At 34.3% G+C, this 52774-nt stretch overlaps 1 protein-coding gene across 1 annotated transcript; it reads right to left on the bottom strand.

Annotated features, from left to right (window-relative positions):
• Positions 1–6231: 6231 nt before the first annotated feature.
• On the bottom strand, positions 6232–47062 carry LOC124373943 (the record flags this gene model as incomplete). Its single annotated transcript, XM_046832252.1, is given in 6 exon segments — positions 6232–13878; positions 14268–14442; positions 28866–29069; positions 33114–33310; positions 44011–44124; positions 46883–47062. Coding segments are annotated over 5 exon segments (3624 nt in total). The 3' UTR covers positions 6232–10926.
• Between the last annotated feature and the right edge of the window lie 5712 nt (positions 47063–52774).

Here is a 52774-nt window from a genome sequence, read left to right as displayed (position 1 = left end):
CCACAAATCAAACTAGCCATATTTCAATCCAATGAACAATTTATCATGGAGGCTAATAACAAATGCAAAACAAGCCTGGAGTATCATAAACCGTGAATGTGGTTGCAAAAGTAAACGGGGGTCCACCCAAAACGGTCCAAGGAACAAGCGATCCAATTTTTTCTATTGGAAAACACTAAGTACAAATCAGAGGGCAGAATGGCGGTGGGGGCGTGGTTTACGCAACCTCAAAAGGGGGTTCACCCAAACGGTCCAAGAAACAACCGATCCAGCTCCGCCCATAACAAAAATATACCGATCCAGGCTCCGCCCATAACAAAAATATAAGCCATTTAAGAACAGAGTTATGAATTTTTAACTAACCAAATAGAAATTGAGCCAAGATAAGGCAGCGTTTCAATGTTTCCATCACCTGTAACTGAGTATCAGGCGCGCAGAGATGGATAGAGGTTCAGGTAGCAGAACCTTGGCGATCACCGATTCCATCACAAACTGGCGATCGATTGAGGCGGGCAGTTTGAATGAGCCGCCACTGTTTTTTAACAAATATATATGGTTAAATAAACCTGCACCGATATATTTATTTCTGAACATAACATTTCTAATTTCTACAGTCATTAACTGAATAAGTTGGTGCTTCTAACTGGGTGGATTTTTAACAATTACATATTTATTGTAATTTATTTTAGTGAATTAAAACTTATAATGTAACTTATATTGAACACCGTTAAAAACATAAAAAAAGGAGTAAGCTAGGAACTTTTTTATTATTGGGCCAGGAAAACACTTCCTGCGGAAGAATGTTTTGGATTAAAGTACAATTGTAATCTGTATTTTAAACGTTTTTGATAGGAAGTCGTTTTGCACCGTTTATAAGCGATTACAAATAAGTATTCAAGCTATCATTATAGTTTGAATACTGGTTATACCCACTTATTAAAACAAAACTTATTTCACAATCGTGTATCCAAACTACTTACTGCCAATGGCGCTGTGTAGCGGGTACAACGGTTATCGCAAGAATAACTGGATCAAGCAACGTCGAGCGTGGCTGCTGCTTGGATGGGTGACCGCTGAGAGATCCAGTCCTTACAAGCAGCCCGCCTGCCCGACCATTGGTGGTGGTTCGGAATTCAAATTTGACGTAAAAATTCACCTTTAACTGCAATATTTATTTAATATAAACCATGCTCATGCTTGATCAGAAGAGCAATGCAGATATCATAATTACTATCTTACGTTGGCTTACAAATATAAAGAATGTTATAAAATCAACCTTAGTTGTTTTTTTTGACAGAAGTATGGTTCTCAAAACTCCGTGTGTACATATTTCTCTCGATCGAGACAACAAAGCAAGCTCAATCGTGGCATCGGAGATATAACTAATTTAATCTAAAATTTATTATAGTAAAAAAAAAAATTTACTAAGTAATATAAGGACTTCGGTTCTTAAGATTTGCGTGCGAAGCCGTGGGTAACAGCTAGATAGAGGCAGGAATATGGTACATACCTTCATAATACGCCCAAGAGGCTCACGATGGAACGACTATCAATTATCTCAGCAATGTTTAGAATGTGATAGAAAAAGAATAAGTTGAATATAGTGTAACTGTTTTCAACGGGAAATTGCGTGCGAAGCCGCGGGCAAACTTTTGCAAAAAATTATTGAAATGCGCAGCAAAGCGCGCCGGGTCCGCTAGTTGTTATATATTTTTAAAAAACATTACAGGATTAGAATTTACATGCAACATTTCAGCTCTGTTGACTAGTGGAAAGAGGTTAAATATAAGCAATGTTATTTTTGCGTCATGACGATACAAACACAGAGAATAGTTTTGCATACTAGTAGTAGGCATTAAATAGACATTCATACGAAATTGTAACGATATTATGTCTCAAACCACTTCAGCACTATCAAATGTTTAAGGAGAGATCTAAATAGACATAAATAATAAACTAAGTGAAGTAATAAATACATTTCTCAATAGGTTTTCCTTCCTTGCTCTTTTCATTTTGAACCAAACCACGTGTCGCGTACCTTATAATATAATATTTGATTAAGAAATGAATATATGAAGCATATTGCAGTATACAAATTGTCTACGAGAATAAATAATAAAGTTTATAATTTTGGACTAGAATCTTGAAGCTGCAGATGCTGTGCACGAGCCGCAGGTGCTGCAACGCGGTTGACAGGACATGAAAGGCGCCGGCGGTGGAACATTTCTTTAAAATACAATAAATTTTTAACCGTTAACCTACGCCTGTACGCGGTGAGCGTGACAGGACTCTGTAATCACAGCTCCGGGACAGGCCTGACACAGGCACAATATTCATAGCCGCTATGTGATTGTACTTGATATTCATAAATAAAATCTAGAAACACTGTTCGCCGCTAAATACACATACACGGCTGCCGAATTACGCAATATAGCCTACGCTTGTGCTGAATGATGACAAATTCTTACGGCAGTCACATGACGTAATTATTGATTTTCTTACTTCCAATTATGGATATCGTTTGCTATATCATTAATTTAGAATTTTAAAAACAATATACTCCTAAATATCCCAAGAGATGTCTCTTACAATTTCTGAATAAGATATTTTTTATTGTCAATATTTTCTTGTTAATTGGTTAAAGTAGAGAGCGCTTAAAAATTAAAAACACAAAACTGATCTTCTTTAGAAAAGCAGTCTATACTAAAGCTGCATAGAATTGGGCTGGTAATAGATAAAAGCAGTTTTTTGAACTGCAAAAATATGAATGTAATATGTGATCAAGAAAATACAACAAACTTATGTGTATAGAGATAACTAAAATGCGGCTGCAATTTCATTGTCTTATCTAATACATCCGTCGTGAGTACGGTGGGCTCTCATCGCCCTCTTCCTAAGCAGCTGTGAGGGTAGCATCATCCAATTCTCTTGCCAACCTCTGTGCGCCTGATACTCTTTGCTTGTATTACTTTGGAGGTTGCGTAAACCACTGGGTAAACCACGCCCCCCCACCGCCATTCTGCCCTCTGATTTGTACTTAGTGTTTTCCAATAGAAAAATTGGATCGCTTGTCCCTTGGACCGTTTGTGCGCCCCCGAAGTAAACCCCCTAGAGAACCCCCTCTGTCACCAGATAGACTAAATAAATATTTTGTAAATATAACAACGGAAATGTGAACAAAAGTGATGTAAATAATATTTTTTAATGAAATCAAACCTAATTTAAAAGTTATGTAGATGTCTTTCCTTTCCATTGGACTCATGTATCACCACATGAGACTTTGTTTTACAGTTAAATAATTCTAAGTCTGAAGATAATTACGACGTACCCAACTGTGTAATTGAGTTTTTAATTTATGTACATACTTCAGGTCCCTCTGGCTTACTTAATAGAATGTGTAATGAGGGTGTCTATCCTAACTGCCTGAAAATCTCTGTAGTTTTACCTATCCATAAAAGGGTGACGACATGTGCCCTAGTAAAATTATCGTCCCATAGCTTTAGTACCAGTTATTTCTAAGATATTTAAAGGCCTTATTAAGTATCAACTTAGTAACCATTTTACTGTAAACAATTTGTTAATTCCTGTACAGTTTAGCTTTTTACCAGGCCTAGCTACAGTAAAAGTTGTTGAAGATGTTAACTATGTACTAAATGGGTTTGAAGATAGGAGACAGATTTGTGGAGTTTTAGACTTAAGCAAGGCTTTTGACATGGTTTCACAGGTTATCTTGATTGAGAAATTAAGATTCTATACTATCTGGGACGCTGAACTAAACCTTGTCACCCTTGCAGTTGTACAGAAACCCGATGAAATGCAGTGTGTAAAATCAAAGGTGTGTGTGAAATTGCCACTTAAGTAGTCCTTTTTTGGGATGGGGTTCACCAGAAATAGTTTTAGATAAATCTTTTTAATGAAAGAAATACAGGTAAGTCTTCAAAGATGATTCAAAGCATTCAACAATTATAAGAGATCACTGTCAACTGAATCTAATAGAAATATTAACCTTGTTAAAAGAGTCTTGTAATAAAAAACACAATAACAAAGAGTTTCAATTTAAAAATTCTAAACTAACAATATTGCATCAGAACATTCAGCACCTTCCATCACGTCTAGATATACTTCAGTCCAATTTAGATTAAATTAAACCTGATATCATAGCACTTACAGAACATAATATGTCAGATGCTGAATTAATTCATTTAAATATACCAAACTACGTACTTTAAATCCTCTCATTTTGCAAGATGCTTAAACACTGGGGGTGGTGTTGTCATTCTGGTACACAGAAATTTTACTTCAAAAAATGTCACTTTACCAGCAACCTAATCATTATTAATGGAAAAAGAATTTGATTGTTGTGTTTCGGAGATTAGAATAGATAATTTATTATTCATTCACACTTGCTTGTGTTTACAGGAGCCTTAACATTATTATGAAGACTCCTTTTTGGTTAAGTTTAAATTATTATTGGAGATATTAAATAACAAGTATGAAAATGTTATTATAACTGGTGATCAAAATATAAATGTTCTAAATGTAGATAATTCCATATATAGTGTGTTAATATTCTTAGGGCGTATAATACGATTTACAATGTAGATTTTCCAACAAGAACTTCAAATAAGTCACAAACAGCAATAGATAACTTCATAACAAATATAAAAAAGAGTAGCCTATTTACATATGGAATTATAACTCAATTGTCTGATCATGATGTACAGTTGCTCGAAATTTTTGGAATAACAAATCAAAAGAATCTTGTTTTAAGAAAATTATCTAGAAAATTCACAGTTAATAATTATCTGTTTTTAAGACAATTGTCTCAGTTAAACCGGTGTGAAGTTTTCCAGGCACCTGTAATTCATAAATATGATGTTTTTAGCACTTTGTTTTGTTACTACTTGGATGTAAACTATTTACCTCTAAGCAATTAATGGGCATCTGAAGAGCTGAAATGTAAGAGAAAATAAATAGTCAAATTAGAACATGAATTCAGAATTACAAAAATAATAATATAAAATCAACCATTAAAAATATGAAAAAGAGTTGAACCAGTCAACTGCAAAAGAAGGGCTACTATCATAGTAACATTTCTAAAGCGCCTAATATAGTTAAAACTACTTGGAATTTAATTCATTAGGAAGTCAGTAAACAAAAGCTTTCAATATCAAACATATGACTTGCAGTGGACGGTAAAATATTAACAGACCCAACCTTGGTTGCTAATATTTTTAACAATTTTTTTGTTGAAGCAGTTGATAGCTTAATACTTCCGAGCATTTCCTCCACCAACCATGAAAGCAATATTGAATTTCAGCACTCAAACCAAATTTCAACTACTTTTAAATTTAAACCAGTAAATGAGGTGGACATAAAATGCATAATTTCATCATTTGAAAACATTCATCAGGAATGTATGAAATTTCAATTATTGTTCTAAAGCAGTCTTGTCAATTAATATTAAAACCCTTAACACATTTGGTTAATTCTTCTTTGATATCAGGAATTTTTCCAGATAAGCTCATAATAGCTAAAGTAATTCCTATTTTTAAAAAGGGAGATCCAAATGATCCTGCTTGTTATAGGCCAGTGTCTCTCCTCCCAGTTTTATCAAAAATATATGGAAAAGTTGTTTATAACCAATTTTTAAATTATCTGGAATCCAACAATTTCTTAAACAGTCAACAACACGATTTTAATCTGGACAATCTACAATTACCGCAGGTAATTGAGTTTATTGATTCAATAATCAATTCAGTGGATAAGGGAAAACACATGATTAGAGTATTTCTGGACTTGACAAGAGGACTTGGGGTCTAAAATATAATTCGCTTGAACCAGAAGTCCTCACGTGCAAAACCACGAGTAACAGCTAGTTTGAAATTAAACTTTATTCTCATGCAAATAGCCTATTATTTTGTAACAAGCAAACACAATTTTATTAAACTTTTCCTTTTAAAGTCTATTTATTTTCAAAAATATTTCTATTAACTTGACCAATTTTTTAAACACGTTTTCATTAAATATTTTGACAAATTTTGAACAAGAAATAAAACATGGTCATTAGTAAGATCTAAGTTCTAAATTGTAAGTTGTAGTAATTCTCATGTTAATATGCACAATTTTACTTTAGAAATGAATGTTGAAAATGTTAAGAGCTAAAGCACATTTCCTACAATAAATTCCTATAGAAAGGAGACTATGGATATGGATAGAAATTCACAACAGTTTGTAAGGAAAGTATTTATTTACATACCAAATCTTGAAGAATGCACAAAGACAGATTCTTTGGTTGTACAAAAATGGCTATGCATATATAAATTCTACTGTACAATATATCTATACAATACTCTGTCGGGTTATGTACTATATAATCTGTATCTACAAATAGACACCATCCTAAAAACTATTCGACAAAAAGCTAAAAAATATTTTAAAGTTACTTTATAAAAGTATGAAATCAATATTATTTAACCGTTTATTCCAATTTACTAACCAATATAAAGCTAATGAACAAAGTAGAGTATAATAATAGTGTGGATTGCAAATTCTGAAGTTTTAAACATTACATCAGAATTTAAAATTTTTATTGATAATAATCAACAAAGAAAATATGACAAATTATTAACAGACAAAACCCTTAACAACAAATAGCACTTCTTTAAATTTAATTTGTACTTATAGCAAATTTGATATGATGGCAAGTTTTAAACATTTATTCGTATAAAAATTATTAAAATATAATATAATAAAAATATGAATACAGATTTTGTTAAATTTACTTGAAGAGAATGACTTGTTTATTATAAAAGTAATAAACAAACATCACCTTGCACAGATACTACTCTTACGTTGTCAAACAAAAAAGTAAAGATTTAAGACAGAAGTTTAACAATGGATTAATACTTGTCCAACAATACTGCCGCCGACTGGTGAATGTTGGTTTTCTGCAAAATTGTACTTTATATTAGCTATATTGTCACCGCTCTTGGTATTAATAGATACATTTATTTCTTCAAAGTACCCTGAAATGAAATGGTTCTAACATGGCTGGACTATACAGGCATGGGAGATAGTGTTTCACAAAAGTAAAATTAAATATTGCACTACCAAAATCACACCAATTGAGTGGCCACTACTTAAATATAGTCTTTAAATTCCAATCATTCTGTACATAATTGAGAAAATGTATAATGATTATCTGATTAAATAACATTGATGATCTAAATGTTCGAACATTTTTGTTATTCAATGTAAAATTTCTGTTTTAGCTGTTGGTAAATCTTTTAAACTCTTCGAGCACTAAACTTATGCTTTTTACTGATTTATTTTTTTGGAGAGGTATGAACTACTGTATAATGATGTTTCGTAATATTTAATCAGGCTGAATGTAAAGAATTATTGGTGAGAGATAGGAACTTTAGTAGAGAAAAGTACCTTTACCATAGTATAAATGGTATTGTTTTCTTACCATGAAAGATGATTTTTACAGTTCTAGAGTAGTGAATTGAGGTTGAATTGTAAAAACTTATAGAAACAAAAATATAAGAATACATCAAAATTTAGCACCAATAAAAAATATGTTTCAATACAGAGAACACCCTAAATCCTTACTTATTTCACCTGGTGTTTGGTTTAAATATTTCTTTCACTTCCATCACATCATACTTTTTAACTAAATATTTTTTTTTATATTTACAATACAGAAAAGTTGGTTCCTTCCTTCAATATATGATTAATTCCAAATTACACCTAAAACCTTCTCTTTTCAGATTTAATGTTTCTTATCTAATACATGACATTACTATTTTGTTCTAACATAAATTCTACATAAATTAATAACTCTGTTTTAACAATTTTAAAAATTGGTGTCTTCATCTAAGTTGACTAGTCTGATATAAATAATTTACAGGTTAGTTTAATTTAGTGTTTCCAACATATCAATGGACCTTTCAACAATATCACTTAATTATAGAATATTCCAGCCAACACTAACAATAAATCTACTGTATGCCATTTTAATTGCATAATATGCAAATAAAACAGCCAATCATCAACCAGTAATATTACAACTTTTACTTTTACTATATAATCTTAACAAAATAGTTGAAAATTTGACATTGCAATTGCTAACACACATATTTAAAACAGTATGTTTTATTTAAGTCTGGTAATTAACTCAAATTTCGTAAAACTCTTCACTTGCTGATGATTTTATTCATTTACGATTTTTTCAAGCCATTTAAGTAAACTATTTAATGAATATTAATTTAAAAATTTTACTTAAATTACATAACCAAAATTATTTGTAGGTCCTATTCTTACTAAAATATTGACAAACTTGGTTTGAATCACTTATACCCGTACAATGTAAAAATATAGAAACAACATTAGACTTTTCATTATCAACAGTTAATACGTATGCATATTAATTTTGCAACTGAAATTATCAACAGGTTTTTTTAACTTACAAAGCAGCGGCCATGATATGGAATGAAATTAATAACAGTTAATTTTCAATGTTTCTTCTTATCATTGTTTTAAATTACACTATTCCAACAATGCAATTAATCAAAAATTACGTTTTAATTACTAAAAAATTCTACTCTTGCTAGTATTAAGTATTACTCTTGCGGCTAGTACATTTAAGTCCACATGTATCACACATCTAGTACATCTCCATAAATAACTAGTTTCAAATGTTATAGCCAACGTTTAGGAACTTTATACACTCTATTCTTAAGGCTCAAATATACATTAAATTTAACCATTAAAGCCACAACTGTCAAGAGACTAGTCGGTTTACACTTTACTTATTAAATAGTTCAATTGTCAGTCGGAGACCATAACCTAAATTCAATTACAGCTTGACTCAAGAGAAACAAAATCAGCAGCCATTAAATCCAATTCAATTTCTTTGTTTTTCAAGTCACTCTCACATACAGAATAAAAACATTTTAAGTTTGAGAACTTAACAAAAATTAAATTATCAATTTAAATATTTTGTTTCTTCCTGTTATTCAAGGTAAAAAGTCGGTTATTTGCATCACAACCCAACTTGACAGCTTGAAATAATATTCTTTCCTCAAAGAAGTTTGTAAAAAGTAAGAATAAAAAAACCTAAATTAAAGAAAACTCTCTTTAATAAAAAGCACCATTGTAAACATCTTTAATTTGATCTCTCCGCATAATTATGTACTTTACTCAGTGAGGTCCCATCCATATTTAATTTTTAATATCAACATAATGCACTTTAATATAATAACACGTCTTTTCTCAAATTTGAATATTTTTCCACACTTAAAGTTAACTCTGATTTCAGAGATGTATACATTTCATGTTATTATTAATATTTTATTCCATGTTCTATGCACATTTTTTACAGTAATTTCTTTTTGTTCACAGCCAACTTTTACTCCTATAGAATGTTCACATTTTGTTGTCCACAGGCCTACTCAAACCAGAAATTACAATGAATTTTGTATAAATATCATTAAATTAGCGATTGCCTAATTACATAGCATAGGTCACTTCACAAATTTATTAGTTGTATTAGCTTATCTTCACATAGACTAACTTACTTTCAAACCCTTGAATAAAAGTCCATGAAATATTATAAAATGTTTTGGGCATAAAATTGTGTAATTGTACTTTCAACTAGTTTTCATATTTTAAAGAAAATGTGTGCTTTATGTCAAAAAACTTTGATGGATTATGATCAATCTAGTAAGTATTGTGTTAATCACCTAAACAACAAAGTTTTTATACATAATATAACTATCACTTTACAATAAATACTTGAGATTATAGTTCCTTTCCCCTGCTCCCCTAATCCTCTATTTGAAAAAAAACATTTTTTGTGTGTAATCTTACAATGGTACCAACAATAATTAAGATGATTTTAAAAAGAGGTAAACCAGACATCTTGGTTTTTGTTGTGTAATGGCGGGATGATTTATCAATGTTTGATTTTAATTTCATGTTTCATTTTTGGGAACAATTCTAAAAATTTTTGTAATTGAGTTAACCTGATGGACTACTCAGTTAATTTCATGTCCAGAAAACTGCAAATTACTCCATATTAAGAATTAACTCTTCATCTAAAGCAGCGTGGGAATATATGACATTTATACATATTCTGCTCATTTTCAGAAGATCGAAGAGTAATTATGATGGTCAGATTAAATATGTTTTAGCTTTAACATTAAATAAAAGTTTCCACAGGAAACATAAATTTCAATATAAACAATCAATACATTCCCTTTACCTTAAGAAACATTTCATCAGTTTTGTACTGGATCCATCCAAATTCTCCAGCTAAAAAACATAAAATCAATGTTTCCAGCAACTTTATAATCAATTCCGATATTATAACCAGCTACGTTCTAAGCAGGGTGAATGAATTGAACTTCAATAATACATAATGTAACCAATATAGTAAGTATTGTGTTAATGGCTTAAACAGGAACTCAGCTGATACATAAAAATTTAAATTAAAGTTCAAGCATCTCATTTATGAATTTTAGTTTCCTTCAGTTCAACATTCCTGCACTTTAAAATACTATCCCTAGATCAGAAACAAAAACCTTTTATTTCTACGCTATTACGCAATATTCAATCCAAATATTGTTTTTCGTTAAAATTATAACGGGTAGAAACAATGAAAATATTGTTATCTTACTTTACAAAAATTAAATGGTGAGAATTCAGACTTTTATTAATGTGCTTTGAAATGAATAAATATCATGTGCTTATTTTTAACAATTTTACAATTACTTTAAAAACATGTAAATAAATAAATAATCATAAGCTATAAACTACATAATAAAGTTTACCTAATGTAATGGCAGTCACTTTGATTTTGTTTTGGATTGAATATTAAGATAAATTAAAAATACTAACTATTTATTTACAATTTAGGTCTCATCTACACCTTCTCAAAGATTCCCTGCCTGCTGTTTTCGCTTGCCTAGAAGACCCTCTTCTAACAGAGGAGTTTTTAGGTGGACTAGAGTCTGAACTTCGTAACTGTCTAGTGAATGATTCAACACAGTCTTCAGGCATTTTCTTAACCCAAATATAACAAGACGGCACCTCTAAACTTTTAATGGAAGATGAATCAATACTTGTTGTCCTAGAAATTGTACTACAACACGGTTTAACTTCAGGTTTCACTGAATCCACTTTCGTATCACTTTCATTTGAAGTCTGTTCTTGATTCTCACAAGGTGCACTAGGTTCTTCTTTTAACTTAATATCGATTTTACTAACGTCAAGTTCTTCACTTGGAGGTTCGCTTTGAGGTTCTTTTTTGATTGCTACTGAATCTACACCCATCCCCTCCTTCACTTTACAGTTCCTCCTCAACACGACCATACTCAACTCTTCATTCTTCTTGATGAACTTTCGTTTGTGATTTGCGGGCCATCCAGTCATGTTTCTCTTTTTCCGCTTTCTTTTCTTGCACATCCTGCCATCCTCTAGGAAACTGTAGTCGCACGCTGAGGAGCCTCCACAGTCCGAACTGTTGCAAGATTCAGCGATCAGAACCCTCAGTGCATCAACCGCATGAGGATTCATATGTTCATAGTCTGCCCTCTCCATACTGGAACAGCTGCGATATCCTTCAATAATACTCATCACGTCTATGATAGGACCCGGTTTACTACCACAGTTTGGCACTTCGCTGTCTACTACCTCTGGGTCTACTGGTAAACAAGTCATAACCCCCTCAAACTCACTAGGCGGCTCTCGCTTAGCAGTTTTAGTCTTGCTCTTTCCCTTTCTGTTATTGGTACTTTCTTTCACAGGTGGAGATTCAACTTCTTTCTTTACTGCCTGCAACATCTGAACTAACACATCATCATCATTGTTGCTGCAGATTTGCGTAAACAACTCATCGATCTCTTCTTCTGCCCTCTGTATTTCTGCTGCTATCTTATCCGACTCAGATACATTATCTCTTGTATCTATCCTGATTTCTGGTATTGTGTGTATAGGTGTCTGAGTCACAGACACTTGGGTGTCCGAAGGGGCTACGGATGGAGGCTCGATAATGGTGCTGCACCTGGATTCTTCATCAAGAACTAAACCTATCATTTCACTTGGGACTAAAGAAAGCTCACTTGAGAGGAGTTCCGATTTCTTGTCAGGGGAATCTCTTGGCCTCCGCCTCATCAGACTTGACATTATAGCTAATGTAGAAGCATGACATCGTGGAGATTTTCTTGGTTTATCATCTACAATCAGCTGCTGCACTTTTTTCTGTTTTCTACCTCTTTTCTTTGGTTTCTCTCTGATTGCTGCCATTTTAATCCGCCTCATTACTGAATTTGGATATTCATATGGTAACAATACTTTTGGATAATTGGTATACCTAGGATAGTAAAATTCACTGCACTCATCCTGTCTTTTAAATGTCTGATACCAGGATTCATGTTTAGGTGCACTTTCAAAAGAAAATTCAAGATCATTGTAACTATTAGTACTACCGTCACAAGGTATTTTCTCTTCATCAATTATATTTTCTGGTTCGAAATCGCTCTCATCCAATTTAACTTTTAAGGAATTTCCTAATTTACTGTCGTTACTCGATTCTTGTTTTGCAGAAATTTCTTCTATTCCCTTTTTACACTCTGGTATTGGTGTCGGCGGAAACAAGTTTCCATGAAACCTTAAACGGGATCCTGTTGCTTCAAATTTGTAATATTCTGCATTGTCTTGAAGAAAGCTTTCTTCAGGTGATTTTCGTTTTCTTCTTGAAGAAGTGGAACTGCTTGCAATACTACAACTTCCTAATGAACTTTCATCTAGCACCTCCTTCTTATATTTTATTCTGTCATGATCATCTGACTCTTTCAATGAAATTTCATCATCCTCTTCAGAAGATTCTGTAGAAACAGAACTTTCTCGTCTTGAGGGCTCTCCGAACATAAAACTTTCAGCTTCATCACTTAATAATGAAAGTTCCGTCTGTCTGACTTTTTTGAACCTAACTACAACTGGCTCTTTCTCTTCTGACTTTACTTCAGTCTTTGCTGGTTCAGTGCTATTTTGGGTGACACAACCATCATTCCCATTAGCTTTACTCAATTCCAGTTCTCTCTGGCTCTGAGATATGTAATATCCAGTAGATCTCAGTTTAGAATTTAAAACCTCTACCTTATAATAAGTCCTATTATCCTCTATTAATTTCTCTTCAACAGATAGCCGCTTCTTTTGGACTTTTTTCCGACTATCACTAAACCTTAAATTAGCTACTTCTCTGGGTAAAGATTTTTTTCTGAATTTCTTTTTCAAACTTACTTTTTTCAACATCTCCGGTTTCGTCTTTGCATTTTCACATTTCTTCCCAGTAACCCTTTCTCTTGTATCTTCATCCTCATCAGTTGAGTCCTGTAATCTTGATTTCTCAGCATCGTTCAAGTCATCAGAAGGTGGCCTCACTAAACTCCTGTCCAGTTCATCTTTCACACTAGTTTTTGTCTTTCTCTCAACAGAATCCTCAGGCAGTGTCGTTGTTGGAGACTTCAAAGTCCCTTTGCCCTGAGTAGGACTCTTCATCGCTTCTGATATAGGGTAATCCCTGCTAGCCCTAAGTCTGGAGTTGTTGAGGGCATCCTCAGCTGTAGTTCCCAGCAGGCTAGTGGGTAGCCACATCTGTTTCCTAGACCGCAGGTGATGTGTGATGTCACTTCCTGTCGGTGACAACTGCGACAGCTCGTTGTTAGTTCCAGGACAAGAAGCAGATATTGTTCTCGTTCTCCTTGAAATACCTTCACAATCAAGGCCTGAATACTTTGTGAGGATGCTATCACTCCTGACAGCCGACCGGGTGAGATGGTTATGGTTGTTCACAATCCCGTTACAATGGACCTAAAACCAAAACATCATCAAATTTTACCAATTATATAAAAGCAAAAACTTAAAAATATTTTCTTACTTGTTCACAATATACAATCCATTCAAGATTTCTATTCTGTTACATAGATTTGATACTGAACCCTTCCAAATAAATATTGAGTAATTACAACATCAAATAATTTTTAAAATTACTCTTTTTAAGATAAAATAATTAAGTATATATAAATAAAATAAAATAATAAGATAACTAAATTGAGAAGTACATCAAAAAATTTAAAGTTCTATTTAAGTTCTAAACTGCCTAATTTTTTCTGTGATAAAACTTTTGACAAAATCTCTTTAAATGTTCACCTCACAATAGATTTTTACACAAATTATGTACGGAAGCACAGTTTTATCACCTCAAGAGGTTTCTTGGCACAAGCATCGTCAAGTGAGCGAGTGGAGGCTCGCGTGCGTGGCGTCAGCTGTCCGTTGTTCTGTGTGAGAGTGCTGGTGCGTGAACCCATTGTAGTCGCTTGGCTCTCAACGGAGCTGCTGCGCAAACATCTTCGTGGCCCCGCTGCTAAACCCGCACTGCAACACACTGTCATACTGTACATGACACTACCCCATACATTAAATAAACAAAAATTTGCTAATTTATTAGACTGAAAGAATTGCAGTTTATTCCAACTTACAAACTATGAGTATGAAAGTGAGATACTCATCCGAGCCAGTGTGTTGTGTGATTGCGTTTCTCATACTCGTACTCGGGACTTGCATTCTCTGCAGTGACAATGTCTGGACTAGACTCCAAGCAGCTTTCGGGTATGTTTGAACCCTTTTCTTTCCCTCCTTTTCTTCTTTCTATTCTTTATTTTTGTATGTACTAATATCTCCCCCACCTGACGAAGAGGATAGATTCCAATCCTCAAAACGTTGTTTTATACCTTGTGTAACCATAACGATGGCAAATGTCCAAAATCCTGTTATCCTGTCAAACCTTTAATCGTCAACAACAAACTTTAAACTAAGTATTATAATCAATAGGATAATCATGAGTTTGTGATCCTGGGTTTGTTTTAGATTTGATAATACTCCATGTGGCTTTACATTTATTTTTAGACATCTTAAAGTAATTTTGCTAATAGCTTTTCTTCCTTAATCAAGATTTTATACTGTTTTCAAGCTTCCTTATACACAGGTTTAGCAAACATGTCTCTTTCTGCACCTTTACTATTTTTTACATTGTCATAACAAACTAAAACAAAGCTTCTAAACTTCTTAAGTTTATGCGTAAACCATTGAATACTTGTCTTTTTAGAATTTTTAACTATAACTTCTTTAAAAATAACACGCTTCTTCATATAAACTAATCAACAAATTAATAAAATAAGAAAATTTCTCATCAATGGTAAACTATCAAACTAAAACTATCAATAGTGATAGGCGTCACCACTCTTATTGTTTTGTACATGTTTATAGTTTTTACAGCACATTGTATGGTTGTCAAATTAGATTTATATAAGCTAGCGAAGATACCAGCATTGTCAGACAGGCGAGGTTCTGCTACTTCCTGTACTTATATTAGTGATAATGTTGTCTAAACATACCTCTCCTCTCGTTTTTTTTCCAGATTCAAGCAATACATATTATAAGTGTGTAATGAATTAAGAAAGGACTCCTTTTCAAATGATTTTTTAATTATATTTATGTTAAAATCACTTATAATGGTTTCTTTGTATGTTTTTGATAAACATTGTAAAAATTTATCCAGTAAACAGATGAAATTGTTAACATTGGAATCAGGTGTACAATGAATAGTTACAACTAAGAAATTTTCTTTTTTGAGTAAAATTGCTGAAGACAAGAGGACACAAGAGGAAGACAATAGTTTACTAAATTATCTGAAATTCCATACCTACCTTTGCATATACACTGCTTCCTCCTCTTATAAGGGGAAGTTAATGACTATTGGCTAAATTAAATCCTAGTGGAGGATATAAAAGTAATTCTTCTTCATGAAGCCAATGTTCATTAATCGTTTTATATATAAGTTCATTTATCCAAATATTTACCATGTCTAGTTTATTTGTAATTGACTGGATATTTAAAAGAAAGATATTAAATCGCATAAAGTTGTTTACTGTGTTTGCATCAGTGGCGAGGGTGGATGGTGACGGGACTGGGGATGGTGAGTTTCCCAAATTGTTGGCTTCATTTGTTCTCAAAAGTGCATTGCAAACACGTTTTAAAATTTTGACATTATTTTCTTTATATGAGCAACAATGCCTATTATACCTCCGAGCTAATTTAGATAAAGTAAACGTAAGGAAAAATGTTCACAATTAAGAAACAAGAAGTTTTAACAATATCAACCTACCTCAAACTAGACTAGCTAAAACCGACAAAAGCCCAATGATGATGGCTATTAGACTATACAATAAGTTACCATTAGATATAAGGATGCTAAGTGATATGGAATTTGAAACTAAATTATTTTCATTGTAAAAGATCATTCTATTCGGTGGAAGAGTACATCTCAAAAGTGTGGACGAAGCATTACTTTTAGAATGTTCTTTGTTTAAAAAATGTTGTAACATTGTATTGGCATGCCAATGTATTTGTGTAGAATATTTTCTGGCAGAATAAATTTCTTATTCTTATTCACAACAGTAAATAAATACAATTCTAAGTGACATTTCAGTTACTGGCAAGCAGTGTGGCTTCTTTACCACAGTAAATTCCCTCATGTAAGTGCAAGACAACTACAAGAAAATGAGACATATAAAGAAATTCTGTAAACTACTTATGTGACACTGCAGTCTCACAAGAAAACATACTTTAGAAATAATACAGGCTGCAAGTAATTCTGGCTCATGCTCTTCTTTCTTACAGACAAGCCACAAGAAAAAAGCTGGAAAAGTAGCTTATCACACCAGATACTTCTTCAATGAAAGTATTCAACTGAATCCATGGGCAGTATACTACACCAAAATATCCAGGGAATATCCAACAAAATAAACAGACTTATATACTTATTGGAAACAATAACTCCAATACCTGATGTAATAATCCTCAGTGAACATGGACTAAAATCAAACTAAATTGAAAGTGCACAAATTGGATAATACCTAAAAGCAAGAGGATATCAACTTAGGTGGGAGAAAAACTGGATCAATACTCACAAAGGATTGAAATAATTCAGTATTGTGAGATGGGACTCATAAAAATAATTCAAAACAAAATTTGCCTGACAAAATAACATTGGCTGCGGAAAAGATATAATAATTGCTAAGTTGTGCCCTTTTCTGAGCAGGACTCAAAGCTCAAGAGTGACAAATGACTTATAAAAGTCTAAATTTATAAAAATTCATTTTCCACTGGAATGCAGATTGTGTGCATTTAGTAGAACCACTTGAAGAAAGTGAATGAAAATTTTCTTGTACCAGGGTATTGTTTTTCGTTCACAGGGGTAGTATGATAGTAATTAGTCAGCCCTATCTACACCACTCATATATGCATTATACTGTATGATGTGGAGTGGCTTATTCATTACAGTTTGGAGATGAAGTCTTAAATTCAGTGTTTATATGGATCACAACACGCTTGTCAAGCCACTTTCTTATCATGACTCTAATTCAATACATCGTCACGGTCTCATCTTTCTTTAGTTTGGCAGTTTGCATTTCATTTGGGACATTTTTTTCTGTTGAGGCACACTCCTGGTGCAATACGCATTCTGTGCAAGGAGCTTTTAGGCCAGCGAATAACTGTTGTAAAAGTTATCCATGAAAATGGAGTGGCCATTATTCAATTTTTTTTCCAAATGCAATACAACCTTTTCTGTACGACCTTTCCCCCCCTACACTAAAACCAGCATACACATGAAATTTGAGTATCAATCAGAGTTCTGTAAGAGAGTACAACTTCACACCGTTACTTGTGACGTTTTTACCTGCAATGTACTCTAGACGACCTCGCCACAGAATTATTGTTTCATCTAATGAACGCTCCATATGTAGAAAATACCACAATTCATTTTGTTATTGAAATGGGTAACAACAAACTGGATTTTATCCATACTAGATTTTTCCTGGACTTTGGATTATGAAGGTAAAAACATCATAAAATGTTCAAAAATGTATCCCTTAACATTATATGATGGAAAGCATGTAAATAAAATAACTTATTAGTGTTCCAACAATCCTTGACACGATTCAATCTAATAGTTCCAGTGTGCAAGAGAAGGGCAAAAAAATGCAACAACTCAGACATTGTAAGGTCTTTCCATTTGTTAATTTGAAAATGTGGGGTCAGTTCTGATTTACTGAATACTTCAAAGGCATACGTATCTGAAAATTTGATATTTTCTAAAAAAAAATGTTATTAAACAAGAGCCTAGCATAGTCTAATGGCTTACCTTGACCAGGACAAGGTACTAGAAGTCCAGGCACGAGAACAAAAGTAATGGGTTTCAAACCGGAGGTTGTCAGAGCCCATACAGGGGGAAGAACTGTACCCATGTAATGTTCATCATTAGAAATACTTGATACTTGAAGTCTTCATCGATGATTGGAATTCCAGATAGATTGCGTCAGTTTGGTTGATCCCGGAAGGTGGGACTAGAAGAGTGGCGTCGCATCCAGCTTAGTGAGTGAATAGAGAGGCCTTTCTATTAATTTGTTGTAGATTTCACTTCTGAACTTTAAACTGTTCAACGCTTTTTTTCTCTTCAGGTAGGCTGTTAAAGAGTTTCAATGCTGCTACGAGGAAACACTTTTGGGACTTTGACAGTCTACATTTCGGGATATTCAACGCTTATGCTCCTCTGGTGTTGTAGTTGTGAACGTCTTGTCTTTGAGTAAAATCCTGCTGGTTATTACAACGAGTTTAAAACGTACTGCCCATATACTGTCAAAATTCCCAGTCATCTGAAGATCGGACGACAGTGGTCCAGGTGTTTGGCAGATGTTAGGGTGCGCATAGCCTTCTTCTGGAGCAGCAATACCTCACCACACATAGGGGCATGTCCCCAGAGAAGCAATCCGTAGGACAGGTGGCTGTGAAAATGTGCATGGTACACAATTTCAAGGTATTTCTCCGTAATTACATGTTTGAGTTTCCAGAGAAGGAAAACTACCCTGGAGAGCTTTGTGGAGATTTGCGTTATATGCTGATTCCAATCCAACTTAGGATCAAGCCAAAAACCAAGTAGCTTAACAGCCTCCACATTATCTTCCGGGTTTGTCCGCTCAAAGTGCACAAGATCTGCTGGGTTTTATCTTCGTTTAATTTAAGCTTGTTTGCTGCAAACCACATTTTCGCCACAGACAGCAGATCTTGGGCATCTCTGAGAATTTCATCCGCGTACCCTCCTCTTGAGACCAGTGTGGTATTATCGGCAAAAAGTAATGCCTGGTCGTTTAGTCTGAGGTCGTTGACTGTGACGATGAACAGCAATGGTCCTAGTACGGAGCCCTGTGGGACGCTGTGCACAATTTCCCTGCTGCTAGATGTTGCACCACCGATGGAGACTATCTGGCGTCTGTTTTCCAAGTAGTTTTCCAGGGTCTGTAGAGCAATTTTCCTTATTCCATACTTCTCCATCTTATCAAGTAGGATTCTATGAGATACACAGTCGAAGGCCTTACTCAGACGCATAGCGTTAAGGCCAGCGAATCCCCATCCTCAAAGGCTCTGATAATTTCAGCAAACAAAGACAGAAGAGCAGTGGTGGTAGAGCGGTCTCTTCTGAAGCCATGTTGGTGATCTCCCAACAGAAAGTGAGATTCAAAGAAATTTGTCAATTGAGTTTTTAGAATTGTTTCTAGCACCTTAGACATTATCGGGAGGACAGAGATAGGCCTGTAGTTTGCAATGTCTTCTGCATTTCCCTTTTTAAAGATAGGCACAGTACGTGCAACTTTCAATTTGGCAGGAAAAACACCCTGTCTAAGGCAGCTGTTTATAGCTGTACACAGAGGAACCGCCACAGTATCAATCACCGCCTTTAATACCTTGCATGACACTCCGTAGATGTCAGGGCTACTTGATGCTTTGAAGTTTTTAACAGTTTTGACCACCTCACAAGACTCATTGGAGAATTCACTTGAAAAATCATCAGAATCATCATCTACTAAATTTTGCACAGCGTCCACAGTACGGTTTGGAAGGGGCACATCATTGTCACTGTCATTGTCAGAGTGTAGGCCACTTTGTGTTGAGTTCCAGGAAGATCAGGATCCATTATCGATCAAATGTCATAAGAATATTATACAGGATATATTGTTGTTTAATACACAACAGTCTATTTTAATAGTCTATTTTAACTATCCCACCAAAAGTAACTAAAAAACTATTGAATTTACAAGAAATTCTAAATAAAGGAATTCACCTACTTTTGATTGACAGTTACAAATATGAATTTATGATTTCAAAATTGTCCGCCAATTTCCAAATATGGCAGTCAAATTACAAATTCTTAGCAACATTCGATTTAACTTGCGTGTTCTGGAACTACTAAAGTTATTAACAATGATGCTTTTTATCATGTTTAAAAACAATTGTGTAAGCAATTTCAAATATAATAAAAAATTAATCATGTTCGAAGAACTAGCTGTTACTATCATGTCCAATATCAATCAAAAAACCTGACTGTAATCAGTAAAATGCCAAATTTAGTACAAACATTTAATACTACAAATATAATGACCAGCAACTTTTAAATAGATATACTTGGATTACTTTTTGTGTTATTGGGCAGTCTCAAAGGGTTTATGAACAATAGAATTTAGTGACTATTTAAATCAAACTTAGTCTAAAAAACTATTGAGAATCAAACTTTGAGATTATAAATATATTTTAGGCACTGATGCACTATACTAACCCCACCTATTTTTTTAAAAATCAGGTATAGTAAGGTTATGATATGTTAAATTACTATCATAACATAACCTAACCTTACTTAGGTCAGGAGACTAGATAGTGGACATGCAGAGCGGTCGCGTGAGCCACTGTCCGGCACCTGGCGCCCCTGTCACTGCCATGGCTGTCATAGATTTTCTAAATAAAATTGATACTGCTAATATCAGGTTAACACCAATCACTAGTTTCCCTCTCTCTCCAATATCAGCAAGGTCCTCAATTATACCAACAATGGAAAATAAAGAACCAATTACAGTAATTGAGGCGAACATCATGGATGTCTTTGAAAAACATCAAGGAGACGAACATGTCGCTTTCTCACATTGCATATCGGCAGACCTAAATAATGAAAGAAGTATGAGTGCTGGAATTGCAACGATTTTTAAAGAAAAGTTTGGCAAACCCTCTATGAAAGATTGCATTACAAGTCATTTGGCGTACCAGAAAACTGCAGAAGGTGCTGAAATATTTAGTCTAATTACAAAAGATAAATACTACCAAAAACCCAAAATTAGCAATTATAACCTAGCTTTTGAAGATTTAACTCGAGAATTTAAAAAAAGGGGTCTAAAACAACTTATTTGTTCACCAATGGGTTGTACAAGAGATGGTATTGAACCTGAACACTTTGTTGCTGAACTGATTAAGTTTATTAAAGTCAGTAAAGTTTCTGTTTACATCATCACACGTAATGAGTACGCAAAAAGGAAGCTTCGAAATGGACTATCCTATTCCGCCTTTGTGGAGAAGCTAAGATACACCATCTCTTCTCACCGTGAACTGTGGGAGAAAGCTGATATGTCCCCAGCTGCACAATACCGATATCTTCTGATGGTCTCGCTTCAACCATACTAACACATCCAGCAACTCCCAGTGAGATGACAGCACTTTTGAGTTCTGCTGATGAGATGTCACCATATCATCTGTGACCTCAGACGGGGAGACAATGGAGCCTGCTACCTTAGATGATAATACAGATGCTCACTTCACTCCGACAGTATCTAGTTGTAACATTTGTAATAAATGTGCTGGTGATGATATGGTCAGTTGTGTGTCATGTGCTACAGGTTCACTAAATAGTACGCCTATAAATATAGATTTTTTAGGAGTAAGACCCATAGAAATAAATTATGCTTAGGTTTAAGACGTAACCAAAACACAAGAAAACAAAAAAAAAAAAAATACTAATCTGAATACTGTCTTTAACTGTAACGGGTCAAATTCCAGTGTTTTGTTTTTAAATATTCAAGGTCTAAAAAATAAAATTTCAATTTTGGATAGCTTTTTAACTGATAAAAATATTTTTGTGGTAGGTTTGTGTGAACACTGGCTCAAAGAGGAGGAAATTAAACTAGCTGCACCTGATGGTTATACCTGTGTCAGCGCTTTCTGTCGGTCAAACCACATTCGTGGGGGTTCGTTGATTTTTATCCGCAATGATGTCCAAAGCAGGACATGTGATGTAAATCAATTTGTTTCAGAAGTAAACTTTGAGGCAGCTGCAATTTTTATTGATAGTTTAAAACTTATAATAGTGTCACTTTATCACTCACCATCCGGAAACCCACATATCTTCCTTGAAAATGTTGACAAGTTGCTCTCTTTCTTAGCTAGCTGCCCAAATTACACCTCTATCATAGGGGGGGACTTTAATTTTAATTTTGATGTCACCAAAACTAATAACATGTCAAAACAGTTTTGCAATGTCATGCGCCAGCATGATTTTTATTACATAAACAATAAAGCAACCAGAGGTGCTAATTGTCTGGACAATGTTCTAGTAAATTACCAAAGAGAATTTAAAATAGATTGCGACATTTTAAACTTTCCTTTCTCTGACCACAATGGTCTCATAATACATGCACCTTTTGGTTCAGTAAAGAGGAAAAAACAATTAGCGGAAAATAGTCCAGATTCTGTCAGTTATTACAAATTATTTGTTTCTAATAATGCCTGGGCACACTTGACAGACAAACTAAACACGTATCAGTGGGATGGCATATTGAGTATGAATAAACCAACTGCTCTCAGTGCTTTTCAAATTTTTTTTAAATTGCTAATAGACAATATCAACTATTTTGCCAAACTAAAAAAAGTAAACCAGAATAATTTATCAGTATTAAAACATAATCGGTATACTAATGATCTAGCTGACATAAAAAAAAGATTATTATTTTTGAATGGTATAGTAAAAAATTTTAAATCGGCCTCAGAACCTGAAATAAAAGCTTTTTTAAACCTGAAGAAACATTATAAACAATCAGTAAAAAATGCAAAATTAACTCATAATACAAAATTAATAAATAATAGCAGCAACAAATGTAAAACTGCCTGGAAAATAATAAAAGATAATGGAAAAATGAGTTTTGTAAATAATTCTAACATTGGAATTTCACCTGATTCATTCAATAATTCCTACATCAATTCTGTAAATGAAATAAAAAATAAAATGGGCTGCCCTAGATATGGTTCAGAGGAGCTTATTAAAAATTTGCCAGTGAATTCTCAAAATTTTGCATGGCAACCAATTACTCCTAATGAAGTAATTACATTAGCCAGCAGTCTTAAAAACTCAAATAGTTGTGACATTTATCTAATGTCCAATAACCTTTTAAAAAATATAATAAAATCCATTGCAAGTCCTTTGTCTTACTGTTTTAACTTATGTCTTGTGGAGGGAATTTTTCCTGACGAATTGAAGTTAAGTCGGATATGTCCGGATTTTAAGAAGGGGCCCAAGGACAAGCCGCAGAGTTATCGCCCAATTTCGATTATTCCCGTTTTATCCAAAATATTTGAAATGTTGGTTTATGACCAGATAAATGCGTATTTTGAAGAAAACAATTTTTTAAGTAATTCTCAATTTGGATTTAGAAAGGGAAAATCTACTATTGACGCTGTAGATATGTTGGTGCAAGATGTGCTATCAGCCTTTGAGAACAAGGCTTTTGCTCAGGCCACCCTTTGTGACCTGAGCAAGGCTTTTGAATGTGTAAATCATTCAGAACTGTTAATGAAATTGAACTACTATGGTGTTTCAGGGTCACAATTAAGTTTTTTTTAAATCATACCTTAGCAATCGAAAACAAAAGGTTTGTATAGATGGAGAATGGTCCAAGGAGTTAGATGGTCTCATACGGTGTACCTCAGGGCTCTGTACTGGGGCCGCTCCTTTTTTTTAATTAGTATTAACGATCTTCCAAATTCGGTTAAAGGTAAAACCTATATGTATGCTGACGACACTACATTTTTTAATTCTAATAAAAACCTTGAAGAACTTAGATCTCTTTGTCTAAATACTTTAAAAGAGGCTTCTGAATGGTTCATGTCGAATGGATTCCATTTCAACGAAGAAAAAACACAAAAAATCTCATTTTCTTTGAGAAAATTTAATGAAAACTTTCTAAAAGATAACCCTTCTACTAACGTAAAGTTTCTAGGAATTTTTGTTGACAAGACTCTTACTTGGGGACCACATATTGATTATTTAAGTATTAAATTATCTTGAGTAATATTTTTATTAAAGCGGTTAACTTATTGCATTCATCAAAATTACATTAGATCAGCGTACTTTGCAAATTTTCAATCGGTATTCAGGTACGGAATAATTCTGTTTGGAAACTGCAGTAGGATAGAAGAAATTCTCGTGCTACAGAAAAAAGCTGTCAGAACCATTTCTGATGCAGGGCCCTTAGAACATTGTAAACCCATATTTGTAAGCTTAAATATTCCTACAGTGATCAATGTGTATATCTTTGACTTGATCCTGTATGTTTTTAAAAACTCTGATATGCTTAAACCAAGCAGTCATAAGTATGACACAAGATCTAAAAACCAGTCAAACATTAATTCTTGTAGATTGACTAAAACATTGAATAGCCACATTGTCATCTCACTAAAAATATATAATAAATTACAAAAACTTAATCATTAAATATCCTGAGAAACCCTTCTGTAAAAAGTTGTATAAATGGCTGATAAATAATCCCTTTTATTCCATTGACGAATTTTTTAATTTGAATATCATAGACTTTTGAATTAATATTATTCAAGTTTTGAATTGTTCAAGAAATCAAGAAATCAAGAATCTTTATTGTTGTCCCACTTAAAAGTATTAACAATGTCAGAGCTGGTATGAGTTAGGCCACATCAATTGTCACATTTCTTATAACTAATTAAAATTCCTTAAAACCAGTTTAAAATTCAACATTTACAACTAATTAAAATTCCTTAAAACTAGTTTAAAATTCAACATTCAATGTTATTAAAATCACTTAAATAAACTTCCTCAACTGAATAAAAGGCTTTCACTTTTAGCCACTTAATTAACATATTCTTAAAGTTCTTAGTGCTCATTGTTTTGGCGTTGAGAGGTAACTTATTAAATAGTTTTGTACCAATGTAGATATAGCTATGTTGGGATTTGCTCAGCCTAGTATATTTCACATCAATTAAGTTTACAGATCTGGTATTATAAGAATGTACAGAGTTTCTTAGGCTAAACGAAGTCAGATTTTCTTTGATAAAAACCAGGCTTTGCAAAATGTAAATACTTGGCAGCGTTAGTATGCCTAGCTCTATAAAAAAAGGTTTACAAGAATCTGTTTCACTTATGTTCACAAGGCATCGAATAGCTTTTTTTTGACATTTAAATACTTCCTTTGCACCAGCAGAGTTGCCCCAAAGAATAGTGCCATACAAAAGGTGAGAGTGAAAAAGTGAAAAGTAGGCATTGATAAGTATACTAGGACTTGTACATAACTTGAGTTTCTTTAAACAAAAGATAACTCTAGAAAGACGAGAGCAGAGTGAGTTGGTATGAACACCCCAAGTAAGGCTAGAATCTAGATTAATTCCTAGAAGTTTCACAGATTTATTTTCAGAGCCTTTAGGTCTACTACTTAAACTAAATACAATGTTTTCTGTTTTTTCTTGGTTAACCTTTAATTTGTTTGCATGAAACCATATGTGGGATCTTTCTTTCATGTAATTCAAAATTACATTATTCAGGTTACGATCTTTACCTGATGTTAACAGAGTTGTGTCGTCTGCATAGAGTATGGTTTTGTTAGGCACAAAGGCAGGCAAGTCATTTACAAAAACAGTAAACAAAAAGGGGCCCAGGACAGAGCCCTGAGGCACTCCACAAGTAACATGCTTAAGACTAGACAGGTCTGCGCCCACCCTCACATACTGCAAACGATCAGTCAGGTAAGAAATGAACAGAGACAGTTCCTTGTGCTCAACACCATAGTAACTTAGCTTTTCTATGAGTTCATTATGAGGTACCATATCGAATGCTTTACTTAAGTCTAAAAGTAGTGCACAGGCTTCTTCCTTGTTTTCAAAACTTTCTAATACATGAGATACAACATTTTCCACTGCCTTAACAGTTGTCAAGTTATTCCTGAATCCGTACTGAGCAGGTGTAAACAAGTGGTTATGCTCAAAAAAATTCACAATTTGCTTTTTCATAATACTTTCAATTATTTTAGATATAACAGCCACAAGGGCGATTGGACGATAATTGCTTATATTTGACCTATCTCCTTTCTTGTGGATAGGAACAGTGACAGTAACTTTTAGACATTGAGGGTAAATGCCTATGCTAAGAATAAAATTAATTAAATACGTTAATGGACAGGATATGTTTTCAATAATTTTTTTTAGCACAAAATTCGAGAGGCCAAAGACGTCCTCAGATTTAGAATTGCTTAGCTTATTTACAGTATTACACACGTCAGCAATGCTCACTTCAGACCAAGTGAAAGAGGGTGAATTGGGTGATTTAATACCCGATGATTTCAATACATCTATAGGACAAGCAGTGCTTACACTATCACTATTTCTATTTACAATATCATTAATATTTACAAAAAAGTCATTAAACTCACCAGCTGTAATAGGTGTATCATGGTTTAGACCTTTTTTGTTTAAGCGGCCAGTAACAGAGTTAATAACCGCCCATGCAGCTTTACAGTGATTATTGGATTCCATTATATACTTATCATTTGCCATTCTTTTTGCATTGTCTATTTGCTCTCTGTAATATTTCTTCAAATTTCTGTGGATACACACTAGGCTAGGATTAGACTTACTTCTTTCGTAGCATATATCTAGGAGTAGCCTAACTTTAGCAAGGTAAGGAGTATACCAATTTTTGTTTTACCGTGTTACGGCTTTCATTGCTATTCTGTTTGATAGTTTTTGTTTTTAAAGGACAACATTCATTGAAATTGTCAGTTAAAATTTGCATAAAAGACTGGAAAGCTTCGTCAACTTTACTTGCCAGTAAAAATACATTTAACCAGTTAATCTGACTTAACCTACATTTAAGCCTATTAATACAATTTTCATTCAATAGTCTGTAAGTTATAGTTCTCGGTGTGCAGTCTGCAACTGATGGGAACACTTTACTTTTCTTAGTTAGGCCAAGGAAGCTCATTTTCAGAAGAAGTCCACTGTGGTCGGAGAGATGAGCGGGTGTTGTTTCACAGATAAAAGTTGTAGGCTGCAGGTTGGAAATAAAGTTATCCAAACAGGAAGAGTTACGGGTTGGTTGAGAGTTCAGACAAAAACAGTCATAAGACTTTAGCATGTTTAAAAAATGTTTAACTTGACTGTCATTGTTTCTTGGATCTAGGTTCATGTCAGTAGCGATTAAAATTTTAAAGTTTCTATATTTTACCATGTTGTCAAGAGTGTCAAAGAGTTTGGACATCTTTGTGGTGAAAATTTCTACAGAGGAATCCGGAGTACGGTAGACAGACACAACTAATAAGTTAATTGAAGTGAAAGCGATCACAGCTGCCTCAAACTGCTTCAGTTCGCACAAAGAGTCAATGTTCACAACCTCACAACAACTTTGAAGATAGTCTCTCACAAATATAGCCACACCCCCATAGGACACATTTCTACAGTAGCTTGCAGCCAATATGTAGCCTACTGGTGAGTATGTGTGCAACTCATCATGAGTACACCAATGTTCATTAATGCACAGTACATCACACTTGACATCATTCAGAAAAACTTCCAGAGTATTTACTTTATTTTTTATTGATTGAATATGTTATGTATAGTGATAATTTTAATTAGACTTAGTTGTACTTGACATGCTTGTATGTATACATGTGAATTATGACTTTGTCAATGCTTCACTGCTTAATGGCAAATAAATTATTATTACTGCTTGGCATCACTTGGTGGAATACATGTGGCGGTCGGCAGTAGCGGAGGCCGGAGGCGATAGGTTTGATGCATTGTTAGCGGATATCGTAGCCTTCTGGAATTATGCCAATACACAGTAACGATTTTTTCTCTGTGTTCATTGTTGTAAATATATTCATGTTTTTTCCCTCCTAACTATGCCCAATTTGTAAAGAATAGGTGGGGTCCGTATAGTGCATAAGTACCATATTTTATAAGTTTCTGAATCATATTAGAGATTTGACCATCTCTAACTAGACAAAAGCCTGGGGAAAGTGAGTTCTTATTATGAAGGCTTATTTCACTGAGTTTATTCCTGAAGGCAAAACTGTTAATAAAGAACTCTGTGTACAAATTCTCAAATGACTGCGAGATACCACCAGAAAAATAGCAGAAAATGAGCAACATAGGATTGGTTTTTGTTACATAACAATGCTACAGCAGTGCCTTAACAAACACAATATGAACTACTCTGGAACACCCTACCTATTCTCCTAACCAGCAGCTTTACCTTTTTACTAAGTTAATGAAATTAAAAAAAGGACATAGCGCTGACTCAGATAAGGTGTGGAAAATTCCACAATCCAACTGATGAGGCTTTCAAAATATGATTACAAGCGAGTTTTAAGCAGTGTTGTATGAAAAATGGAAAAAGTGTGGGAATGCAGAAAGATCGTTTTTTGAAGAAAAGTTTTAATAACCTGGAACTGATGATCTTCACAATGTCTTGCCTCTACACTATTTGTTGTTGTATATGATAAATATAATATAATACTAAAAAAAGTAAATTACCAATCACATAGAACTTTGTGCACCAAAATAAAGCTGTAAGCATCAAATTCCAATACATAACATAGTTTTAGTTCTTTGTATTATCCACTCACCACATTTGTGAAGCAAAGAAGGCATCGGCAGTCTTTGACTGGATAATGCTGTCGAGCTGGGCATAGTAGTCGGCGTTGTTGGCACACCTGAGATGTTGCGGTGTCAACACATGGGTCTTGAGGTCCGTAAAGTCGATACAACACAGTTCACAGTAGCCAGCGGCCAGACGCTCGCTTCCATCTTTACTCAGTTTCCGAGTCATTCTGTACCAAACACCGGTCAAGAGTTAAATTAATTTCACATTATACAGTTCTAACCTAGAACACGTTATTTGTGCAAGGGCTATTATATTTAGCCTTGTATACCTCTCAACTACAATGTAGGCACTATTTGTTTTTATAAACATGGACTTTTGTTATACCGTGCTATCAATAGGGCTGTGGCACAGATAAAAATGTTTATATTTATATTCCTTATCCAATACCTCCTATTTCACATGCGGATGCATGTGTGTATGTGTGTGTGTGTATGTTTAACTGACTTCAGGACTAGATTACAGATATACGAGGTGTGTTCAAAAAGTATCGCGAATTTTGTGTATTTTCAAAATTATTTATTTATTCGTGAATATTTTGTCCCCTTCAAACTAATCCCCCTGGGATATTATACACTTGTGCCAACGTTTTTTCCAATCTTCGAAGCACTTCAAAAAATAATTTTTTTTGTGTATCTTGTTCAGCTCCTCCTTTGATGCCGTCTCTATCTCGTCAATCGTAGCGTAGCGTCGTCCTTTCATGGGCCTCTTCAGTTTCGGGAACAAGAAAAGTCACAGGAGGCCAGATCTGGGGAATACGGTGGCTGTGGTATCATTAGTGTGTTGTTATTAGCCAAGAAGTCGCGTACAAGCAGCGATGTGTGAGCAAGGGCGTTATCGTGGTGCACAAGCCAATTTTTGTTTTTCCACAAATTCTGGTGTGTCTGGCAGATTGCTTCACGCAAATTGCGCATAACTTGCAGGTAATATTCCTTATTCACCGTTCTACTACCTTGTGGCAAGAACTCATGATGCACTACGCCCCTGCAATCGAAGAAAACTGTAAGCAAAACTTTCACATTCGACCGAACTTGGCGTGCTTTTTTCGGTCTTGGTTCGTGCGGCAGCTTCCATTGAGAATTGAGCTTTGGTTTCCACGTCATAACCATAAACCCACGATTCGTCACCAGTTATGACCCTCTGGAGCAAATTCGGGTTGTCGCAGACAGATTCCAACATCTCATTAGCAATGTTCACGCGATGCTGTTTTTGATAGAAATTGAGCAATTTTGGTACGAATTGTGAGGCGACCCGTTTCATGCCCAAATTATCGATTAAAATCGAATGGCACGAGCCAATCGATATGCCTAGGTCCTCGGCAATTTCTCTAACAGTGATTCGACGATTGGCCAATACCATTTTCTTCACTTCATCAACCTTGCTTCTGTCCAAAGTAGCTTCTCCGTATGCCACAGTCAACATTCGGAATGCATCCGCGCACTTAATTTCGTTTTTCACACAAAATTTGATAGATAAAGGTTCTTTGTTCCATTTTTTTGAATAGGTAAAAATCGAAGATGAACCAAAACACGTGCAAGCAAAGCAGCTGTCAACAATTAACTGAACATTCAAAATGGCCGAAATTGTCAACATAAGTGAGAGACATGTGTACCAACATAACGCCACAAAAAAATCGAAATTCGAATATACTTAACCTGCGAAAATTCAAAATTCGCGATACTTTTTGAACACACCTCGTATCCAGTGACGATGTACACATTTTAAATAATAATTGGACGAATAATGATTAAAGCTGGAAAATATCTGAGCGAGGAAATGGCCAAACCTATTGACTTTAAAAATGGCATAAAATGAAATCCCATTTTAACACTTTTACCTAGCTTACAGGGTTTGTCCTTACAGTAATGACTGCATCTGAGAAAGATAATTTGTTGATTAGCACAAATTATGAAGTCTTCAAAACAGTCTCCTTGGGTAACTATACAAAGCTACCAACACAATACACCTTTGGAGAAGCTCTTTGGAAGTCAGCCAGCATATCCTCTTTCAGTGAATGTAGTAAAAGCCTGTCTTATATTTTGCGGTGGAAACATCTTAGAAACAGTGACCTTCCAGATTTTTCTGGAAAACAGGAAATGTCTGCTGGCTCATCAGAACTTAATGGTGGCTGCGGCAATGTCGAAACCCTCATCCAGAACAGCTAAATGGTAACAATGAAGGGAACATGGGCTGAAGTGTTGTCATGGTAGACCTTACAGCAATCAGCATTCTCCACTTGTTTCTGTTTGCCAGCTGTGTGCAGATATGCAAGGACTTCTTAATAAAAAGTGCTTTGACGGTTTTTTTCAAATACAAATTCTTTGAGGCAATAATATAAACATGACGTTTCAAAGATTGGTATCAATCCTCTTGTTCAAGAGTCAAATATTAAAACGTGTACAACTCACCTAAATCACAGTTAACTCCAAAATGTTGTACTGTCAAAAAAGGAACAAACAAATATTCTTGAATCCAGTACCAGTCCAAACTAAACTAAAAAACACTTCACAAAACAGATTTGCAACAGAATTAAAGTTTACAACCATGTACTAATGTTTACTTTACTAAAAATAATATTATTTGACTGAAGAAGAGGAGAAACACCAGTTCTTGAGATGTCATCTCTTTTTATTGTAACATTCAATAATGGCAAATGTACATCATTCTATTATCCCTCCAAATCATCCATCATCAATGATGAACTTGAAACATAGAAGACACAAAATGTCAAATGCTAAAATTGATGTTAAACATTAGAAATTAGAATATATTTTGTAAACATTAACAATTTAAGTAAATATGACTCCTACCACATAAGTAACAAAAATTATTTGAAGCATGCAACATGCATACATAACGTTCTAGAGCACTTAATTTAAATATGTTAAACTTAGATCATGGCTGTTAACCCATTGCCAATTATTGACGATATCTCGTCATGCAGTAGCTATACCTAACTAGCCATCAAGGTGATGAGCTCAAGTGGCAAAAGCGATCTCCTTTGAATTTAACCTCCGAAGTTCTAATAATGTTTCATAGACAGCGTGAGTCTTAATACTAGTCTGCTGAGTATTTTTAACAACAGTCTTTCTTTAGTTTTCCCAAACACGTTTGTAAATATTATATAGATTACAGTTGTTATGTAGAAGTTTAAGAATCAACTGAATTTATTCTTTGCTATTGATTTTTTAAGTTCAAAGTAGCACGGCATCACTGTTCTGCTGCCGAAGCGTAACTTAATTCACACCTGCTGGGATACGTGCAGCAAAACAAATCGATCTGTAAAGGGATTAACTACAACCGACTATCACATGATGCAAATCAGTACATCTTCTAATCAACTTTGTTGTTCAATAACAATTGAGATCAGAGTTCCATTTGCTCAGTTATTGTGCCAATATTATAATATATTATTAAGTTTTTAATTTTACATCTGATCTGTGCCCAGCTTAATATTTTATCGTTACAATACATATACACTACAATACAAAAATTAACACTGCCAGTTTGTAGGCTAAGTGACTGATGGTAATGATAGTTAAGTTATGCAAAACTACAATAACTATGAGGTAACTCCCTAAGAAAAGTTCGCTTCCCTAACCAATCCATGCTGTTTTTGGCTATAATTTTATTTATTCATCAAATGTTACTCAAATTTGTATAGCCATCATTAAAGATTTAAACTTTTGGATTAAAAGCTCTGTTCCTTTATTCATGTGATGGATTATTATTCATAAATATTATTCACTAAAAGAACATTGATATACTCTGAATATTATTATTATTTATCAAACATATCAAATCCAATTAGTTAGAAACACAAAAAACCTAGGTAGTTACAATAATTATTACTAGTTATTAAATGTAGTTAGACATCAATCAGTCATTTTCATATAACAATCATATTACTTTTACTCCTATATTACAACAATCAAGAACTTGTTTTTGATCCACCAGCGTAAGAATCAAAAACCAATTTGGTACCAACAGAAAATAATGTATTGGTCTTATTTAGTAATTAATGTTTTCAAATGCCATTAATTTTTGGCATTTTGCAGTCCACAAGAAATCAACCATGCATAACCAAAAACAAAGGAAGAGTTAGGAAAGGAAGAGATTAGAAGGGACACAACATCAATGTATTAGTGAACACCACATACCACCACATGGGGGAGACGTTTGTTAACCATTTACTACTCGTACTAAGCCTGACCTAGGGGCGCCATGAGGAGTGAACGGGCTCTCTCCGCGGTTGCTGTTCAAGTTGATGGAAGGCCACTCTCTCAGCTGTTTGAACTCGGGCCTTTTACCAGTCTCAACCTTCACGTAATGTCCTCTCAGGACCTTCAGTCCGGGCACACTTTTCCCGCTGCCTTGTTTGTGACAGATCTTCTCCAATTTCAGCAGGATCTAGAAAAGATAATAAACATAACTTATTAATCTAACATTATTTATATTTTACATTAGGGTATACAATGATTATATCAATAATGAGATAGATGTTAATTAAGCTAGCTAAACTTTTAAAGCATATTTTGATTTTTAGCTGTTGGATTTTATAAATAGTAAAATTTATTAACTCAATAAAATAAACATTTTTCTCCAAAATGGGAGAGTAAACTAGACATTCTCCAACCAATAGCATTAGGTATTAACCTACCTCCCACCCATTAAATAAACAGCTCTAAAAACAGAACCTAATATTAACAAAAAAAAGTCTTGTTCCCTTAAAATTACACTTTTAAAATCCTGAAAATATCTTTCCTTATTTTAATTTGTTAAAATTTCAACCTGAATTGTCTGCTAAATTTCTTCCCAAACATTTATGATGTGATTTATTAGCAAAATTGTTAGGACTGCTAATTAAAGTTTTCTATTTTATGCTGGTAAGTTAGGGTAATATGTGAAATATTTTGTACATCACTCCATTGTATTTTACATAGTCTTTTTATAATAAACTAATGGCAACTTGTGAAGCTAATACATTTTAATACTGATTAGGAATTAAAGAACATGTAATTGTATTTCTATACAGTTATAGAATTAAAAACTATTATTTTCATACAAATAAACAAAATAACATTCTTTTATATTCAAATCTTGTAAACCCAGCAAACTGTTAGACATAGAGCATTTATAAGAAGCACTATGTGTGTACCATGTTAAGTTTTGTTAAAACGGAATTTTTATAACTAAACAAACCAATATACAAGGGTCACTCTTTTCAACCTCTGATCTCATGGCATGACAGCCAGACACGTGGCAGGTCCGTGGTGTAGGCAATAATCGATTGCGCATATTCCCCCTACAATATTTGCTGAATTCAAGCAGCTAGTCTGCGCTGAGCTGCAGCCTTATAAACATGGAAATCTCTTTTGATTCTTCTGCCAAATGTGAATTAAGGAGTTTTATTCGTTTCCTGCAAGCAGAAGCGAATAGTGTAGCATAAATCCATCGGAGAATGTGACGTGTTTACAAAGAAAACATTATGAATGATGGTGTTGTTCGTGAGTGGTTTAGAAAGCCAAAGATGTTGACTGACACCCACAGAAATCGCCGAATGGCTTAAACTGTGACATTTCTTGAATTGATTCTTGAATTTAATGATCGGCTATCTTTAAACTTTTAATGCGATTAAGGCACAACACAATCACTCATATATTGCACATTCTCCAATGGATTTTTGCTGCACTATTCCCTTCTGCTTTCACAAAATGAATAAAACTCAATTTACACTTAGCGGGAGAACCAATAGAGGCAGCCAGACACATGTTATAGCGAGGAAGATGTGCAACTGACTACTGCACACACCGTGGACTTGCCATGTGTTTGGCCGTCATGGTGTGAGATCGGAGGTTGAAAAAGAGGCCCTCATACTTTTTCTTCCATAGCAGAGTGGTCAATTAATTCAGGCCAGTAGGGTCAGAAGCCTAACTCACATAAAAAAGAAACTTTGAATAAAAATGTCTAAAACAAGAACCTTTATTTAGAAAGAGCATTTAGTAATAGATAGGCAGGTCCTGTGGACAATGGTTTATAGAAGTAAAACATCTTGTCAGAGTCAATCAGTATAAATTAGGTAGATTTTGTATACAAAGTCGGCCTATTACAACTGTTCCCATGGTTGCACTTATGGAGGATTACTACATAACTGTAAAGGCCATGACTACCAAAACCACCTTCAGTTCCAAAGTTTATGCTAAATAACACTACTTAAATGGAAATAACAGTCCTACAAAAAGCCAAAATTGAAAAATTGTACAACAATTTGTTTGCTATTTTGTTCTAGGTAAAAACATTTATCTAATAAATATCTTTGTTAAAATCACTGGCTAGCATAGTATGCAATATTGTTACAACAGTAACCCTCCAATATAAAAAAAAACAGTAGCAGTCGTGGGACTGCCGATAGAAGTGAAAACGGAACTATTAAGTTGAGAGTAATTAAAACTATATGCAAAAATTATATATGAAATTTTTTATGTTTTATTTATTAGTTACATATGATGGGTTAAACAAATCATGAACAAAATATAAATACAAAGTGGTTGAAAAAATAATTAATATACAATTATCTTAACAATATCTTAATAAAAAAGTACTGTAAGTATTAAAGAATATTATTTTAATGAAAAAAAGTTCAATGCAATCATTATACTTGTTGTAATTGCTCAATATTAATAGTTAGTTAAACATAGAATACAAGTGAGTAAACACCGAGTGAACAACAGTGAGTTGAACACCGTTGTAAATAATACAGTTATTGCTACGGATAAAGTATATAATTGCAATAACAATTAAACCCACAATATTTTTAAAACTAATAAATTAGTTAAATTAACTTGGTTCTTTCGTAAAGGTATTTTTATTGCACAATAAACTAATTTATTGAGTTAATACGGTATCAGTGAGCCAATGCGCCAACTACAGTTCCGGCAGAAACGTTCACTCATCACTTCATACGCTACTACAGGCTAAACTAAACTTCCAATAAAAAAAATGATAAATTACAAAAAAAATATTCATCTATTTTCACACAACTTTCTCGCTGACAAATTTTGTCTGACCAAAAAATAAAAAAAATCCTCGCTTACTACTTTTTTCTTGTCATTGTAAACGCTATGTAAAATGTAAACAATAATCAAAATTATTTCGAAATTTTTTTAATATTTAAAAATGTAACCAATAGATTGCCAATATTAACCCTTTGAGTAGTACGGGAAACTGCTTCAAAATAGTAATGACGTTCCAGAACGTCAAATGAAAAACAAGCCAAAAGGAGTAGTGACGTTCCAGAACGTCATTTATTGTTTGTTACGAAATTTAATTTTTTTCTTTTGTTTTTGTTTTATTTGCATCCATTTTAGAACCATATAGTTATTTAAAACTAATTTAAAACCAAACCATAGTTGGTAGTGTAATTTTTTGAGGCAGAATAATCGGCAAAATAAGACATAATTATCAACCATCTTATTTCTCGAGCGGACAGACCGCACACGGCCCATCTATTAGAAACAACAGGAACTGGAAATTGCCGCTAGAGTGTGTTGTTGAGCATTGCTAGGTAAACATGTGAAGTGGTTTACCGTTTCGTTTACTTCGTTTGCTGCTTGTATGCTTATATGCTCGAAAGTAGTTATACCTAGTGTATTAGTACTGATAAGATGGATTTGGATCCGGACATTATGCTTCGAAGTGAAGAGATCAGACATCTTATCTATGACGTGAGTGAGGGTGATCAAATTACTGAAAACAATGACAGTGTTCTTCATTCGGACGACGACATCTTTGACGAACAAAGTGACTGTGGAGAAGACACATTTTTCAATGCAGACGATGTCTTTGCGGATGAAAGTGATGTCGAAGACGACGTCCTTTGTCAATGCAGGTACGTCTACTAGCGATATTAGACACCAAGGACACTCTTCACAGTCTATGATGACGACTAATTGACAGTATAGATTTTTCTAATAATTCATCCCTGCCAGATAATGCGCCTGAACTATGTCACGATTGCTCTTGGAACCATGGGAATATTTTTAATCCCAAGAATGTTTCATTTGACAATTCTAAATCGGGTCTTACATTGGATGATGTGTCAAATTTTGAAGGAAAGGAGATTGAATTCTTTACAATCTTTTTGATGAAGATTTAGTTTCTCACATTGTACAAGAGACAAATAAGTATGCTCGTGATGAAAATGAAAAATGAAAACATCAAACAATTTTCTAAAGTAAAACGCTGGAGTGACACTAATATAGACGAGATGTATTGTTTTTTTGGGATTATGATGCTCATGCCTCATTGCAGAAAAAATACAATGAAACAGTACTGGAGCACGGATCCTTTATTGCAAACACCAATTTTCTCCACTCTGTTCAGTCAAGATAGGTTCCTAATAATTCTTAGAATGCTTCATTTGGACGATAATTCCCTTTCAGAAGGTGGTGATAAGCTCTACAAAATAAGAACTGTTATTGAAACCATCAGAAGAAAGTTTTTCTTCAAATTTCAATCCAGAAAAAAGTCTCGTGATTGATGAAAGTCTGATTCTTTGGAAAGGCAGACTCGAATTCAAGCAGTACATACCTAGCAAGCGCAAACGCTTTGGTATAAAAAATTTTTGTTCTCTGTGACAGCAATTCAGGTATTGTTCTCGATTTTCTTGTATACACAGGAAAAGGCACAAACTACATGTCGAGTGAAGAAGAATTTGGGGTCTCAGCCAAAGTAGTAGAAACCCTAATCCACCCCTATTAGATCGGAATCATGTACTCTATCTCGATAACTGGTATACAAGTCCGACCTTATTGAGATGGCTCTTAGATAACAAAACTGGAGCTTGTGGTACGGCAAGAGCAAACCGGAAGGACATGCCATGTCTGCCAAAAAAAATGAAAGAAGGAGAGTGCATAGTTCGAAGCAGAGAAGACATGATTGCTGTGCGATGGTGTGACCGCCGACAAGTAACCATCGCTTTTTCTACAGTACACCAACACACTATGGTTCCTGTAACCAAACGAGGGAAAACCAAAGAGAAGCCCAAATCAGTCATCGAATACTGCAAGTACATGGGTGCCGTAGATAGAACGGACATGGTTATATCATTCAATGATACAAACGAGGAAGACAACCAAGTGGTACAGGAAAACTCTTTTTCCACTTATTAGATCTAACACTACTAAATGCCTTCCGGATGCATGGTATATTCAATAACAAAAAGATTCCATTCTCTGAATTCAGGACATCTCTGATAAGACAGTTGTTTGAGGCGCACTACCAACCCAGACAGGGGAGCACTGTGCCACGTCCAGTAGCAGCGCCAAGTGGAGACAAACATCCGCTCCGCCTGACAGCGCGCCATTTTGCCCCGCCCCTCCCTTCTCCTGAAGGTCAAGCAAGGAAAAGCTCAAAAGCGGTGTTATGTATGCTACAACACAACCACCCGTGAAAAGAAGAGGAAGGATACCACATTTCACTGCCCAGACTGCAATGTAGCATTGTGTATTTACCCTTGTTTTGAGGAATTTCACACCAAAAAAAAATTTGTAAATCACCTGTAAATCACAAAAAAAATGTAACCATTCCAACTTTTGTACATTTTTATTTGTAATCAATTAAAAAAAATACGTTTAATGTGTTTTTTTTTTTTTTACTCCTGGGTTGTATTTTTCATGTTTCAGCTGTTACTCCTGTGGAACAGAACCTAGTGACGTTCCAAGACGTCATTACTCCTCAAAGGGTTAAGAGCTTTAATTTGACGCATCTTACAGAATTGTACGACATTGGCTTCACTTTTAAATCGCGAGAGGAAGCCGTAAAGGTCACTGATTTTCGCAGTCTGTTTTCATACTCCGCCGGGACAGTTTTAACACAGCGAGACTGACTTTTTCATGCAGGTTAGTAGTCCGCGGCCAAGTCTACGGTTAAAAAACACAGTGAGACTGACTTTTTCATGCAGGTTAGTATCATTAGCATGTCGGTGACGCGAACCGAGGATTTTACCCTCTACCAAAACGCTCAACGCGCCTAAAGAAGTTTTCACTTCAAAAATCATTTCTCCACTATTTATGGACCTAGATAAAAAAATATGTCTGGATTTTGAAACGTCTTTAGAACACTATGACAATATAAAACATTTTTTTACTTTACAAAGAAACTATCACCCCCTATAACAGCCATCATAAGGCCTTCAAGTCAGACTACAGAGGATTTCTTTAATGAACACATAGAATTCTTTAAAAGGAATATGCAAATTAGTTCTACAACTCATCAAATAACACTTAAGGCAAGTAACCAATGCTCAACAGCTTTTCTAGGTCAAGCTCCAAACCAACAACACACTTTTTTAGAAAAAACCAAGACAAAGATTGTGAAACCATAGTACAAATATTAAAACCAGTAACAGGAAAAAGTAAACAACACAAATTTATCATTGCTCACCAAAACATTGATGGCCTTCAGAACAAAATCGAGAGACTGACACACTTCCTACACAGCTCTAATCCAGACTTAATAATTCTTACAGAACACGGCTTAAGTAGTCAAAAGTTGGAAAACACAAGAATCCCTGGCTACAGTCTACTAGGTGGTTTTACCAGACAGCAACACCGGAAAGGTGGAGTGGCTGTTTTTGCTAGCTTAAGACTAAAAAACAAGATTACAGTAGTATCAATATCAAGCAATACATCGGAACTCATTTGTGAAACGATGCTCCTGAAAATTGAGCTGAGACAAGGATTTTTACAACTGCTAAGCGTCTACAGACCACCCTGCAGCAACTTAGAAAATGCAATAGACATTTTATCAGCTGAGCTTGACAAAATTGTAGCCATTAATGACATGGTACTGGTGATGGGGGACGTGAATGTAGACAATCTTATTGAAAGCAATGACAGAAGAAACCTGGATGAAATGCTCCTTAGCCATGGCTTGAGCAGACTTCATCTACCCGCAACCAGAATAACAAATCATAGCCAGACCTCTATAGATTTTATATGCACGAACATAAAAGAAACGGAAATAGCTACCAAAATAACACAGACAGGCCTCTCAGACCACACGGCCCAACTATGTACGATTCTCACAGATTCTACGAAACAGCCACTGACCCAAACAAAAAGAAGACAGTTTAATGCAAGAACAGTGCAAGAATTGAAGCACAATCTGGAATCCCAAGACTGGACTAAAGTCACTCTCACCGAGAATGTGGAAACTGCTTATAAAGCATTTAGTGGAATTTTTCAAACTGCATTGAACATAGCATGTCCACTCAAGATAGTAAAGAAGAAAAGAAACCCCTACAAAAATATATGGGACAATGAAAGTCAGGCCCTAAAATTATCATACTTAGAAGCACTGAATAAACAAATCATTACTGGCCACCCTGATGACAAAAAAGAAACAGCTCGAAGGAAAAAATGTTATGATATAAAACTAAAAACTCTTCGTAAACAGTGCAACTCTTCATTCATAGAACAGTCGGACAACAAATCAAAAGTGTGTGGAATGTAATAAATAATGAAAGAAAAGAAAAATCTTCAAAAAATCCACTAGAATGCCTAAAAATAGAGGAAGAAATCGTTGACTCTCCAATAACTATTGCCAATCATTTAAATTACTTCTTTGCTACAGTCGCTGACCGAACACTCCTCAGAAATGGAACATCGACACCTGTAATAGCACCAAACAATAACAACCAAACACTTCAAACACCAAACCTAGCCTTCTTTGAAACCAACAAACAAGAAATTGGAAAAATCATTGACTCTTTAAAAGCAAAAACATCAGCAGGGGAGGATGAGATCTCATCAAAATTGATCAAACAGTGCAAACACGAAATAATCACCCCACTTACTCACATCATTAATAAATCACTTTCACAAGGAATATTTCCAAATGAACTAAAATTCGCAAAAATCTATCCGAAATTCAAATGTGGAGCAACAAATGAAGCCACCAGCTACAGGCCAATTTCCCTAATCTCTACTTTTTCTAAAATACTGGAGCGAGTAATACTAAATAGACTACTGAGCCACCTCAAGCAGCACGATCTTCTCACCCCTAGACAACACGGTTTTATAAAAGACAGATCAACTTCAACAGCAATAGCTCAACTAATTGAAGAAATCATCGACAATCTGGAAAAAGGAAAAATTGCAACAAGCATATTTTTGGATTTTAGTAAAGCGTTTGACTGCCTTGACCATGAACTCATACTGAAAAAGTTACACTCTCTTGGAGTCATTGACAAGGAACTTGACTGGTTTAAGAGCTACTTGAGCAACAGGGAACAAGTAGTAGAACTTACTTACTTGGAGAAAAACACTGTGACGAAAGTAAAATCCAAGCCAATACCAGTAAGCAGAGGAGTACCTCAAGGCTCCGTGCTTGGACCCGTCTTGTACATTCTCCTAACAAATGACTTCCCAAATTATCTCCAAAACCACTGTGAAATTGTAATGTATGCTGACGACACAGCTTTGATTTTAGCAAATAAGAACAAATCTCAGCTAGATATAGACTCTTTTGTTGCATACAATGTGGCTAAGCAATACTGCCACCTCAATGATTTAGTCTTAAATGACTCAAAGACCCAACAGCTAGTCTTTACACCTAACCCAAACCAATATGACGGGCTCCCAGAAATAACTACAATTAATCAGGAAAGTACCTTGGTCTAACTGTTGATCAAAACCTCTCATGGGAACCTCACATCAATCAACTCTGCCACAAACTTAGTAGCCTGTATGCAGTGAGAAGAATAAAACAAATCAGTAGCCCTCAAGTAGCTTTGACAGCATACCTTTCCCTATTTGAATGTCATCTCAGATATGGACTGATAGCCTGGGGAGGTACGACAATTGGAAATCTTAAAAGGTGCTCGTTATACAAAAAAGGGCTGTCAGGACTCTAAGTGGATTAGGACCAATGGACTCATGCCGAGCAGCTTTCGGACATCTAGGAATACTGACGATCATAGGACTCTATATCCTAGAGACGATCTTATTTGCCACAAAAACAGGGCACGCAAGAACTGGCGACATCCACCCCTACAACACCAGACATAGAAACAACTTCCTCCTTGACCCTCATCATCTGACTCTGTTCGAGAAAAAACCATCGTATAAAGGAGCCATGTTCTTTAACAATCTACCTGACTACCTAAGAAAGCTTCCAGAGAAGAACCTCAAGGCCTCCTTAAGAAGCTGGCTGCTGGAGCATCCATACTACAGTGTCCAGGAGTACCTTCAGTGGAGGACAAGCGCTTTGTAATTTACATACACTGACTCATACACTGATTGTGACATAAACACTGACCTTTGTTCTATTCTCTAAGAATATGTTCAATAAAGATATATTCTATTCTATTCTATTCTATATAAATTATCATCTGAGACTCTCAAGAAGCTGAAGTAAATGTGAAGAGGATTGAAATGAAGAAAATAGCAGTGTATACGTGACATCAGTTTTTTTCTAAAAACATATATTGATTTTCAAGTGAGTATCCCATTCTATTCCATCTTTATTCCAATCCTAATGGAAGTATTGATTGTATTTCACAAATTGTGTGGACAAGAGTTTTGTACTTTCAAGTCATATGGAAATCTTCATGGTACTCAAATGTCTGTCCACACTATTTCTTGAGTGTGATCAACATTTTGTCGTAAAAGTAGAGAGGTGCCTACTGTTGCTTCAATTTGTTCCTGTGACTTTTCTCGAAAAAGTTTGTCACTCGTAAACTATGATTTTCTACATCACATCTTCTGCATATGTACTTTTTAATGCATTTTTTCTGTTTCAAATGGAAAAGATCCCAAATGTAGAGAAAATAGTGTAAGGTCTAAGAAAGTAAAAATTGTTTATTGTCTTATTGTTTATTGTCTTAAGCTTTTGAAGAAGCCTCAGATTTTATGAATACTTTTATTCAACATTTTCTTAAAATTTCAATTAAAAACTAGTTAATTGAACTAGTTATATAAAATTGCTCACAAGTTCGACACTTTTGGTACGTTTGTTTCTTATGGGAAATCTATAGGCCCACTAAATATAAATTACAAACAATAAGTATGAACAGATAATACAATATTGTTTAAAATTTACAGACAATGAGATACTAAAATCTAAGATTCTGAATTGAAAAATTTATCAATTTGAGCTGATTTTCTATTTATAACAGTTTTAAACTTAAGTCTCATGTTAAAAGAGGCTCAGATGTACAGTATGCAGCCAACTAACTTTCCTTCTTAACACTTTTACTGCTGAAGTCGACATTTGACGTCGCGCATGGAATTCTATAGACTGTGATATATTTTTGACACGATTCTAATTGCAAAAAATAATCAAATAAGTAATGAATTAAATCTTGAACCTCATCCATACAACACCAGAAATAAAAAATACATTGTAACAACTCATCACAATTTAAAGTATTATAAGAAAAAAAACCATCATACATGCCATGGGGCTGAAATTTTTTAAACATCTACCCACTAGTATAAAAAATTTAACTAATCTGAGAATATTCAAAAACACAGTTAAATGTTTTTTGATAAACAAGGCATTGTATTCTTTGGAGGGGTACTTTTCCACCTCCTCGTAGATTTAGATGTACTTGTATTAGTAGTTTTAAGATGTACAGACTGCGTGTCTTTGGACACTATTCAATTGTATACTTAGTGTATATATCTGATGAATAAAGATTTTTTCGATTTGATTTGATTGTGACAACATCTTTTGACACCACCGACTTTTACAGTAATAAAATGCATTTAACGTATTTGGACTTTGGCATTGACAGTCATTCACTATTTCCATGTTTTTAATTCATACTCTATAGAATATGATTTGTGAAATGTTGTTATTAGTCATATGGAATATCGGAAAAAAGTGGTTTGTTTAGGAACATGATGTCGCGTCTTGTCGGCCGTTTGTTGTCTGAAAGAGAAAAAGAAAAACATTTTTACACTGAAAGAGAAAAAGTCAGAATAATTAGTTCAAAAATTATATTTATTTAAAAAAAAAAAACATAAAAACGGGCTGCAGTGTAAGAAAGTTGTCAAAAATAGGAGGCAGCAGTGAATGTGTTTAGTTCAATAATATTCACCGACCTCTTGTATAGAGTAGATAGGGATGTTCCAGGAGCGTGCGTTGTCCAGAGGGTCAATTCTAACAGTCTGAGGCTGGAGTCGAACCCTCTCCAGCATCGCCTCTGCACGTGACTTCTGTAAAAAAACAAATCCACCAATCAGAATCACACTTATGAGGAACTCTACTTTACTTTTCATAATGCAAATATGGTACAGACTGTCCAGAACCTAATAATATACAGAGTGAAGGAGGTATGAGAATTCTGGTCAAGTCGAACGGAAGTCAGTATAGTTTTAATATTGTTTGTTTAACAATAACAACAAAAACAAATTTGTTTAAATATTGAATCCAGTAATGGACCCCTTACTGTTTTCAAAAATCTTTAAACACTTCTAACTTTATGTGAACACTGCTCTTACATTGAAGCAATCAATAATAAACTAATTGTAAACAGTCACATTAACTTAAACACTTTAATAACCTAATCGTGAATGATTTACTTCTGGCTGGTTCATGCCTTCCAGTTGAACCTACACTAGGTGCAGCAAAATCTTATTCGTCACTTATATCTTGTCAACCATATGGATGTCCGGGAGCGGCTCATTACTATTCATAAATGTTGAGATATTGGGGTGGAAGGGTGGATAGGTCTAATCTACTGTGGAGGATGACTGTTGGAGTGGGTGGAGGTCCCTTAGTGTTAAAAGCTGTTGCTAGCCTGGACAAGGAGTGCTGTTCCCTGTCCGCTTTGACTGGAGAGGCTGGAACACTGCTGCCTCCCCTCCTTCCAAAGTGAACGGGCTTGGAGATATAGCCCGCTATCTCTCCACATGGAATCTCAATAGGAGGTGCCCCTAAGCTCAACCTTACCCATCCAGAATATGCTATCTCTCCTGAGGCAAGCACTAAAGATCTTTTAGGACTAAATGCAAAGAGAGGTTTCTAAAAAAAATAGATTTTTAATTTTGTTTTTTGATTCATTACTTTGCCAAATATTGTTTGTCACTTTAATACCAGTCATGATCCCGAAAATGAACATATGTGTTATTATACAACATTATCACTTTAAATTAATTGACAAAATTATCTATTCTACAATTGTTCTTTTTTACATACTGATTACTTAGATTGATTTCTCCAACATACTGATTACTTAGATTGATTTCTCCAACATACTGATTACTTAGATTGGTTTCTCTAACAGAACTCATTCTTCTTTTCAGTGCAACAAATCATCCTGTAGGGTAATAGTTCAGCAATTTTAAATTTGATGATAGGATTGTTTGTATAAATGTAATAAATCAGCACCTAAATCTGTCTTCAATTAAATTCATACACAACATCAAGTTCTGCATTTTTTTGTCATACAACAAATTTGTCTTTGAGATTAATGAGTTGTGTTTTGCTTGGGATGATTGACGTTGAGTTGTTAACTAACCAACCACTACAGGATTGCATCCAAAATAGGTAACATAGTTATGTGGGAGCCTTAGAAGGGTTCAGAGGGACTGCCAGTCAATCACTGATAATGGCGGATGCTCCACTCTTCTAAAGATATGAATGCCGATGTTCAACATAGCACTCTTTGTAGAATAAATTATGAACAAGCCAACTATCTAGGACATCACTATTATTACTGTTTCGTAGCAAAAAATATTATTACGTTTATTAATTATCTGCTAAAAATAAATATTTTTTAAATATTATTTTTATATAAGAAAAAAATGTTACATGTCAAACCGATAATGCAACACTAAAATGTAGTCACTTCTGTCAGTCAGTTCCGCTGCTGCCTTCCAATTTTTCTCCCCATGCAAAACATACATCCATAGTCCACCAAAAGAAGTAGTCACTTCCACAAGGAACGACAGTAACCTCTCACTAGCACGCCTGGATAGCCTCTGAACTGAACGTAGAAACGTCCTGGCGTCAAAATGGCCGCAATAGTCCCACCCCTAGTGGCTAGAGCCAACAAGCGTGATGTGAAGATAAAATATTACATTACAGTGTACAAAAAGTAGGCAAATGTTTAATCATTATTGAGCATCCATGGGCTCCTCTCCAACCGAATCCACCAAGAATCATATTTCGAGAAAGATTGGCACCCCTAGGGGGTTTGACGATTGACTGAGACGACTAGTAGCCAGTGTGAACTGATCAATGCTCGCCCAAACACTAGCAATGTCATGGGGACTGTGACATGCCGCTGTCAGCTGCAATCTAGTTGTGGTGGCTAATGCTGCTCCTGCACGCGCCACTTGAGTAAACCACTCCATGTAATCTGGTATACTACTAAATTGCGCAAAGACCTGTACGCACCACTTGAGTAAACCGCTCCATGTAATCTGGTATACTACTAAATTGCGCAAAGACCTGTATGCACCACTTGAGTAAACCGCTCCATGTAATCTGGTATACTACTAAATTACGCAAAGACCTGTACGCACCACTTGTGTAAACCGCTCCATGTAATCTGGTATACTAAGAAATTGCAAAAAAAACCTATCACTGCGATTAGGCTTGCTTAATTGTCGCTCACGTGTCAACCAGACCTTATGACATTTCATTTCATGTCTACAATGCTGCAGAATATTACACTCTTACAATGATGATAACTTACTGTCTTTTAATGGCTTCCTCAGTGGTTAACGGAACTGTGCAATATATAACACTTATATTAGATCAAATAAAGCAAAGTTCTTTCAGTTCAAATCTTATGGACAACATTTTAGACCAATGGTCCACTCATAATGATGTCTGTTTCTTCCAGCTGGACAAATATTTGAGATTTATGTGAAAGGCAAAACAGCTCACGTACAATTTGTGACAAATTTTGTTGGTCTTCAAAGTTATTTAAAAGCCATAACAAAAACTTATTAACTAATTACTTACAGTTTTTTTCTGGCTTAGGCCATCAATGGGGGAGGAAACGCCGAGTAAGGGGGAGGGAGAAGGTGATGGTGAAGGCGACAACACAGGTGTTGAACAACTGGCTTGATTGTCGGCTGTGGTAAAGTTCTTGCGGTCTGTCACTACGTAGTTTACCTCTTTCACTAGAAACTGTTCAATATTCTGTAAACAAAAAGTGATGGTATTAAATTCCATATTTCTTGATACCACGGATATTTTTTGTTATCCATACACATATATACTAATCTTATTATCATATAAACTTAGTAAAAACAGTTTTGTAATTCAAATCACATTCATTGTTTAAAGTTTTATTTCAGCAATATTTGTGTATGAGACAATATGCTATTAAATGTTTTACAGAGAACTGAAAGGAACACAGCCAACCAAATCTTAAAAACCGGCTTAATTAATATTTTTTTCAATACTTACCTTATTTACAAAGAACGCATTTCAACTACTGATGGTTCAGTTTGGATAGCAGAATGTACCACCAGTAGTCGTAAAAACACATTAGTCGTAAATAAGGAACGTTCACCCGTTCAGTAACGTAGTGAAAATGATTTAAAAGCAATGAATGGAAACCAGCTGCATCTTCAAGTATTATTTTTGTATATCTATATTAAGCTGTAATAATGAATCACCACATTTAGATTCTCTATTTAACTAATTTTTAGTATAATTTTAGGCTCCTTAGGCAGGTCTTGTACATAGAATAAAAACCTTAACTCCACCAGGATATGGTGAAAAGCGTTCCACAATACAATGCAACTGTTTACATCTCTATTTCAAGTGTTTCATAGAATTTACGAGTAACTTTGACATTTTCATCGACAATACTCATGTAATCTCATAATATGAGAATAAAAATAAGAACATATTTATTGAGTTACCAATATATATTAAATTGTACTGCAATAGTACATAATAATACTAATTTTTCACTGTATACATAGAAACTATATCCATTCTCTCGACTTTCCATACAGCTGAACGCAGGAACACATGCATACACATACAAACATACAAAATTCATGTGATCAATCCCCAGGATTGCAACACTGCCATGAATATCAATCCAGAGTGTGCTCCATGAACCGCAAACTGAGTAAAGGTTGGGACACACATAACCGCACCGCGCCCGACACGTCAGTCGGCCGCATGCTGGCCGTCATACGGTGAAAGAATTGCAGCGCAGTTTTTAACCTGCAAGTCCACACATGTCCGCACCGACACCAGACCGTCGTGGCCGCACCGCGCCCGCACCGTCACCGATATGTGGAGTTTGAATTTTGACGGGGCACGGTGCGGTCTACGAGTGAGCATCATATTATGTTTGTTTACTGTTGCGTTCTTCTTTTTAAACTATTTAAGTAGTCTACACGTTCTATTTTTATTCAATTATTTAATATAGCCTACTAACTCTACATCCTGTGTTCTCTTACAAAATCATATTTATTGATAAAAGTATTACATTTTCTTACCTTAGAGTAAACTAGTCATATTATCTTTATTGTGCATACTTTCTTATTACAACAAATTTGAAAACCATGTTGTACATTAAGTGATTTTAAAAACAACTAAATTCGAATTATGAAAAATCTATAAACATTTTTCATTAATTAAAAAATGACAAGCATATAATTATTTGCGCAAAAAATCTATTTTTCTTTGATGTATTGAAGTTACTTGATAAATTTATTCCGGTATTTTGTAAGGGTCATATTTTAGAATGTTTCTATGACATTTTAATTTTGTATTCTTTTCACTTCAATAAAGTAAAAATAAAAATATTTTATTTACAATAAGATTTTTCAAGCAAGAAAAACCCATGTTAAAAATAAATAATAATAATAAATAATTTATTTTCCCCAAAATAACAAACTGAGTATTACAAATTAATATTATTGCCAGTGCTTAATAATAAATAATACTATGACATAACGTATTTACAATAGCAGTAAATAACAAATACAAAAACAATTTCTACTTACTTTATTTCTAATTTATGTACTTAGAGTAATAAAATATAAAAATTAGGTTACATCCTTTTAGATTTTTTCTTTCTTTTTTTTAAACTAATAATTTGGCCAATAGATTTACAAAATAAGGGAAAATTTAGGTAACCCCATAAGAGGCTGTGCCTGGGTTGGGTATACTATATACAAATAGCGGAATCGAGCAAGAATGAAATGATAAAAATGAGTTATTGAAGCTTATGTAGTAAATAATGTAATATTAGTCTACGTTTCAAAGTTTAAATTTAGTATAACTATTGTGCTGTAGTAAATACAAAGGATGTATGCATGATTTACAATTCAAATATCAGGCTTTATACATGTAACATTAAATATTATATTATAAATAATTATTTTATAATGCTCTAACGTGCCTATTTAAATATTATTATAACTTAGCAGACAAAACTAACCATACACTAGTTTATTATCTTAAAACATATACTCAATATCATTTTGACCGATCAACCATACTCTAATTTTTTTAGAAAATATATTTATGTTTCTACTATATTTGACTAATTCTGGCTATAAATTATATGTCCACGGAGCTATAAAAGAAAAAATTTTGTAAAATGTGTTTTTTGTATGTTCCAGTATATATTTTACAAATATTTTACTATGTTTTACAAATTATTATGAACGGGCTTGCAACATGGCAAACTCTTTGGCATCACACTATAGCTTTTGGATTTAAAAACAAAAAATACCAAATATACTGTTTATAGTGTATTTGGCCGAAATTTACTGCAATGAAACACAAAATTAACAAGAATTATAGGGATAAAAATATAACCAAGATAATGATATTTACAAATTTTACATACTAGCTGATTGTACAAAGCTTTACTGTAGCTTTGCAATGTTTCATTCACCACAGCGATTAATAAAAATAACAACAATGAAATTAACAATTTTTCTCAAGCAATACTTAATCTTCCAAATATTTTTTAAGTATCTGTCACTTCGAATTCAAAAGAAACATGCTCTAGTACAAACAGTGAGATTGTTGCGCTCGGACTGCATACGGACATGTGTGGCCTCACGGTAAACCGAGCCGAGCCCGCACCGACACTCGGCCGGACTCACGTGTCGGGCACGGTGCGGTTATGTGTGTCCCAACCTTAATTGTATAAGACCCCAGGTAGTGTTGTAAGTGGGTTTTAAATATTTTTTGGATTGGTTTCTAACTTTAGTGTTTCAGGGAGACTGTTAATGAGTTTGATCCCACATTGAGAACGGAGGCATACAAATGCTTCTGTTCTATGCTATCAGACTCAAAAGCACTCCCAAGCTCTTGTATTTGTGTATATCACTGCCCTATGTCAATGTACACTTAAATCAACAAAAAAAAATGAAGTCTCTAAAATGTATAAGGTAGGTAGAGTTAACAAATTTCTGACATAACTCCCTGTTGCTCGATTTTGCAATGATTCAAACGGCTTTTTTCAGTCTGAATACTCTTTCGAAGTTAGATATGGTACAACTGCCCCACAGAGAAATTCTGTATAAATTTAGCAGAATCAGTTTCCTCACTCACGTATACAGAAGTTGCAGTCTATTCACAACTAGTTTTGAGATTATTTATCAGGAATTGAGGTCAAAGAAGGTTTGAACCTCCAAAGAAGTCAAGAGATTCAGCCCTGAAAACAGAGTCTTATCATCTACGTATTGAATTATTTTCCCATACTCTAGTTTAAGTCTTGAAGTGTTCTCTGGCATTATTAATTTATTATACAGGTTTTCAGATGAAGTTGACTAATATTGCCTGTGTAGGTGTTTTTCTATCTGTTACCAGGCATTTGAATTCAGGGCTAAACCATTGAAGTTAGATTTACACTTTGTTCTTAGAGGAGAGTGTTAAAACAAATAAAATTACCTAAACTAAGACAAATTTGGGGAAAAAATTATTAGGTCTTCAAATCATTATTTCCTGGGTCAGGTTAAGTAAATGTTTCGAGCTTTCATTCACTATTTCTGTGTGACACCTCTTTGGATTATATATACTGTACACAAACTACAGGTTCAACAGGACTATTTTATTTTTACGATTTTGCCTGTTCTCTATGAACAAAATTATTGTTAATTATGTAGAATTCCAACATCGGAATGATATTGATAATAATAAATGATATTTCATAGTTACACCCATCGATATAATAAACAGATACCTGATTAATTCATTTGAAGAATAACTTAATTCATCTGTATCAACTGTTAACACATTTTCAGATTATAAACACAGTCTGTTTTAGGAGTGACAATCAAAATAAAAAGAATAGTTAACTTTAAACAAACTAAACTAAATACCACTGAAATATGATTAAATGTGATTTTCTTTATTTCCATTTCTTTGTTTTATGTTATGGTTAATTTACTATTTATGACATTACATAATGGCATTAGTCCACAATAATACGAGAGAGGTCATAACTCCTTCCTGTACGTGAGAAATTGAATGAGAAAAATTTGCTCATACTTAATTCTTTACTTTTTATTTCGATTCAAAAGAAAAATCTTATAAAAAAATCCTGTGATTAGTTTGATTGTGTCTCAGATATACTACTTTGAACTATCTGAAAATACAATTTTATCAATAAAAAACAAATTACAAGTATTTACAGTAAAATTTAGACTACGTGGAAGGAAATTGCTGTATGTAGCCTACTTCTTAAAAAGCAAGAAGATAAAAAATTTGCACTTAGAAGAAAATGGGTCTAATAAAAGAACGTGCAAATTGTAACTTAAATTAATATAAGTGGGTGATAGCATTCATACATTTAAACATTTGTATCAAAGAATATTGAAGAATAAAATAAGTAAAAGACCAATAGATGTCAAAATCTTATGTAGAAATATGTGAGAAGAGATGACGATTTTCCAAACTGATGATGTTGTTATCATAATAATACTAAAAAATTTCAAAAATTACGGTAAACTGCCGTGGGTGCACCCATCGGAAGTTAATAGAACTTAATTCTGTTAATTTCAAATATATAACTTTTGTTTAGTACTTTAGATGTTTATATGGATTAGTAGTTCTGTTATCGGTATATGAAATATCACTGTTACAATACGATATAAAACTAGGTCCGTTTATTGTACTCTGCACAAATAATGGCAAGAAAATTATAAAATTCTGGATAAAACAATGACAGAGAATTTGGCAGATATAGTCTACCCAACTTCTAGAGAAGCAACGCTATTGTAAGATGTTCACCATCGGTTTAAAGAGGCCAAGCACTTATTTACAGTGAGTTGTGGAACTATCTTAGGAAGCATGCAGGACTGAATGCAATATCAATTGTATCTTATGCAAATAAGCACCTCTCTAAAAAAAGCTGTCTGTGAGGAGGTCACTCTGGCCCTATCTACTATTTTTTTAATTGACTATATGTACATATTATAAACATAAAAAGTAAAAATCAACATTTACGAGCGCTCACATAATTTGAGCTTGAATTTAGGTACTATCTTAAGGAAAGTTTTTTTTTCACAAGAAGTGGAGGGTGGCGTCGTCCACTGAAGGCCGCACTGATGGTCAAGGGCATTTCCGATCGATACTTTCCCAACCTCAGATCATGTCCCAGATCGTCCAACTTTTCGGATATCAGACCACGTTGGACAGATCACATCTACATTATTCTAGCTCAGATTATTACATGAGCCCTTGTGATGGTTATCTTTAATTTGGAACCACTAGTAATATATTTAGTATAACCTAATCTAAACCTACTTATACCGCATAGTAGCAAAAAATAGGTAGGGACAGAGTAGCCTCCTCGCTGACATCACTTCCTTTCAGAAGGCAGAAAACATGAACCGATTGTCAAATAACATGCAATTTTCACAGTGT

The sequence above is a fragment of the Homalodisca vitripennis genome, unplaced genomic scaffold (genome assembly GCF_021130785.1).
Source record: "Homalodisca vitripennis isolate AUS2020 unplaced genomic scaffold, UT_GWSS_2.1 ScUCBcl_6722;HRSCAF=14066, whole genome shotgun sequence".
Taxonomy (NCBI): domain Eukaryota; kingdom Metazoa; phylum Arthropoda; class Insecta; order Hemiptera; family Cicadellidae; genus Homalodisca; species Homalodisca vitripennis.
The sequence above is the reverse complement of the archived record's forward strand: the minus strand, read 5'-3'. Positions and strand labels throughout refer to the sequence as shown.